This window comes from Equus przewalskii, chromosome 12, assembly GCF_037783145.1.
Source record: "Equus przewalskii isolate Varuska chromosome 12, EquPr2, whole genome shotgun sequence".
In the NCBI taxonomy this organism is placed as follows: Eukaryota; Metazoa; Chordata; class Mammalia; order Perissodactyla; family Equidae; genus Equus; species Equus przewalskii.
Genome location: NC_091842.1, coordinates 105,713 through 174,824, shown reverse-complemented (window position 1 = coordinate 174,824; position 69,112 = coordinate 105,713). Strand labels below are relative to the sequence as shown.

General features: G+C 62.9%; 2 protein-coding genes across 2 annotated transcripts; both read right to left on the bottom strand.

Moving 5' to 3' along the window:
* Positions 1-19,321: 19,321 nt before the first annotated feature.
* FAM20C (FAM20C golgi associated secretory pathway kinase) lies at positions 19,322-53,180 on the bottom strand. Its single transcript, XM_070566106.1, has 10 exons — positions 52,423-53,180; positions 50,566-50,744; positions 42,964-43,042; positions 25,050-25,142; positions 24,358-24,473; positions 21,493-21,673; positions 21,017-21,126; positions 20,747-20,828; positions 20,289-20,348; positions 19,322-20,052 (listed from the first exon to the last, which is right to left on the bottom strand). The coding sequence occupies exons 1-10, from the start codon at positions 53,031-53,033 to the stop codon at positions 19,803-19,805; spliced, it is 1,761 nt and encodes a 586-aa protein (XP_070422207.1). The 5' UTR covers positions 53,034-53,180; the 3' UTR covers positions 19,322-19,802.
* A 194-nt stretch (positions 53,181-53,374) lies between these two features.
* LOC139074967 (transcription initiation factor TFIID subunit 4-like) lies at positions 53,375-54,631 on the bottom strand. The gene has a single exon (XM_070568927.1). It carries the CDS (start codon positions 54,629-54,631, stop codon positions 53,375-53,377), a length of 1,257 nt encoding a protein of 418 aa, XP_070425028.1.
* Between the last annotated feature and the right edge of the window lie 14,481 nt (positions 54,632-69,112).

The following is a 69,112-nucleotide window of genomic DNA, read 5'->3' as shown; positions in this document are numbered from 1 at the left end:
CGCTGGTGTCTGAAGACAAAGAGGCAGGGGGAAGGGAAAAGGAAAAAGAGGCCTCCGAAGCCATTTGACTTTTTTCAATTGTTTGTTCGTCTCAGTTAATTTAGGAACGGCATTTTGCAAAGAGGCAATTTTGGAGTCTTGGCTCCGTTTGGAAGCCCGCAGGTACCAATTAAAACAGGCATTCCATCCAGCGCGTTTGACTTTAGCGCCGCAGCTTTCTGATTCAGTTCTGAGAGAAGGAAGTTTGGGGAGATTGAAAGTTCCCCATAATGGCTATCGATGTTGTAAATCATTTCTGGTTAAATCAGTCCATTGTTTCTAAACATGAAACCGGCAGGGGTCCCTGAAGGAGGGCTACCCTTAGAGCATTTTTATGACTCAGATCCCGCTTCTCAAAATTTTACAAGAACAAAAGGAAATTTCTAGCAAGACCGATTCCTAAAAGAACCTTATCCTTTTAGTGCAGTTTCGAAAGGAGATCACTGGACGAAGCTGGACACCAAGGATGGAGGCTTGGACCAGAGAGGACAAAGCCAGAGGGTTCAGAGAGCGGAGTGTGAACCCAGGAGGAAACGCACCCTCAACTCCAGAGGCAGCCAGAAAGCAGCGAGCTCGACGGCTGTGGGTACCAGCACCCGGCCACTCACCAGCCTCGGAGTCCCTGGGGGTCTCCTCTGGACCCCCCTTCTGACCACCATTTAATGTCCACTGTAAAATAAAGTAGCCAGTCATCTTGCAGCAAAAGGGGTTTATTCAGGAATAGCCAGAGGAATTGCAATTCAGGACATGCACGCTATGGTGAACCAGAGGCAACACTGGAGAACCAAAGAGGGGGCTGCTTTTATAGAGAAAGGGGGAGAGAGTGGGGCTGAAGGAGAGCCCACTGGAGGAGAGTGACAGTTCAGGGTGGCAACGCCGTCTCACTGGCTTTGCTGCGGGGTTTCTCATTGGCTGAGCTGCAGGGTTTCCCATTGGCTGAAATGCGGTGTTTCCCATTGGCTGAGCTGCTGGGTTTCTCATTGGCTGAGCCGTGATGTTTCTCATTGGCTGGGCTGAGGGGTTTCCCATTGGCTGAGCTGTGGTGTTTCCCATTGGCTGAGCTGCGGGGTTTCTCATTGGCTGAGCTGTTGTCAGGTGCAAAGAAAATCTCCCTTTTCCTGCTGGAATGATAGGTAGTTGCACTTCCTGCCCCAATTTGTAGACAAAGAGACAACGGACGGTGTGTGCATGACAATCCCCCCAGAAGGGCTTCCCGCCTCCACTGTAAAGGGCATTTTCCTTTTATTAACTTTCACAAGTCGTATACAAATTACCAGCTTTGCCATGTCCGTGTTGCTGCAACCTCAGAGCCTTTGAGCTCCACCCCCTGCCATTTGCACAGCTGTTTCCTGCACGTTAGCTCCACATGACAACACGAGTGCAGTTTGCACAGCCGACACTCACTCTGGTTTGCCCCTAGCTTACGGGGCTGGGGTCCCCCTCCCACATCTGGCACAGACCTGTCTCACCACCTTTGTATCAGCAGCATTTTAACAGAGCTGTTTTCCACCTCAAGCCAAGCCCTACAGTGAGGTCCTGTTCCCTTGTCCAAAGATTAAACCCGCCGCCCTTTGGAAAGAGGGTATAAAACCATGGGCTCCAGAGCAGACAGCCTGTGACCAATTTTCAGGCTGTGTGACCTTGGATCCCTTACTCGACCTCTCTGTGCTATGGATTTCTCATCTGTAAAATGCGATGACGTGGTGTCGACCACGTAGGGTTGCTGTGACCAGTAACTGAGTAAGTGCAGGCAGAGCACGAGGTAACCTCTCCACGGGGTGAGCCGTTGTCGCCGTTGTTGCTATTTTGGGCAAATCCACGGTGAGAGTGTGAAAGCCGAAGCTAAGGCAAGAGGCTGCACTGTCAGCACCTTCGCGTCCACCTGGGGAGGTGGGCGGGGTCAGGGTGGGTCCCCTGCATTCCCGGGCCCTGGAGGCAGAGTGGGCGAAGCCAAGACTCCTTCCCAGGAGGAGTGAAGGGGCATTTGGAATCCATCCTCGTGAACACTGGCACCCCCGGGAGCTGCTGGGATCAAAACGGGAGGAAGAGATGCTAGGAAATCAGAAATCTTGGGGCAGCAGTGGGAGTCCTCGGGCAGCCTCCAGCCCAGGTGGGATGGGAGGGCAGTCACGGAAGGCTTCCTGGAGGAGACAGCCTGAGTGCTCAGTCTTGGAGCACAAGTGTGAGTTAGCCAGGCTGAGAGGAGAAGACGCCCAACAGAGGGGCTTAGGTCAGAGAGCAGACGGCTCAGCTGGGGCAGCGGGAGGACCCCGTTCTGGGTGGGGGAGCAGGGTCTCCGAGGCAGAGAGAGGGCAAGGGGCCGCCTCCATCTCCTGCTGTCACAGGAAGGAAACACGAAGAGTTACTTTGAAAAGTGGAAGAAATGGCCAAACAGGGCTGCGATTTTGGAGTATTTTTAACGCCGGATGCTGGCGGTTGGGGACGTCCGGTTGAGGAGGGGTTGCTGGCCTCAGGGGCGGGCCCAGAACGCGCTTTCTCTTGGGCGTCTGGGAAGCTCGTCTGGCTGGACCGTGTTCGTGACCTGCCCCGGGGCCGATTGACACCATGGACTCGGGACCGAGTGCCAGCCTCGCACGTCCATCCCAGGAGGCCGCAGGGGCTCCGGTCCAGAGCGACAGGCCCCAGTCCAAGAGGACTGTGGGCGCGATTTCACCCCAGTTTTTCCCCGTCCATGTTCACAATCTCACTGACTGATGCTCTGACCATCCCACTGGCCCTCGGTCACTTCACGAGCGGCCATGGCAGCTCCTCTCTGTGCATCCCGCTGAGCGGCTCCCAAGCGGGGCTCACACCTGCCCAGAGGAGGCGTCCCGGCAGGATCCGGGGGCTCCCGGGGGTCCAGAGCACCAGGGCAGACAGGACCTTGAACCACACCTGGCCAGGGGTGGCCAGGCCGGGACCCGAGGCGGGTCCTGCAGACACACCGGGTGCAGTGGGGAGGGTGCAGCCAATGCAGGTTCAGGAGCATCTGGACTTGGGGCCATAGGACCCCCGAGATCTGTGTCAGCCCAGAGCCGTGTCCGGACGCCCAGCCCTGAGGGGTGGAGGCGGTCCTGGTGTGGGAGGCCATCCTCCCAGGGGTCTGCAGGGCCTGGGGCCCGCCCGCCGCTGTGCCCAGACCCACTCACCCTGCTACACCAGGGCTCGATATCACTGTGGTCAGTGAGGCTGTCCCTCTGGCGCCCCCGTCCTGTGCCTCACCCAGCTGGCTGCCTGTCAGCGAGGCCCTGGCCTCAGGCAGCAGTGCTGTGTCCCACGGGCCCCTCCCCAGAGGGCCGGCTCATGGGTCTTGACTGTCTGCAGGTTGTGACCTCTCACAGCCGCCCCCAGAGGCAGAGCGACCGGGACCAGGTTCCTGAACACGACGGCTCATAGGCCATGCCCTCCGTGGCCACGACCTGCGCTTGGAGCACGAAGGCCTTTACGCTGCTGTGTCTGTTTCACTGGTCATAATTCCACCCAGTGGAGGCTGCAGCTGGTGGACGGGGACATGGAGTCTGATGACCTCTGACCTCCAGGCTGGAGGATGTGGCTCCATCCGCGGCCGGGCGCCTGGAGCGGGGGACGGGCTGGGACCCACCTCTGCTCCCACAAGGTCAGGAGGCCTCTCTGGGCCTCGGTCTCCTCCATGAAGTGGAGCCCAGCAGGCCTGACCCTCGGCCGTCACCACATGACCCCTCCGCGTGGGGCGGGGGACGGGGTGTGGAGCCCCTGGGCCCGGGCCCTGCAGTCACGCTGCCTCCCACCTCCCGGAATGATCCCTCGACTGTCACACTCGGCCCGGCCGCCAGCCACCCCGGGGCCTCCAGACAAATTGCTGACCAGCGTGGTCGGGCCCTGAGCTCAATCCCAACCTCCCCCTCAAAACAGAGGGTGTTACGGGACCGACTTAACGAGGCCTTGAAAGCAGAGGATCCCAGAACACCACCTGGTGCGCAGAAAGCGCTCAACAAACACCGGCGCTAGCTGCTGTCGTCACAGGACGACTGGGTGGTCTTGCCCTGGAGGCCCTGTCCTGTCACAGGCACCCTGGACCCTTTTCTGCCCGTGAGACCCAGCGGCCTCACTCTGACAGGACGTCCCCTTCCCCACTGCCCCAGACCCGGCCTGGCTCCCCGCCCAGCTCAGCGCTGAGCCCTCGCTGCACAACGGAGGAACCGAGGCAGAGCCAGGGCCTGGGAGTGTGAAGATGCGCCAGAGAAGCGGTGGGGGGCAGAGGACGCCCGGCCCCGGCCAGCCTTCCAGGGAGGAGATCGCAGCTCCTGAGGGGTCGAGGGAGGGGCCCGGGGTCCAGGCGCTGCTTCAGGGAGGGGGCGGCAGTGGGGGCCCGACAGCCTGGAGCCAGGCCTCCCAGCCTCCCTCACCGGGTCCCAGGCGGCCGAGTGGAGGATCGGGCAGGGGGGCCGGGAGGCGGCAGACGGACCTGGCCCAGCGCCCACCAGCCCAGCCTGCAGGGGCTCAGCTTAGCGCAGGTGGTGCCGTGTGCGGCCTGAGCCACAGACAGGAACCCGAGGCTCCAGGGGCAGACGGGCTCTCCGAGGACACGCAGCCGCCAACGCTCCCAGCCCAGTGCTCCCCCCCGGGAGTCCAGCACGTTGCTGCAGCCTCTGCAGGCCGCCAAGGTGATCTGGGGCTGCAGCCGAGGCCTGGATGACACCCAGGAGGGCTGGTGCTGGGGGGGCTCCAGAAGACCGCTCCCACCTCTCACCACCCTACCAGCTCCTGCCTCTGGTCCTGGATCCCTGAACTCAGTATCACCAGCAGAGTACCGGACAGGTCAAGGAGGAAGGCTGGGGGACGAGAGCAGGGGTCCCGCGGTGTGTGTGCTCAAGTAAGTCAGCCGGGATGGAGGCCTCATTAGCTAAGGCAAAGCGCCCAGGACGTGGGAGGTGATTCCTGTGGGAGTTCCATGTATCAAAAAGAAGAATGACAAACACTCAAATGCAGGGGACACATTTCAAAACTAAAGAAACAGGGTGTTCGGCCCGGACTTTGGGGCCGAGGGGCAGACTGGGGTCTTCTCATGCATTCGTCCCCTCCCCACGGCCCTCCAGCCACAGGCCTTCCCGACTCCCTCCCACCACCGGGGCTCAGCTCACTGTCCCCACTGAGAACACCCTCTCTGCTCGGCCTGGCCGCCTGCCCTGCCCGAGGCCTCAGCTTGAAGGTGGTTCCTGGGAGGGCCCTGCCCAACCTCCGTCTCTGAGCGAGCTGTGGCGCCCGTCCCCCGAGAGGTCCTGCCATCCCAACCCCCCACGGGCGGGCTTGCTCCCCAACCGCACCGGCATGTGCGACTCTGCGCACCCTTGGGAGCTCCTCCTGAGCCCACGGCTGGAGCACCGTCTGTGCCTCTGGTCCAGAGCTGCACCCAGCACCTAGCATGGGGCTCATGAATGTTTGTTGAATGAATAAACAAACTGCCCCCAGCACTGCTTAATAAAGGAATGAAGGAGTTTGAAGAGAAGTGAGGCCTTTTCTTGCTGCCCCGGGTGGGCCGGCGGGTCCAGGAGCCCCCTCAGCCTGGAGTGGAGGGAGGGGTCCGACTGTGGGCACCTCGGCCGGGGAGGCCTCTCTGGGGAGACACAGTGATGCTGGACCCCACTGGCCAGCTGCCACGAGGAGGGACAGCCTCGGTCTCCAGGCGGCCGGGGACGAGGAGCTCCGGCCAACGCCGCCTGGCCCGAACTTCGCTCCGCACGGTGGAGATCCGTAGGCCCCTCCCCGAAGCCCCCGGGGGCAGCGCCCCCCACTTTGCTAATGGAAACCTGGCGATCCGTGACCACGCGTGGCAGACATGTGCTCGGGGTGACGTGGTGACAGCGGACGCGTCGGTGATCAATCAGCCGATTTGCAAGAGAGGCATAAAGCGCTTAATTATAATCGCGTCAGGCGAGCCTGCGTGGTGGCGGCGACATTTGAATAGGTCAGGGCGTGTTGTCGGTATTAAATGCCGCTCACTCTCGGGGCTGGAGTCGCGGGATCCCACACGCTGGCAAATTGAAAATGTCCCTTCGCGTTTAAAAACATGATTGATATCCTTTGCAAAACAAATGTTACGCCTCATCGTGCACAGACCTCGCCTCCCCTGTGCTCGCGGCCGGAGCCCCGTGGGCGGCCGCCTGGGACGTGCGCAGGAGGCCGTGCGACCAAACCCCACCACGTTCCGAGGCCTCGTCTCCCTCCCTGAGGCCGGGGCCTCCAGAGATGGTCCTGTTTAGGGTTTTCTGTTCTCAGTCAGCCTTCGCCACCTGGACACAACCAGGAGCTGAGCGAGAGCCAGAGAGAAATTGCGCATTTTATTTGCTCCGTTGGGAGCAGAAAAATATACCTCCCGATAGTCTGCGTGCCGTCGACTCACGGACGGTGCCGCCAGCATCGCATCACTTTCCAGATTCTGTCCAGTATTATTTATAACAACACTTTTAGCACAAACAACAGAGGGACATAGATGGAAGGCAGATGGACGCACAGCACGCACCTGCATGCACACACATGCACACGTGTGCACACACACGCACACGCGTGCACAGGGCATTCGCGGCCTGGGTGAGCCACAGCACGAGGATGCACGGGCAGCCTGACCCCGAGGCCACACGCCTGCGTCCTGGGCCTGGGCCCCTGCGCTGCGGGTCCCTGAGCTGTGAATGGGGATGAGATGACAGCATCTCCCGGGGCTGGGGTGCTGGCCTAGGGGGCCGCCGGCGTTGGGGGACTCAGCGCGGAGTTTCTGCCTGCGGGGCCGGTGCAGGAAGGAATTCTGAGACCTGACGAACCGTCAAGGTCTGAGCGCGTCTTCGTGGGTTCGCTCTGTCTCAGCTGCCCGCCCGCCTCCCTTCACTCCGGGCCCGTTTGTCAGAACCGGATAAAGCAAGAGACGCAATTCCCGGCCGAGACAGCCGGCCTCCTTGGGTGCGTTTTTGCCGTTTACGAAATTAGCCAGTTGTCGTCGTCACCTGGTGAATCAGATTAGGCGTAATCCATACTAATGTTCAAATTAAGTCACGGGAGGCGATTAAGTCTGCAAAACGGGCTGGTGAAAAATGATAAGGCCGGTCGAATGGCTTCCCTGCGTAATTGTGTTCCTCACGACGCCCGTCTCCACGCGGTAATTAAATCATTTACATTTCAGATGGAGCGTACCCACCTCCCAGCTCGCGACTGTGTGGTCGCTACCCACGCGCCTCACAGGGTAGCAGGAATCCGTCAGCCGTCTGCTATGCAGTGTCTGCTTTCCGGGGATGGAACGTGCCGGAAGAGGGCTTACACCCGGCTCAGGAGGACCCAGAAGTGTGCTCTGCCCCCAGGTCGTCCCAAATGTGGGACGACCTTCCCTCCCTCCCTTCCTTTCTCCCTTCCTTCTTTCCGGTTTAAAAAAGTGCACGGGATTTCTTAAACAACCACCAAATATTCTGCCCACGACACGAGACGCGTTTGTCACTTGCAACCACAGCATCCACCACGGCGACACGGTCAAGAACCTGGGGACAATGTTCTCGGGCTCGCTCAGTGTCTGACCTCACCGTCTGCACTTTATTAGGACTTGAGCTGTGGGAAGATGCCCACCCACTTCCTGACCGAGTCCTGAGCCCACCAGGCTGTGGCATCTATGAACCAAATTCTCCAACGACCGAGGGAGGAAATGCTACCTTGACTCTAAGTGGACGGCACCCTAAACTGTTCCTGGCTCCTCAGGGCGGGGTCACCCCGTGAATCCAGAGCGGATCCCTAACCAGAACAGGAACCCCACAGGTTTTCCTTCAGGGAGATTTTTCTGGAAGGGTTTGTCCTCAACACCACAGGAACACCTTTCACAAGACTGGCGCCTCTCCCTCCAACCCAGGCGGGTGTCAGCACCCAGCACGAGTCTGTGGAAGTTTCTAGGAAGCGGCAAAGCCCCGCTTCTTGGCTGGAGGCGGGGCTGAGCCCACCCGGACGACCCCAGATGGACCGGGTGCCAGCCTCCCGGGGGGCCAACCGCCCCAGGCCCCTCTCACATCGTCCAGAAGCGCAGGTTCAGGTGCTGGGCCTCCAGCGCGGGGTCTCTGCGCTCGGGCGCGCGGCGGGGCGACGTGAGCGCAGGAAAGGGGTCGGGGGCCGAGAGGATGGAGTCGATGCTGAACTTGAGGTCCCCGCGCTCCAGCTTCCCCAGGGCGGCGGGGCCGGCGGGGGCGGGGGCCGGGCGGGGGGCCGGGGACCCGCGCGCACTGAGCGGCTCGGACGGACCCGGCGGCTCCCGGGCGCCCCCCTCGCGCCTGGGGCCGCGCCGCCTGCGCCGCCGCCGGTAGTTGCCGCCCTCGAAGAGGTCCAGCAGCGACTCGCAGCCGCCGGCGAGCGTCCAGTAGTTCCCTTTGCCTTTCTCGTGGCCCTCGGTCCGCGGCACCTGCGCGAGGACGCGGCTCAGCGCGCGGCCGGCTCGGGGGGCGTCGGGGGCGCGCCCGTGGGACCCGAAGCGACGCTCGCCGCGTCCCGGTGGGCGCCCCGTGTGCTCGGAGCGAACTTTCCAGCCGCGCCCCTCCCTCCAGCCTGGAATGACTTGGCCCCGGGGTGGGGGGGCGGTCACCAAGCCTGGGACGCTGGGGGCCGTTCCGCGGCGGGCGGGGGGCTCACCTTGACGAAGCAGCTGTTGAGGGACAGGTTGTGGCGGATGGAGTTCTGCCAGGCGCGCTGGTTGGAGCGGTAATAGGGGAACCTGCGCATGATGAAGTCGTAGATGCCCGACAGGGTCACCCGGCCCGCGGGGCTCTGCTGGATGGCCATGGCGATCAGCGCGATGTAGCTGCGAACGGGGCGCGTCAGCCTCGCGGGCCGAGGGGCTGCCCTGAGCGCAGCCAAGTCCCCCGTCCTCCCCGCCAGCCCTTCTGGGCGTCCGGGACCCCCAGAGGTGGACCTCCCCCCGGGGCGCCTCGGGGTGCTGGAGGCGGACAGCGGGAAGGGGTTTTGGGCGGGTGACCCCTGGACGCCCCCATCTGCGCCTCCGCCCAGACCCCAGAAGCTGTCCCTCGCCCCTGGGGGTCCCCTCGGGGAGGCGGAGGGAACCCGCTCCGTGTGGACGGCTGCGTCCCTCCGCCGAGCCCCGCCCGAGGGGAGAAAGCCCTCCCGCGCCCGGGCGGATGCGGGTTATCCGAGCCCCCAGCGGAGAAGGTCGCCGTCACCCGCGGCCTCGAGGTCACCTGTACGCGGGCCGCGTGAGCCGCTTCTCCTCGTCGGAGCTGCCGGCCGGGAAGTCGTCGGCGTCGTAGTTGAAGCAGTTGTAGGGGTACTGCGAGCTGTCAAACATCGTGGGCGCCCGCGGGCCTCCGCTGCCGCCTCCTCCGCGCCGCCCGCCGGCCGCCTGGTCCGCGCGGAGGTCCTCCCGGGAGCCGACCCGCAGCGTCTGCAGTGCGCGCTGCTCTCCGCCAGAGCTGGGAACCTGGGCTTCTGGGGTCCCCCGCCCGCCCCCACCCCGTTCTCTCGCATCCAATCCCGGCGCGGGGGAGGCCCCAGCCACCGCAGAGCCGCCGAGGGAGCGAGCGGGCTCCGGGGGACCCTCTGCCCCGCCGCGGGGGAGGCGGAGGGAGCGCGCGCTGGGTGGTCCGACGGGAGGGGCGCCTCCCTCCGCCTCGCGCTCGCCGCGCCGCCCCCCGTCGGGGCAGAGCCCGCTGGGTCCCCGAGCAGAGCTGGGCCTCCCTGCCCTGGGACGTGAACTCGGAGCTCCCTGGCCCTTGCGCCCTGGGCGCGCCCCCAGACACGCAGGGTCTTCCCGGGCACCCGGATCCCTGGAGGGGACTCTTGGGCCCCCAGAAGCCACAGCCGGGAGCCCGGGCCGGAGGGAGGTCGCGGCTGTCACCCCCTCGGTCGCCGGGGTCGGCAGGCCTCTTTCTGCCCCAGAGCAGCCTGGTCCAGGCGGGACTGGGGGGCCCTGCAGGTGTGTCCCCACCTGGAGCACCGGCTCAGAGCCCGGCCAGAGGCACAGGCCCAGCATTTCCTCCAGCGCCCGGTGTCCTGGCCACACTGTCTGTCGCTGCCCAGAGTGTGCCTGCCCTGTGACGGAGCCCCTGCCTTCCTGGGCAAAGAGCTCCCGGGAATGTGCTTCTTGTCAGCCAAACCCCCACTTTTGGTCCCTTTGAGCCTGGAAGCCGTAGTTCCACGTCCGGGTCGGTGGGTGCAGAAGAGAAGACAAGGGTTAGGAAATTTAGGAAAGAAGTGGGGTGGGATCTTAGGGGGGCCCTTTGTTTCAAGGCAGCCGTGCCACCAAAAGGCATTTTTATGAACAGTCTGCAGAATTCTGACCGTGAGCCATGTCTGTGCGTCTGCCTGAGGCCAGGAAGCCTGCATAAGCTTCTTCCGGAAAAGTCTCCCTTCAAAGCAGCACCTTTAGCTCTGAAATGACCTCTGCTCGGTCCAGCCAGTTGGCCCCGGGATGGCCTGAGGCTGCCCGCTGCCCGTCGTGGGGCACGTCCGGGTCCCTGGAAGCTCGGGGTGGCCGGGCGATGGCCCCTCCTGCGTTGGCACCGTGGCTGCCGGCTTCTGTTCAGGATCTGAGGCTCGAACACATTCCGTGATTCGGTCCTGTCGTCTCCATCAGACGTCAGAACTGAGACGGTGGGAAGGTGGGACGGGGCAGCCCCTCTCGAAACATTGTGTGTGGCAGTTTCCTAAAAGGCTCAACACGCAGCTGCTGTGTGCCCAGCGACTGCACGGCCGGGACACTGACCCCAGAGAAACAGCAGCTCAGTTCACGCAGACTCCTGTGCACACGTGTCCACGGCGGCCTTATTTGTCACGTCCCTGAACCAGAATCAGCCCAGATGCCCTTCAGCAGGGAAACGGTCGATCGAGCTGCGTCCATCCGCCCCGAGGACCCCGCTCAGCAACGGGAAGGGCCCCACCCTGGACGCAGCCACCGTCTGGGGGGTCCCCGACCGCGGAAGAAAGCCAGTCTCGGATCATGACGCACATGACGCCACTTACATGCCGTTCTCGAAATGACGAAATGGTAAAATGGAGATAGATCGGTGGTTGCTGGGGGTTGGGAGGAGGTGGGGCCGGAGGGAAGGACAACGTGAGTGGATCGATGTCCGTATCCTGGTGGCGTCACCGCACCAGAGTTTTGCATTGTTAGCATTGGGGGGAAATGGGGTGAAGGGTACCCAGGATCTCTCTGTTTCGTTACTGACAACTGCATGGAATCAACGATTGTCCCAAAACAGAAAGTTTAATTCAAGAGCCCCGCGTGGTCTTGGTTCTTCGAGACTCTCCCTTCTCCTCCTTCATATTTCGGTTATGGAAGCTGAAACCCACAGGTGCCGGGGGAGAAGGAGACCACCGTGCAGAGTGTTGCAGGTGGTGGGTCCCCAGTCAGCGCCAGGGGCAGAGAATCCCGCCGGCTCCTCTCGGTTTGGGGTTTTTTTTGGTGGGACTGTGGTGCCCACACAGCTCGCTGCTCGCCCCTCTCCCTGCCCTCTTCCTCGCTCCGCTTCCTTCCCTCGAGCTTCAGAGGAGCTGACCTTGAGCTCACCAGGACGTGGGGGCCGGCCCAGTGGCGCAGCGGTTAAGTACACATGTCCCGCTTCAGTAGCCTGGGGTTCACCGGTTCGGATCCAGGGTGAGAACATGGCACCGCTTGGCAAGCCATGCTGTGGCAGGAGTCCCACATATAAGTAGAGGAAGATGGGCACAGATGTTAGTACAGGGCCAGTCTTCCTCAGCAAAAAGAGGAGGATTCACAGCAGATGTTAGCACGGGGCTAATCTTCCTCAAAAAAAAAAAAACAAAAAAACCAGGCCGTTGATCCCTGGTCAGATATACGATTTACAAACACATAACGACGGCTGCTGCTTCCCTCCAGCTTCCACATCTCGGTGAACGCCTCCTGGGCCAACCCAACCCCAAGCTGCACAGGGAGGGGGTTCTGAGCTGGCGTCACCCAGAGCCATGGGGTTCCCGGCCTTTGTCTTACGTCTCTGAGTAAAGCCGCGTCCTTGAGGCCCGGGCTGTGCCTGGCACATTCAGCCCGTGCACGTCCCGTGTGTGCAGATCCGCCCTCTGAAAAAGCCCCGTCACGAGCCCTGGGGGGAGCAGGTGATGGTCACCCCAGGCCCTGGTCCCGCAGCTGGTGGAGACCAGAGCCCGAGTTTGAGTCCAAGGGCTCCCTCACCTGCGCAGGTGCCAGGCTCCAGCCAGAACCGCGTGCAGAATTCGCGGATGAATCGTTCATGCAGCTCTGAAGATGAGAGCCGGAGGGAGCGTGTGGATCCCCCGGGAGAGGCAGAAGCGGGGCGTCGCCCGAAGGTCCCTCCTCATGGGCCTCGCTGGTCGCACAGGAGGAGGAGTGGGAGCCAGCGTGGGCCTCGTCCCCACAGAGGTCATGGCAGGTCCTGTCTGGGCGTCTCCTCCTTCGTCCATCCGTCCATCCTGAGACAAGGTCCCAGGGGGACGGGAGGAGCCTTTGAAGTCTTAACGGAGGAACCTCGAAAATGGGTGGAGAAGACGCCACCGTCTTTCACTTATTTAATTAGATAGAAAATAAAGATTGGTCAGCGGGAGAACTGGACTTAGAGTTAATTAGTTACTTAGAGAACTGTTTCTTAGAGTTCTGAGACGTTTGCTTGACTGACTTCTAAGAAAACCTTTTAATGAATTTGGGGGCTGGCGGAGAGAAGGAGGGCCAGCATCGCTCTAAGAGCTCGTGACGCAGAGAATCTTATTTACTCCCCAGGACAGTCCCGGGGCCAGGGGTTACTGTTTATTCCCAGTTACAGGGTCCGAGAGGGCAGTCAATGCGCCCGCTTGTGGGGCCGGAGCAGGCTTGAGCCCAGGCCACGCCTGGTGACCCCACTGTGGGTCGGGATGCACCGGGGACCCCACATGCGCCCCCCAGGAGGCCCGGGTGACGACCCCTCACAGGAAAGGTGTCTCGGAAGCAGCTGGAACGGCAGCCGGGGACCCGGAAGAGTCCTGGGCAGCGGCCTTTAGCCGAGCGGCCCCTGCAGCCTCGCCCGCGGACCCGGGAGAATCTACACTCAGGAGCCGCACCGCCAACGGAGCAGAAACGACACAGGGGCTCGTGGGGTTTGTGACACGTGCGTCTGTGGGGAAAATACAAAATTACGGTCTTGATAAACGCCCAGTCGGGCACTCAGGGAGGGAGAGGACGGGAGCGGACGGGGTCACGGGCGACGTCGAGTTCCCTCTGTTATGTCGCGTTGCAGCTCCTGAAACCCGGGGATTTCTTTTTTTTTAATTATTTTATTGAGGTCATCACGGTTTATTGTGTGATTTCAGGTGCATGTTATTCTTTATCAGTTTCTCTATCGACTCATCGTGCTCACCACCAAGAGTCTAGTTTTTATTGGTCACCATATAAATACGCCCTTCACCCCTTTCCCCCCTCCTCCCCCCTTGTCCTCTGGTAACCACGGGTGCGTCTGTTTATCCGCGTTAGTTTATCTGCCATACGTGAGTGAGATCATGCAGTGTTTGTCTTTGTCTGCCTTACTTCACTCAGCATAATACCCTCAAGGTCCATCCGTGTTGTCACAAACGGCTGGATTTCGTCATTTCTTATGGCTGAGTAGTATTCCATTGTGTATAAATACCACATTTTCTTTATCCATTCGTCCCTTGATGGGCACCTATGTTGCTTCCATTTCTTGGCTGTTGTGTATAATGCCGCAATGAACATAGGGGTGCAAGTATCTTTATGCCTTTGCATTTTCAAGTTCTTTGGATAAATACCCAGCAGTGGAATAGCTGGATCATATGGTAGGTCTACCCTTAGTTTTCTGAGGATACTCCCCACTGCTTTCCATAGTGGCTGCACCAGTTTGCACTGCCACCAGCAGTGAACAAGGGTTCCCTTCTCTCCACACCCTCGCCAACATTTGTTGTTTCCTGTCTTGTTAATTATAGCCATTCTGACCGGAGTGAGGTGATACCTCATTGTGGTTTTGATTTGCATTTCCCTGATAGCTAATGATGTTGAGCATCTTTTCATGTGCCTGTTGGCCATCTGTATTTCTTCTTTGGAGAAATCTCTGTTCAGATCTTGTGCCCATTTTTTAATTGGATTGTTGGTTTTTTTGTTGTTGAGACGTAGGAGTTCTTTGTATATTTTGGATATTAACCCCTTATCTGATATATGGTTTGCAAATATCTTCTCCCAATTGTTAGGTTGTCTTTTCGTTTTGTTGATGGTTTCCTTTGTTGTGCAGAAGATTTTCAGTTTGACGTAGTCCCATTTGTTCCTTTTTTCTTTGGCTTCCCTTGCCCGGTCAGACATGGGACTTGAAAATATGCTGCTCAGACCCATGTCATAGAGCGTACTGCCTATGTTTTCTTCTAGAAGTCTCATGGTTTCGGTGTCTTTAATCCATTTTGAGTTGATTTTTGTGCATGGTGTAAGGTTATGGCGTACTTTCATTCTTTTGCATGTGGCTGTCCAGTTTTCCCAACACCATTTATTGAAGAGACTCTCCTTTCTCCATCGTATGCACTTGGCTCCCTTGTTGACCATTAGCTGTCCATAGATGAATGGGTTTATTTCTGGGCTCCCGATCCTGTTCCATTGATCTGTGTGTCTGTTTCTGTGCCAGGACCATGCTGTTTTGGTGACTATGGGTTTGTAGTATATTTTGAAATCAGGGAGTGGGCGCCATTCACAAAACTACTGGCACATGATATTCTTCAAAAACCTGCTTTTTAACGTCTATGGAACGTCGAATGTGTCAGAATTCGCTCATAAATCATATATTGAATGTTTCCGGGGAGCACATCGTTGCAGGAACCTCCTTATGTGAGTAATCGTCTGCTAATTTGAAACTATAGATTCACGCTGAGTTTCCTCAACAATCAGACGCAAACTTTATTTCTAAATTGTAGACGCCTTCAGGGCTCGCTCGCCCGCTCAGCCGGCACTGATGGGGCCCCTAGGATGTTCCAGATCCCGCGAGAAGCTCTCTGACCCACCAGCCGTGCAGCAGCTCAGGTGAACGGAGGCCCCGGCTTCTCCGAGTGGTTTTGCGGGAGCTCCTCGGGGCGGGAGGAGACCCGGCTCGTTCGCCTCAAACGCTCGATGGGTGATGCACAGAGAGAATGAAGGAGAAACGTAAAAATCACATCCGCGTCACTTTCCCAAACCAAGGCAGCAGCCCTGGGAATAACTTCCTGATCACGGGGCCGGCACATCCGCTCAGCGGGTGTAAACGGAGGCCTCAGCATCCTGGGCCTCCTTCTTGGCAAGCGACCATCGCTGTTTAACATCGGAGGCATGTTGCAGCGTTCACAGAGTCTAGGGTTTCACAAACTCTCTCCAGAGCCCTACATTTTAGTGGGACGAGCCCCCTGAGAAAGAACACAGCTGCCCCCGACACTCCCTCCACCCACCGAGCGCCCCCTCTGATGGCCCAGGAGGTGACTCGTGACACTTCTCATGGCCCCGCTAGAGTCACCTCTGTCCCTTCATCAACTGCTGCAGACACAGGGTTACAGTTCTCCCACTGCAAACGCCAGGTCTGGTGCCCGGAGATGAGGTCAGCCCTGCTCAAGCCACAGGACTGAGGCCAATGGGGGGTGTCTCCCCACAGAGGAGCCAGGGGTCTGTTAAAAGAAAGGGCAGCAGGCATATTGCAGAGCATGCCATGAAGGAGGACAAACCTTCCTATGTTCTGCTCACTGCACGGACCTGTGCAGTAGCTCATCAGAAACAGGGATAGCTAACAAACCACTGCAAACTTAGTGGCTTCAACTAACAGACGGTCTCTTACAGAGTTTCTGAGAGTCCGGCGTCTGGTGTGGCCTAGCTGGGCGGTTCCAGCTCCCGGTTTCCTACACGCTGGAGGCAGGAGTAGCTGGAGCTGTCATCTAACAGCTCGACTGGGGATGGAGGATCGCTCCCGAGGTGGCATCCTCATGCCTGCTGTGCTGGAGTGGCCGCTGCCTGGGGCCTCAGGTCCTCCCCACATGGCCTCTGCATCGAGCTGCTCGGCACGTGGCAGCTGATCTCCCCCGACAAGAGGCCCAGGCTCACCTGCGTGTTCTCTATCGGTCTCACCAGCCAGTCTGGGGGCAAAACTGGGGGGCTCACGAGGGCGTGGATCCCAGGAGGTGGGGATGCTGGGCACCTGCCTGGGGTTCCTGCCACATGGGGAGCTGGGAACTCTTGACCCCAACGGAGGGGGCTGCACTGGCTGGGGAGGGAGCATTACAACGGGGAAGGAGACCTGGGTGTGGAGCCCGCCAGCCGTGCCAGGGCTCAGGGCTGGGCAGGGTGCAGCCTCGGGGGAACCTCACGAGGCCGGTGGCAGAGATGAGCGAGGGAGGTCGGGAGGGACGCAGCCACGTGGAGTCGAGGACCCGCCAGGAGCTGGGAGCACGGGGGGAACCGCAGAGAGACACTCCATCCTCATGTCGCCCCCCCCCTGCCCCGTCCACATGATCTCAGAAATGCACGACCGGAAACGGAGGGCGAGGGCTCCATGGAGGGCGTGCTGAGGGGTCACGCTGAGGCCAGGGCGACCTTCCCCATAGAGGGAATGACTGAGCAGCGCTTGGAATGGGATTAACAAGGTCAAGCTGGCCTGGTGCAGAGAGCTCCATGGTGGCTGTGCAAAGGGCCTGTGGCGCCACGGAAGTTCCTAGCAGCTTCCAAAAGGCCAGAGAGCTCCAGTGGCTTCCCTCCCCCTCTGGATGAATTCCAGCCTCTTCTGTGCTGAGGAGAGTCTGTAAATATTTACCGGTGGACAGAACTGTCTTCAGCACTCACTGAATGACCCATTGATTCAGCAGGTATTTTTGGAGTGCCCGGTGCTGACCGGGTCCTGGTGGGACAACAGACTGAGTCTGACAGGCCCTGTGCCCGGGGCTTAGGCCCCTGAGCTCCTGGACTCTGCAAGGACAGGCAGACCCAATGGGGGCACGGCAGCGGGTGGGGTGGGCTGGCTGAGGCCCCCTGCCCGGATGGTCTTTGCGTCCCCTCTTCTCCTGGGGCCCTGTGTGTCTCTGCGCTGGGAGGCGGGTTGTGCTCTCCTCGGACTGTCCTCTAGGTGGTGCAAGGGGACCGGACACGGGCCGTGCGCCCTGGCACTGGCCTCCCGTGCTGCCTCGTGGCCGCAGGACTCGTCCGCCAAGTGTGGCTGGGGAAGCTGCGTCCTCGAGCTCCGGGACCCAGGCGACGGGGCAGAACAGGGGCCTGGGCGGGGCCGGCTGACCGGAGCCCCCACTGCAGCCTCACCGGCTGCCCCTGACGCCCCCCAGCGGCCCCTCTGGGCTCTCGAATGGCCTGTCTCCACTCGTCCCGTTAAACCCTCGAGGCGGGAAGGACACGGTTCCCAGTTCCCAGAAATCTCGCCCCAGGCGGGCAGTGAACTCGTCCTGCGGGATGTCAGCTCCAAAGAGAGGAAGGCCTGTGCCTGGGGGCCCCACACGCGGGCTCTGGGATTCCCTCCCAACGAGACCCCTGCTCCTTCACCTCTGACCCTGCCCCCTGCTTCTGCTCAGCTCCCTTCTTGGGGGAGAGCGACTCGGGGAAGAGGGTCCTGTGGTCGGTGGTCCGGACGTGAGGGAGCCGTGTGAGGGTCAGCCTGGGAGCCACTCAGGGAGGCCGTCCCGGAGGGGGTGGCTGGGGACCCCGGCGTCCAGCCCCTCCACCTGCGGGTGTGGCCCCGGGGGCTCCGAGTGTCCCGTCCCGAGCCCCCCGAGGGCGGCCCCGTGGACAGATCGACGTGTCCGTTTCCTCATCTTAATTCTGGACGCGGCCTCTGCTCCCTCCCGAACCCGATTCTCTGAAACCAGGACCGACCTCGGGGCCCCTTCCTTTCCCTTTCTCCCTGGTCTGCTTTCGTTTAGTCACTTTTGAATCCTTGCCCGCTCTCTCCTCGCCCCTCTGGTCTGTCCTGCTCATGGGCGGAGAGGCCGCCGGGCTCGTGGGAACGCGGGTGCACGCGGACGTCCCCAGGGGGAGTTTTTCCTCGCTCCGTTCCCGACACGTCCTCGTCCCTCCTCCCCTCCCGTCCCCTTAGTCGCTTCCTGGAAAGCGTGTTGATCGACACCTCTCCCGGCCGAGCCCGGCGCCCTGATTGTGTCCCCTCCCTCCCAACGCTCTGCTCCACCTGGACGGCCAGGTCCTCACCACGTCCCGGCAGGTGCCTGTCGCCGCTGAGCCACCGTCCCTTCCGCAGAGACGGCCGACCCTCTCTGTTCCCCGGGGAGCCTGGAGGCGTGGGGGCCTCATCGTCGTCCCACTGGGCCTTCTCCAGCCCTCCTCCCGGGCCGGGGTCCTCCCTCTGAATGGGGCAGGGGACGCGGCTCCAGGTGACACGTCCCTCCTCCAGGGGGGATGCCGGGATGTCACCCTGCAGGACCAGCCCCTGCTCACCGCGCTCCTCCCGGCCGCCCCAACTCCGTCCTGCTCGTCTTCAGCTCAGGAGATTCCCAGGGACCCGGGAGCTGCGTGTGGGGCCCGGGGACGGAGGCCACGTGCACGTTCTCGTCAGGCTGCAGTGGCCACGGCAGAGCCGCAGACGGGCTCGGACAAGGGCCTCATCTTCTCGTTCTGGGTGGGTCTCTGTTCCTGGCTGCAGATGGCCGTCCTCTCCCCGTGTCCCCCTGTGGCCTGTCCTCTCCTTATGGGGACAGTCCTGCGGGGTCAGGCCGCCCTCACGACCTCGTTTGACCCCAGTTACCTCCCAGATGCGGCCACTCTGGGGTCGGGGCCTCGACCTGTGAGCTTGGCCACGGCCCCCTCGCACGCAGCCGCCTGGTGCCCCTCGGCTCCCCGTCCCCTTGCCGCCCATCGCAGTGTCCAGTCTGCCACCTGTTTGCAGGTTATCGTGCGTCTCCACCACCGCCCTGCAGACCTCTGCTGACATCCCGTCACCACCGGGCCCCACCTGACCCGCGGCAGGCGCCTGGCGAGTCTGAGCAGATTTCGGGCCCCAGGGCCAGTGTGGGGGACACGCTGCTTCCCTCCAGCCCCCGGCCCAGTGTGGCCAGTGCACACCGCTCCTGCAGCCCGTCCCACCATGCTGCCCTGGGGCCTGCTGGGTAAACATGGGCCCACCTGATGCCAGAGCTGTGTGACCGGACGCCCCCCAGCCCTCAGAGCGGCCACAGCGGGAGAGGCCGGGCTACCCGCCCCACACCCGTCCCCCCCGAGGGAGCTCAGGCCTCACCCTCCCTCCGTCCAGCCTTGGGTACAGCCCCGGGGCCCCTCGGAAGCCGGGGTCAGGGGGCAGGGACAGCGTCAGGGCTGGGGTCAGGGGTCAGGGACAGCAAGGCCCCAACGTGTCTGCTGTCTCTTTATTGTACTTTTACCACATTGAGACGACCCCACAAAACGTGGCCAGGACAGCGGCTCTGCCCTCAGGGACGCGGTCACACCCGCCACCGGGGCCCGGCCGCCGTGGAACGGAGTGACTGGTCGTTACGTCGCTCGGAGCCTCCTGGTGTCAGAGGACACGGCCCCCGAGTGCGCCCGGGGCCCGGGAGGAGGAGTTCATCTCAGTTTGGGTCCCGCGAGCGGGGGGCGGTCTGGGCCGCATGGCGGGCCCTCTGTTTACGCCCCGTGTGGACCAAGGTGGTCACGGGGCTTCCTCTCGACACGGGGCGCCGGCCGCCTCCCGGCCTCTTCTGGTCTCGGAAACGAGTCAGGCGAGTCCTGTTGGACCCACGGCCCCGGCCGGGAGCAGCCCGTCCGCCCGGAGGTCCCGGCTGCGCGGCGGGCGCGTGTCCCCCTTGGCGGCTGGCCGGCCGGCGGCTCGCGGTCACTACCTCCGGGCGGAGCCTCTGTGCGGGGGGCCCAGGTCGTCCTCCACCACGCTGGGCAGCCCGTCCTTGTCCACGCAGTCTCTGACGGCCTGCAGCACGATGCGCAGCCGCCGGTCCAGCGCCTCCAGGTGCGGCCCGTACAGCACGGGCGCCACGCGGTCGCCCCGCAGCGACTCCGCCATCAGCAGGCTCAGCTTGAACTCCTCCCGGGCCAGCAGCTGCAGCCGCAGGTGCGTGGACTTCCTGATCCTGGGGGGACGCGGGGGACGCGGGGCAGCGGCGTCAGCGCCCGAATCGAGGCCGGGCTGGTCCCCTCCTCTCGTCCCGCCATGCAGGACGTGGCCGCGTGAGGCCCAGCAGGGCCCGTGGGCAGACAGGGCAGCCACTCGCCTGGGGACAGGCCCAGCTGTGGACACGGGGCGGCTGGGGGCCCCTGGGAGGCGGAGGGCGGAGGGCGGGGGGCAGAGGGCGGGGGTCAGCCGTACCTGCAGCACTGCTGTAGAGGCACCAGGATGGACAGCTCGTCGTGCGAATATTTTCCAAACCTGTGGAGAAAAGCCGAGTTGTCGGGCTGCACGAGGGGGACGGGGACACAGAGAGAGTGGCCGCTCGTGGGCGGCCTGCTGGGCTGCGAGGGCCGTGGAGGCCAGGCGGTGTGTCTCTGGTCCCGGACGCAGGGCCTGGGACGACATGGGCCCTTTGGTTCCGGCCGCTGGATGGAGCCAAAGCGGCTGAGTGAGGCATCCCAGCTGCCTCCTTGTGCCTCGGTTTCCCCAGGCAGACACCAGGAAACAGGACCCGCTCACAGGGTTACTGTGAAATCAGGTGGCTCAGCGGCACACACCCTCCCCGCCGTGGACCCCAGTCGGCGTGGGGGGAGTGGGGGGATCCACGCCCGCGTCACGCACACGGTGGCCTTGGGGACGGCCACGCCCCGCCTCACCCTCTCCCGTTGTCCAGGTGGATGATGAAGGTCTCGTTCCCGAACTTCTCGAAGGTCTCGTAATGGTGCCGGTCCATGTTCCCTGCGGAGGAGCAGAGCACGCCCGTCCGCATCCTCCATTCCAGAAGCTTCCGTGCAGCCCGGACACGCCCCCCCGCCCTCCCGCGTGCATCCCACCTCCGAGCCGGGGCCCCTCACACCACAGGCCTCGGCTGGTCCCCACGGCTTGGCGGTAGACCCCCGACTCCAGCCGCCGCCCCCGGGACGCACCCATGAGGAAGTCGAAGATGGTCATGTCCATCACGTCCAGGATGCGGCGGCTGTTGTCGTAGGGCGGCGTCTGCTTCACCTCTTCACAGTAGTCGGGGTCCACCTCCCACCTGCAGGGAGCAGCATGGCGTGAGGAGGCCGGGCCGCCTCTGGGTCGACAGGGAGGCCCGAGCCAGCGTCCAGCACGGTCCCACTAGGAACGGTGGGGTGGACACTGCAGCCGGGACCAGGGTGGGTGGGAGAAAAGCTCTCGCTGCCAAAGAAACCGGCTGCAGATGGAAACAGGCCAGCAGGCGGCTGAGGCTGCATTAACAGGAGCAGGGGTCTGGGAGGTGATTGCGTCAGGGCCCCTGCCCTGTGCTGACCACACCTGGAGGCGAGTGCCAGCCCGGACGCCGGGGTTTGGAGGGTCCCTGTCAGGGGCCGGCCCCCCCGAGCCCGGGGTCAGTGTCGGGGTGCCCGCGCGGCTCACTCACTCGGCCTTCTTGCGCTTGTGGTACGAGCGCCGCCAGGGGTTGCGCCAGGTCTTCCGCTTGGCCAGCGAGAGGTCGGGCAGGAAGGCGGCCAGCGAGCCCTCGATCTGGTCCGGCTTCCCGCACAGCGCGTGCTCCGTGGAGCAGTAGTAGGAGCACTCCCCGTAGAAGCAGATGTTGTTGGCTGGTGGCAGAGGGACAAGCCAGTTAACGGGGCCACGTCTCCCCACGCCGGCCCCTCCCCGAACATCAGTCCCGGGCCCGAGTCTGCACGCGGCCTGCACCCCACCCGGGACAGGCGGGCCCCCCACATTCTCACCTTCCATCTCAGCCCCATGTTACAAGGCCCAGAGAGGGGCGCCGACCTGCCCGTCGCCACACAGCTGTGGCAGCTACACTGGGGTCTGAACCAGGTTCTTTCTAGTCGCCCTCAAAACTAAGGGAGCGGAGTCTGTGGAAACGCTAGAGTCGACGTTCAATGGCTTAAACAGGCATTCGCCCCACAAAGAAAACCCACAGAGCGCGAGGAAGCATTTGCAAACCGCCTATCTGATGAGGGTCCAGCGCTTACACATGTAAAGAACTCCTACGACTCAACAAGATAAATAACCCAACAAGTAAACGGGTGAAGGAATTCAACGGATATTTCCCCAGAGAAAATCTAGAAACGGCCGCAAGGACGTGAGAAGACGCTCAGGGTTGTAGATCCAGCTGCAAGGAGACGCCGCCCGTCCGCGCCAGGCTGGTTCCATCAGGAGAACAGACAGTCGCAGGTGTCGCTGGGGCAGAGACGTGTGGTGGGCGCGTGCGGTGCAGCCGCCACGGAAAGGGGTCGGGCAGATCCTCAGAAACCAGACGCAGAGTCCACGTGACCCACCCACTCGCCGGGCGACGCACGAGGAATGGAGCGCGTCCACACGGAAACCGTTCTCGAGCGTCCAGGCAGCCGGGTCGCAGCCCAGGGGGTGACGGACGGACAAAGAACACGCGGTTGGTCCACAGACCGAACGTTATTTAACCGTGAAAAGAGGAGGCGCTGACACCTGTCGCCTCGCGGAGTCATGGGGACGCACGACCGCTCGCCTGCGGGCCGTACGACGTGATTATGTCTCAACCGAGCGGAGCCTTTTAGACGGCGTCGCCCGGCTGTTGCGCCATTCAGGGCCCCGAGGGGGCTGTCCTGCCGCGGGCGCGTTTACTGGCCGAGCCCCTGTTTCCGCCTTCGATCACTTTGTTTATTTGGTGGAGAAATGCTCAGGGCCAAGGGTCTCTCCTTCCAGCCGTGCGGCCCCAGGCGACGCCCTCCACCTCCTCGTGCCTCAGTTTCCTCGTCTGAATTGAGGACCACAGTGGCCCCTGCTTCACAGTTGAATAGGGGACCTGGGTGGAGCCAGAGGACGCGTGGCCCTGAGTGGGCCGGGTCACAGCGCGGCTGTGAGGTCGACCCCTGCCTACAGAGGGGGGAGCGTGGGCCCCTCTTCATCTTAGAAATAACGATTATGATAATCAGGATGGACGCGGGAGACGGCAGGGCCACAGTCCGCCCCAGGCACCCGCCTTCGCGCCCTCGGGGTCACGTCCTCGGGCCACCTGGGAGCCGGGCAGACGGGCGGCTCTGAGGCGGGGCTGGGTCTCCAGGACGAGCCGAGCGGCAGGAAAAAGCCATTTAAAGCCAGTCTGAGATCTGGAGGGCGGGGGGCCCGGAGCGGCTCAGAATCTCGTCCTGACCTGGAGGAGATCACGTAGGTAGAATTTTACCAAAGAGAATGAGAAGTGCCCTCCTTGGACGTCCGCGCAGCGGCCCCTCTGAAGGTGAGTTCCGTCTGTGTCCTGACACGGCGCCCCGGCCTCCTGTCCACAGTGGGGCTGCAGGCAGCTTGCCCTCACCCCACCTCCCAGGCCACCTCCACGCTCCCCTGTCTGGAGCCCGGCCCCCCTTTTTCTCCCTTTCCCAATCGACCCCAGAGCAGAGCTTCTTGGGCTCCTGGAGGCAGAAGGGACACGGCGGATCCCAGCAGAGCCCGGCATCTGTGGCATTTCGGCATTGGTGGGCCTGGACGTGCAGGTGAAGCAACCAAGTGACAAAGGAATCTGAGTGAGATTTCTTTTTCTCAAACGAGGTCAAAGCTGCTGTAGAGAAAACCGCACGTTCCAGAGGCTTCAGGAGGAGGTCCAGCTGCCGGAGCCGACGGCCGGACGGAGACAGTCACGGAGAGAGGGAGCCCGGCCACCTGGCAGGGGCTTCGAGGTTGCGCCTTCGAGGCTGCATCATTAGCGGTGGGGCCTCGGGCGCCAAACGAGATTCTCGGGCTTTCACAGCATATTGGTGGACCCGGAAAGACCACAGAGGGGTCCCTGTGGGATGAGGTGGAGGAGCTCGGGCCTTTGAGAAGAAGGACTCATCTCTCAGCTCCAGCCGAGCAGATACAAACTGAACGATCAGTGAGCGATGAGCTCCCCGTCGCTGGGGGCGTGCAAGCTGTGGGAGGCCCTCAGAGACCCCTCCCCACCACAGGTTCTTCCTCAGCCCTTTGATTTCTGGTCATGTGGCTGAGACACTGACGGGGGAACAGAAACCTTCCTCCTGCCTCGCGGGGGTTTCTGTCCTGCTCTCCCCTCATTCGCGGGCTCCCCACTGCCGGCCCCACCAGTGCGTGAGGGTCGTGTTGGGGCGACTTAAACTCGGGGGGCAGCTCAGAGAACGGAGGCCTCGTGTTGGAGCCGGAGAAGGCATTGGAGACGCCGGGTTTGCAAGAACGACTCAATTCACCTTTTCGAACACTAACGGTAGAAACAACCGCCACGCTTGGCGCGGGGCCGGTTACGTCCGGTTCCCTTTGACTAAAGGACCGCGAGCTGGCGCGTTACCTGGGGAGATGAAGAACGTCCTCCACAGCTTCTTGTCCCGCGTGACGTCCCGGATCTCCTTGGTCATGTTGACCATCCTGCCGGCCACGGGCGGCACACGGCGGAAGTCCAGGATCCTGGCGGGAAGGACGGAGGGGACTTCACCTCGTGCCCCCGGCCCACTCCGCCCTCCTTCGGCCCGACCTGGGGTCACGGCTCCTCCTGGCGCCCTCGGTGACGGCCCAGGGCTGACGCGGGCGGTGCGTCCATCTGCCCAGGGCCCGGGCAGGTTTCAAACAAAATTAAACTAAACCGCCGCTTTCCCAGGGCCGCCTCCTGAGCCGCCTCCCACGCGGAGGGCGCGGACCTGAGCCTCCCGGTGACACGGGCGTCACCGTCCTCTGCGGGGAGGCGGCGGGCGCAGAGGAATGCGGGCCGTCCAGACAGGACCCGCCGCACCCTCGGCCCCCCTACGGCGGCACCCAGCCGTGGTAAACAAGTCACCCTCCTCCCAGGGAGGGGCCCGGCGGCCGCGGCTGCTCTCGTTTTCACAGAAAGGCCCTTCTGGTCCTGGGCCCGGGCGGAGCGGGGACGCCGTGTTCTAAGCGGCCGCAGGACTCGGTGCTGCAGGTGGAGGGCTGGGGCCCAGCGCTCGTGCAGTGCTCTGACCCGCAACCGCGCCCGTGGGGAGGCCGCGGCGGAAGCAGACTCACCTGTCCAGGTGGAAGGCCGCGATCTCCGCGTTGTGCCTCTCGTAGTCGGAGAAGTAGAAGAAGTCGGGGGGCGTCTCCTGCTCCCTCGTCTGCCTGGAGAAACGGACAAGACGGACGGCATTTACCGCCGAGGAACCTGCCAGGGAGGGCGCGAGGAGCCCACCAGCTCACGAGAGCCGGCGGCTGAATTCCCAAGAATTTTGTGAACCCGTCAGCATTAAAAAGCAAATTATCTAAACTTACAGCCAAAGAAATGACATTCACACAGAAACGAACATGAAAAGCCCGTCCCTTCCCTGTCACCTGACAACTTTATCTGCTTCGACCGCTCCCGCGTCTGGAGGGCGGAAACGCGGCGTGGGGGAGCCTGGAATAAGCGTTGGGACCCTCTGACCCTCCCCATCTCCCGGAGCCGAGTCCAGACCGTCTTTTTGTCCCGCCCATGCTCTCTTCGCTCACACTGATCTGTTTTCCTGGAACGACCTTCCCTTCACGTCTCCGGATGCTAAGTGGGCATTAACGTGTCCCCCCCACCCAGGCCCAGGGGCTTCCGCACAGAAGGAGCCTCATCACAGACGTCTGGAGTTCGGGTAACGGTGCCTATGAGAGTGCCCTCTGGGGTCTCAACAGCGCACAACAGCTCCATAAAGGCTCTGACAAGGCCTGCAGCCCGACACAGACCGTGGGACCATTTCTTTCACAGCGTGCCACCATGTTCCACGCTTCGGAGAACTGCTGGCTCAGGCGGTCGACCCCTCAGAGGCAGCTCCCCCCGATGCCCCCACGACCACGAGCGCAGTTCACCCCGGGCCCCCCGGCCTGGAGGGTAAGCTCTGTCTGGAGCAGGGACGTGCCCGGCCCATGCAGGACGCCTGGTGGTCAGAGCCGGGCCACCAGCTGCTCCTACCCGGCAGGTCACCCCCTGCCCCCCCCGCAGCAGGTGTGTGGTGAGTGAGCCCCGCGGCCCCCCACTCTGGCCGGCAGTGTGTGCAGCCCGATGGCCCAGCCTCCCGGCCTCCACGCCCCCCGCCTGGGGTTCTGCACTGAGGAACCTGGGCCCCCCGGCTCCGCCGTCGCAGGCCTGACGCTCGCCCCGAGCAACAGCCTAGAAGTCTCCACGGAATCGCCTGACCTTTAAATACTGGCAAGTCCGCTTCAGGTTTTGAGAAACACCGTGGGACAAACCACGAGCGGACGGGAGGCCGCCCTCGGACCCGAGCTGCCACTTCTGGGGTGGGGGGTGTTTCTGAGGTTAAGAAGGGGTCACTGACTCGACCTGGAGGAACTGGAGTCGAGCGCACACCCTGGCTCCACTGGATTGTCGTCAGTTTTAACCAGAAACAGAAAAATTCGGATTTGACAAGATTTCTCTCTGGGGAACTTCCGAGCCTCCAGTGCACACGGCCCCCCCGGACCCCCGTGCGCCCCGGAAGCAGAGCCCACCACGCGCCTCCGGCCTTGCTTGTCGTGGAATTAAGAGTCACTTTCTTTGGAAAGTACTGGCCTCTGACCCTCGTCAGCTGGGTAGACAGAGCTCACCGCCCGCCCCCGGGGCAGAGGGACCCTGGAAACCCTCACGAATCATTGGCTTCTCTGCCCCCTCGATGTCCCTTTGTCCCTCTTTCCTCATCTGGGCGGGAGGCAGCCCGTCCTCCCCGGCCCCAGCCAGACCTTCCTCCTTCCAATTTCTCAGCTGGGCTGCCACCTCCAGGAAGCCCCTCGGGAATGGCTCCATGCTCTTGGACACCTCTCACTGCCTGTGCCCAGGTGGCATCAGAGCACCTCACACATCAGCAACAGGCCCCTGGGGGCCGAGGCAGGAGACCCCTCCCCGTGTCTGCTCTGGGCCCTGGCTCCTGCGGCCACCGGCTCATTCTGCACGTGGAGGCCTGAGAGCCCCGGGCGGGCAGCAAGCAGAGGGAGCAGCACTGAGGGTGGACACACAGCAGCCGACAGCACAGCACCCTTTAGACCCACGGGTGCCACAGGCTCAGCCCCCAACTCAGCGCCTCAGCTGGCTCCTTGGCACCCGGCCGCCCAGGACTCCTGCAGCCAGAGACGCCCGCCTCCTCTCCTGCCCCGGCCCCCTCGCCCCTGCTGCTCCAGCGTCACTACACCTCCCGGGACCAGCCCCAGGCCCTCCCGTCTCTGCACCTCTGCCTGTGCCGGGCCCTCTGCCTGTGCTTCCCTCCTCCACCCTCGCCGAGGTCCGTCTCAGCCCCGTGGCCTCCTGGCAGCCTGAGACAAAGGCTCGTCCCCCGAGGAGCTTGGCACAGTCACACTAGACCATTGTCTGCAGGGCCCGGGGGCTGGAGGGCCCAGCCAAGTGCCTGCTCGAGAACAGGAGGTTAGTAAACAGATGAGCAGAGGAGGAGACGATGGGGGAAGCACACGAATCCACCTGCCGCCTCGAGCTCTTCCCACCCTCATTGCTTCAATTTCCATGATCACCACCATCACCACGACCACCACCATCATCACCACAACCACCATCATCACCATGACCACCATGACCATCACCACCATCACCACCACCATCATCATCATCATCATCATCACCACCACCATCATCACCATCACCATCATCACCATCACCACCACCATCACCACCATCACCACCCATCATCACCACCACCATCATCACCACCATCACCATCACCACCACCACCACCACCACCACCATCATCATCACCACCACCACCACCACCACCATCATCACCATCACCATCATCACCACCACCATCATCACCACGACCACCATGACCATTACCACCAACATCATCACCACCATCACCATCATCATCATCATCATCTCCATCACCATCACCACCATCATCACCACCACCATCAGCACCATCACCACCACCACGACCATCATCACCACCAGCATCACCTCCATGGCCATGGTTTCTAGCACACAGTGACCCTTACTGCCTGATGTGCAGCAGCAATATCTGTGATGCTAGCAAGTGAGCATTTCCATCCGTCAATGCTGTGGCCTTTGCTCCCTCTGCCCTCACCCCGGCCACCCCTCTGAGCCCGTCACACACCTGAGTGCAGGTGGCTCCGAGCCCCGCTGCTCTGGGAAGAACCTGGCCACTTCCTGGAGGCTCTGTGACAGGTCCCAGCACAATTCCTGGTTCCCTCACATCTCCCGCCTTGGGCCTTCCCGGGACCTCGGTCCCCTGGCTGTTCACAGGAGGCAGCTCTGTCCCCAGCCCCGAGGCCGTGTGGGCCTTCCGCCCCGCTGTGTTGGCTCCCAGACGCCCCTCCCCAGAATGGCTGCAGACGTGCAGAGAGGTAGCTGAAGCATGTTTTGCCCCGGGGCTTTCCTCCCTCCTGAAGCTTGAGACGCTCCTGGGCCTGCGTCCTCCGGGCCTGTGTGCTCTGGGCCGGCCTCCTGACGTGGAAGAACCGTATGGGGTTTTAAGGCTCTTGCAGGTGGCAAGCTCCTGTGGGCAGGGGCCCCGTTGATCTGTCCTGACAAGGCCCCTCGGGAAACACCCGAAGGGGAGGGGGGCACACGGGAGGAAGGTGGACCCCGTGTGGGCCTCCTGTCTGTCGGCTGTGGGCAGAACGCCCGTGGTGCCCGGACGGCGGGGCAGACCTGGCCCCCACTGCTGGCAGCGAGGGCTGGGGGAGTGCCTTAGAGTCCTCACCTCAGTTTCCCCCGCTGTGGACAGGGTGATTTCTGCTGCCTCCGTCCCCACGAGGTCACTGAGCAGGGCTCAGGCTGTAGCCGCTGACCTGGCTCCCCTGACCTTGAGTGGTCAAGGCCACACAGGCTGAGAGCTGGGGGCAGGAAGAACGATGGCGAGAGGCCGGACTCATTTGTGGGGCCGATGGAGAAGGAGGGGCAGCTCCCCGCCATCTCACGGCCGAAGGTTTGGGCAGAACAAGGGAGGGCGGTGGACCCTGCCGGCCGTGACGGGGGGTGAGGGGGGGAAGGGCAGGGTCCACCACGGACGGTCACTTCCGTGAAACCACAGGATCCACCAGCCGCCTGCCCACCTCCTGGCGCCATCCCCTCTGGCGGGTCCACACCGCAAGAACTCGGGGCCACTAAGGGGCGCAGGGGGACTGGGATTTCCCTCCTCGCCCGGACGGGGGGACACGGAACACGCTCCCTCCGCGGGGAGGCCTTCCTGCCGCGTCCTGGGCCACGAGAACAGCAGGTGCTGGTGCTGACACAGCCGTTTGGGGGAAGACTTTGGGAAAGTACTGAACCCAGTACCCCTGGGCTAACCCTGCAGCCTCTCCTCCCTCCAGGTGTCCCCAGCCAGGTGGGCCCAGGCCACCCCAGGCTCCCGGCTTCTTCCGGGGGAGAGGGGCGTGGAATTGTGGGAAGGAGATGTTACCGACACGGTGCGGGGGGGAGCCGGGCCCCCAGAGCCTGTGCCGCCCGGACGAGGGGCGGGGAGGCCGGGATTAGCGTTTCCTGGAACAGCACACGGGCTCGGAGCCCGGGAGTCACGGTCCTCTCCGTGGACTGAGCGGGAGCCCCTCCCAGGGATGTGCGAGACCCTGAGAGGACCGGGGACCTGAGGAGCCTCTGGCCTGGCCGTGCCCCCACCCAGAGAGGTCGGCGCCTGGAACCCCCGGACCTGGCTCCGAGGGCAGAGGGAGCCACACCTGCCCGCAGCCCGCGCGGCAGGAACCGAAAGGTCAAGGGCTGAGTTTCCTGGTAAAACAGCCGCGGGGACACAGGCACACAGGCAGTGAGGTGACCGTCTTGGTGACAGAGCCCTTGGCAGCGGTGACCGGGGTGAAGAGAGAAGACGGGGTGGAGCGTGGTGAGATGCAGACAGCCGGGCCCCGAGGGAGGTGCTCGTCCACCCCCGCTCTCTCAGGAAGGCCTCCGCCCGGCTTGGACAGTCACCCTAAGCCCCACAGGCAACCAGGAAGCAGGCCCTGGGGGATGCTGGGCACCCCTGACACCCTCAAGTCCCAGGCTGGCTAAACCTTGGTGAGGTGCCGTCAGGACCAGCTCTTGGGAGCCCCCCGCACTTCCACATTCCCTCTCCCTCCTTTAGAGGGACTTCCCTTTGCTCCGAAGGAAGCGCAGTAAGAGCTGATGGCGGTTATTCATACTACAGTGAGAATGACTATGTCGACCTCTCCCAGGAAATCTGTGATCTGAGGACCCAGAACCTTGAATACGCCCCTTAAATGGCAGAAGGAAGTTGCTGGTGTGATTAAGGCTCCTGAGATGGGACATCGTCCTGGACTGAGGATCATCCCAATGTCCTCCCAGGGGGTCCTATGAGAGGGAGGCAGGGGGTGATCGGGCTGCAGAGGCGGCCACCCCGACGGCCTTGCAGACGGAGGAGGAAACAGCGTCTCCCCGGGAGCCTCGGGAAGGAGCGGCCTGCGGATCCCTTAGATTCCGACGTCCAGGGCCGCGGGGAGGGAACCCGTGCGGCTCTGAGCGGCCAGGTTTGTGTCACTCGTCCCAGCCGCGGCAGGAAGCTGACAGAGAACCTCGGTGACGCCGAGTAGCACAAACAGCGCAGTGACCCAGTGACCTTGGAAAGGTCGTCAGACCCCGGCCGTTTCCTCCGGATCCGGTCACGCCTCGCTGCTGATGTTTATTACACTTTCGACAAACGATACAGAACCCGCGAGAGGCGGCACCTGTTTCTCAGGAGCCAGAGCGGCAGAATCGGCGAGCGCCACGTGCCCCGCGTCTCCGATCCTCGTCCCCGTTTTAAGGACAAGGGAGCCTGAGGTGGGGAAGGCGAGAAACGGCAGGTCCTGGGGGAACCAGGGGGCTCGGACCCAAATCCTGCTCTTTTCTTCGGGCCCCAAAGGCAGACGTGGCTCTGGTGGCCGGTCCTGAAAGCCACTTTCTTCCGGGGTCAGAACCTCCTCTGGGCGCTGGAGCCGGGCCCCGTGAGGCCGGAAGGCGCTCCCCGCCAGGGCGGGCGTCCAGGCTCCTGCGGGGACACGGGAAGGCTGTGCCGCTGGCACCGGGGTCTGGCGGCAGACCCCGTCCCCGCGTCCCCGGGGAAGGGCCTGGCTCCCAGGGCAGGACCCCGATTTCAGAGGGAGGGAAGCGGCCGCCGTGTGTCCCGTCCTGCACACGCCCTTCCCGGCCCCTCCCGTCACCGTTCCCGCCTCGAACAACCGTCACAACCGCGCGGCTCCTCCCGTTAGAAGCGGCCCCTGGGCAGTTCTCACGGTTGCCATTAACACCTCGACGTTCTTCAATTTGTGGGAAAACAGAAAACTTCTGCTTTGGTTAAAAATAGAAGAAACTGGCAGCTGGCTCCCCAAGACTGTGAAGGAGTAAGAGCTGAGCGCCCGCGGTCATGTGGATTCACACCCCGAAGCCTTGTGACTCCCTGTGATGCGTCCCCACCCTACAGACGAGGAGACGGAGGGTCAGAGAGGTCTCCATCATTTGTAGAGAGCGGGGCCAGTCAGGGCTGTGCACGTGGGTCCGAGGCCCCGCTCCAACCAAGGGCGCCCTGGACGGGGCCTGGGATGGGGAGGTGGGTGAGGAGAGGGTGGGCCTGGGCGGAGAGGCGAGGGGGCACATGCTCCCACGCGTGTGAGCCACACGCCCACCAGCCCGAGGGCTCCAGGAGTCAGGCTGTGTCCTCGGGGCTTCATGAGCCTGACTTGCACACTTGCCAGGATTCGCTATCAGGCCCGTTTCACAGACGGGGAACCGGAGCTCAGAGACGAGGAGACCCCCCGAGGTCACGGGTCAGCGAGCAGCAAACCCACCATCCACATGCGCCTCACTTATCTCAGCTCCGGGGCCCAGGAGGCGAGCAAATGTCCTGTGGCTGCCAGAACAAAGAGCCACAAACCGGAGCCTGAAACCACAGGAGTTTGACCCTCGCGGTTCTGGAGGCCCCACATCCATACTGAGGTGCTGGCTGTCGCACCCCCTACTGAGACCCCAGGGGACCGTCCCGCTGCCTCTTCCAGCCTCTGGGGCTGCCGGTGCTCCTGGGCTCGAGCCGCACCTCCCAGGCTCTGCCTCTGCCGGTTTCTCAGCGTCCAACCTCCCTCGGGTCCTCACTCGAGGACACACGTGACGGCACTTGGGGCCACCGGGATCCAGGGCGGCGCCAGCGCCCCCAGACCCTGACTTGATCACTCTGCAAACAAGGTCACACGCACGGGCTCGGGGACCAGGACCCGACGTCTGAGCAGACGTCCCAGAGGGGACGACGCTCCAGTTCCATCTCAGGGCCGACCTCGGGCAGCAGACGCGTCCTTCTTCCTCCCAAACACGGTCGTCCCTGACTCACGCGGCAGGAAACCGTGCCTTGTCACCAGGGGATAAATTAAGCTGCTCAACACTAGGTTTTCGGCTGTGACGCTCTGGAGGGTGCGGGGGGGCTGCCCCGGCCGTGACCCCAGATGACCTTTTGGTCCTCGAGTGCACCGTCAACACTTCCACTAACTCTGGCATCGCCTGTCCCGGCCCACACGGGGGGGGTCGGGGTCTCGTCTCCTTCAAAACCTCTCGTGCTGGACGGCCTGGGTCTGGACCGAGGGGCCTGAGCCCCGGGCTCCGTGCAGCAAAACTTCTCCGACCCCCACGGGCCTCGTGCCGACCACACCGGCTTTCCCTCCCGGCATCTCATTGCTTAGACTCTGCGGCCAGAGCTCGAGGACCAATTGGTGACTCGTGCCGTTCAGGTGACAGGACCCCCTTCAGACCCGCCTCACCCCCCCTCAGCGTCCAGGAGCCCCGGCCCCACGGCGCTCAGAGGCGGATGCAGAAGGAGAGAAGTCGCTTGTCTCTCTTGTTGGGTGGAAAAACCTATTTGGAAGAGACTCTTAAACCTCCTGGGGCCAATTTAAAAAATGAGGTTTTTTTTTGAGGAAGATTAGCCCTGAGCTAACATCTGCTGCCAATCCTCCTCTTTTTGCTGAGGAAGACTGGCCCTGAGCTAACATCCATGCCCATTTTCCTCTACTTTATATGTGGGACGCCTGCCATAGCATGGCATGCCAAGCGGTGCCATGTCTGCACTTGAGATCTGAACCGGCAAACCCCAGGCTACCAAAGTGGAATGTGCGCACTTAACCGCTGAGCCACCGGGCCCTAATGAAAACCAATTTAAAAACGGTTCAGAGCGGATTCATAACCACAAAGAAGGTCCCAAGTCAGTTCCACTTAAACGTAATCGCAACGACTCGGCCGCGATTCCAAAGCGAAGGAGGAGGACTCGCTGGGATCCCTGTGTTGTCAACGCCCCGCCGGCGGCTCCCCCGGCCTCAGGATGCGACTGAGGAATGAATGAAAACGGAAACACAGGCAGCTTCTCAGTCGCCCTAGGAGCACAGGTGCACCTGCCCGTCTGGGTTTGGGGCCTGTGGTTCAACGTTTTATTAAAAGCTCATAAAAATGACGATGCCACCCGCTCCCGACCGCTCGCCCGGGTCCAAACCTTTAGCCCCGAGGTCACTGCCCAGAGTCGCCTTCGTCCAGGAGAATAAACGGCCAGAGGTGGGGCCTGCCCTCCAGGCCCTCCCTGGGCTCCTTTTAGGGGATCTCAAGTCGGCACGTTTCCTTTTGTGGCATAAAACCCTGATCGAGCTGCTCTTGAAAGAAACCCCGATGTTCATTTCCTTCCCGGGACGAGGGAGTCAGGACCACATTTCAATCCCCTTCAACCTCCGCTCCTCGTGCCGATTAGAACGACACCCCAGCCCAGGCGCCCGGACGCCCAAACGACCTGAGGAAAACACGAGAAGACTTGACGTCGCCCATCGGGAGAACGCTTTTGGAAAGGACAACTCACTTGCTCTGATACTACACGAAGCACAGAGACTTTTCCAGAAGCCCCAGGAAGCGCTCGGCTGGGCGGGCCGGCCTTCCCCTGGGCTCGCGGCTCAGCCTGACGCCTCCCACGGGTTTCGCTCTGAAACGTCCTGTTCATCAGTTCATGTGCCGTCGACTCGTCTCTAGAACTGAGGCTCCGAGCCGCACGGGACCTCATGTGTCTGGTTCGCCGCTGAACACTCGACACGACAGAAGCGTCCGGCCTGCGAGGCACCGGGCCGCAGCCCGACGACCAGCTGGGCCAGCGGGATCCAGGAGAAGGATGGGGCTAATCACGGAGATGTCTACGGGGCGGCCCCTGCACACCCGGCCTGGGGCCCTGAGCCCAGCTCCACGGTGGATCAAGATCTGACTACACAGCCTGGCCCGGCGTCGCCACGGGGAGGACGCTGAGGCTCCTGGAAGCCAGGCGGCACCCCCCACCCCAGCCAGAATGGGCGCGCAGAGCGGGCTGGGAGGCCGGCCCAGGCCGAGTGTGGACACAAAGGGGCCCTTGTCCACCTCTGGCCGGGCCAGGCCCTGCTGGCTCCACACCCGGCGGCCGGCATTGGGCCGTGTGTTTGCCTTCGGGGCCTGGGGGGAGACCAGCAGCGAGAAGACACGAATTATTTGTCGGCAGAACAGCAAATCCTTGGAAACCCCCCACCGCCCTCTCACTGGTCCTCAAACCCTTTCATCTCCCCCAAGCCTTAGTGTGGGGCATATGCCCAGAGGCCCTCCTGCCCCGGAGAACTCCTACTCACCCTGCAAGACCCAACTCAGAGGTCCCCTCCCCAGCTGTTCAGTGCCTGTGACTCCTTCCTTCCCACCCTCCCGCCTCATGCAGCCTCGCCCCGCAGTCGTGGCAGGTTTGTGCATCTGTCAGACACAGGCTGGACCAGAGCGACTGAAGGTCCCGTGTTAACAGCCATCACCTCTCCCGCCTCCATTTCCCTGTCTCTATCTGTCAGTCGCACCAGCTTAGTGGCCCTGGGAGGGAGAAGGGACCGGCCCCAGGCCCTGGCTGAGCCTCAGCCATAGACACGGTCGCATACCGGGACCCAGGATGGTGAGAGGGGCAGCCACACGGCGCCCACAGACCGGACACGAGTTCTCAGACCCCCACGCCCTCCCTTGGGGACCAGGCGCTGAGCTGGGAGCTCGAGGCTCCCCTGAGGTCCACGGGGCCCTGTGCTTCTGGGGACGTTAGATGGGTCAGGTGACGGTGTCAAAGGGCCACATGGAGACGGTGGGCAAACCGCACGGCACGGGGCAGTCGAGGGTGCGGGGCTGAGCTGGACCTTCCTGGGTTAGCGCCCAGACGGGGATGCAGTGAGTGGGGGGGCGGGGGACGTGGCAAGGGGCAGGGCCAGAAAGCAGCCAGTTGAGGCAGTGAGGCTGCAATGGGAACAATGTTGCAGCTTCAATGTATCAGCTCAGCAGGGCGCCCTCAACTGACACAACGTTACACATCGGTTCCATCTCAATGAAAGGAAGTTCTAACGGCGCCTTGAGCCGGGCTCCTTCCTCCTCCAGGGGCTGCGACTTGGAGCCTCTTTAAATTCTCTCCTTGTAAAAGCGATGAGTGGAAACGGCGGGCGACCCGTCTGGACCACAGATCAGTGACCCCGAGGAAACGCCAGCCCCAAGCAGGGCGCCCGTCTGAGAGTTTGACCCAGATGGACCTGGTCATGTGGAGGCCTGGCTGAGCCTGGAGGGACGGGGACGGCGGTCACTGGTCCCCAGCACGTGGACCCCGCATGGCCCGAGGCCCCAGGAAGCCGACACTAAGCTCCTGGGTCTCCCAGTTGCACCTGCTCACCCGCCGGGGGCGCGACCAGCCCCTCGTCCCCTCGGGCCCTGAGCCGTGTGGGGAGGCGCCTGGCCGGTGACCCAGAGCAGCCCTGGGTCTCGGTGGGCAGCTCTGCAGACCAAGGTCATGACCACAGGGTCGAGGCCCCGCTCTCCTGCCCCCTCTTCTCAGCGCGCCCTGCAGCCTGCTGCCTGGGCGGTGGGCCTCACCCGGTCAGATGGCGGGAGGCTCGGGTTTCTGCATTTAGAAATGAGGTCACAGCCTGTACATCTTTCTGCAGCTGCCTGTTTATGGGTCTCGGCTGCGAGGAATTCCTGAGCCTCAAGACAGCTGCTCACGGACGGCGGCCCTCGGGGACGAGGACACACGCGCACACGCACACGTTTCTACTCTTTGCAGAAGGAAAGCAGGGCAGACGGCCAGTGGGAGGTTTGACAGAGTGCGCTGGACACGGTTCTGTTTCAGTCCAGCCCCTGGGCCAAGGCCTGGCCAGCAGAGAAGAGGTAAACCGAGGCAGACGGGACGTGCTGGGCGGGGCCTGCCTGGTGCCCCCTGAACACAGCTGCTGCTGACAGGAGACAGCGGGTTCACCACGGGCAGCGCGTGCTCCACAAAGACGCCCGGCCCAGCGAGGGGGCTCCAGGCGGCCCCTGCACCGGCCCCACAGCGCCCGAGGGGTGCGGGCCCCACTGGCTGAGACCCTGGACTCCAGCCCTGGCCTGCTGCCCGCTCCCTGTCCACCCGTAAATCCTGCTGACCCTCAATTTCCTCCTCCTTCAGGGATCATTGGAAATAAAAACACACCTGCGCCCTGTGGTTGGAAGGTCAGAGGACTTGAGCTGGAGCCGCCACTGGTCCGTCATGGCCGAGACTAAAGTGACAGTGACAACGAGGAAGCGGCTCTCGCGGGCCCAGCCCAGCGGCTCAGAGACGTTCTCCCGCCTGCCACGCTGGGAATCTAAGGAAAGAGGGAAAGATGACCCCCACGGCCACGCTGGCCGGTCCTGCAGACTGAGGAGCCGCGAGCAGGATGGAGGGGAGCCTGCTGCCTCCACGCCAGGGCAGCAAGGACCCGGGGCAGCGTCGGGTCAGGCCTGGCCCGGCCAGAGGGAGGGGGGTGCACAGCCCGTGACCCCTCCAGGCTGTGTGTGGACGACCTCTGCCCCACGGCAATCTCGACACGGGCGTGCGGCCCCGGCACCAGGCGCCGTCCTGGCGATGCGGCATGTCGACCTTGGGCGCAGCCTGGGGGCAGACCCGGCAGGACCCACCACGGCGGAGCCCAGCCGACCTGTGACCCAAGGCCGCACTCTGGACGGACGACTCCCTCCAAACGCGTCCTCCAGGATGACAAGACGGTCACAGCAGCTTCACCAACAACGTCCTCAAACGGGAGACGAACCACGTGTCCACCGGCCGGGGAGGGACGGTAAAGCGGGGCGAATTCACACAACGGAACACGATTCAGCGACCAGACGAACTCGCAGACACAGCACCGAGTGGAGGCGGCGGACGAGAGGCCCCTCGTGGGGTGGGCAGGTCGGTGCCGCGGGAGGCGCCGGGAGCGGGGGGAGCAGAAGCTGCGGGGGGCCGGCTCCTCCATCCTGCTCTCAACCTCGGGGCTCGTGCTCAGCCCTGGATGCCGCTACGATTCGCGAACATGTCCACACGGATGTTAAAACACAACGGAAACGTAAATGCTTAAAAGGCGAGGAAATGGGAAGTTACGATGTCGGTAAAATAAAACTTTATTGAGTTTTACCAACACTCACATTATCTGCCTCGATCTGAGCCCGTCTCTCCTCGTGCGATGGAAAAGGCGGCCTCAGGCTGGCGGGTGAACTGACGGACGGTAAAGACGAAAGCTCATCCCTGCCACCATCAATGGGCAGTGAGAAGAGGTGCTGGTGTCACAGGCTAGGTGTCACCAGGTGCTGCGCAGGGTGAACTGTGTGCCCCCAAAAGACACACTGAAGTCCTGACCCCGGAACCTGTGAGCGGGACCTTTCTTGGAAACGGGGACCGTGTGGATGGAATTGGCTCGGACGAGGTCACAGTGGAGCAGGTGGCCGCCACCCAGGGCCGGGTGTCCTCGTGAGAAGAGGGCACGTGGACACAGACTTGCAGGGAGAAGCCGCGCGAGGACCGAGCAGAGGCTGGAGGGACGCGGCCACGGCCGAGGACGCCCAGGGCTGCCGGCCGCCTCCAGGAGCTGGAGAAGCAGGAAGGACCCTCCCGGGGGCCCTCGGGGAGAGCACGGCCCCCGACCCCTTGACCTGGGACTTCAGCCTCCAGAGCTGGAGGAGGACAAGCTGCCATTGCGCCAACCCCTGGCCGTGGTTCTCTGTTCCCGCAGCCCCAGGACACGAGCACGGCTGTGGACGCAGGTGCAGAACTCAACTGTCGCTCGCTGTGAGCTCAGGAATAAGAAACTAGCCTGCACTTACTGTCAGTGGAGACAAGGTGGTCCCACGGGGGACACGCCTGCCTTGAGATCTCATGGGGGAGACAGGCATCACCACGGCCCCCACTGCGCTGAGGTCAGCCAGCTGCGGCCTCTTCCAGCCCCGCCTCCTGCTCGCGGGTGACCTTGGGTGATCTTGGGTGACCTTGGGTGCCGCTCGGCTCGGGCTGGGGTCACCCCCTCTGCGGCCCTGGACTTGAAGTCAGGGTGCAATCCAGCCTCGTCCAGTCCAGCGCCAGGAACCCAGGCCCAGAGAGGGGAAGGGAGTTCTGTGCGGTCACACAGCAGGAAGGGGAGACCAGAGGTGATGCCCGGCATGTCCTCTCCTCGCTCCAGGCCCCTGTGCGCCCCTCTCTGCTGGGATGCCCCCAAAGGCAACCAGACCTTCCCTCTCTCAACCCCAACGTCCAGTCGCTGTGTTCGGGGGTCTGCTTTCCCCCCGTCTCTCCCCACCACCCTCGGCCTCCCCATCATTGTTCCTCTGACACCTGACAAGCCTGGCTCTCCCCACCTCACTGGCTCTGAGTGCCCGGGGCAGCCCCTTAGCGGGGCTGATGACGCTCCCAGAAAACCCGCACCCAGTCCAGGCGCCCCACGTGTGGCCTCAGCCCCCCGCCCGCCGCCTCATCGTCCCTCATGTTCTGTGCGCAAACCCAGGGCTGCCCAGCAGGCCTTCCTGTGACGGTGGACGCCGTCTCTATCTGCGCCATCTACAACGTGGCCTTTGTTTCACTTTGATTAACTTGCATTTCAGCAGCCACGGGATGCAGACCCCGATCGCAGCCACCGTCCTGGACAGGCAGCCTCTCGCCCTGCGGGAGCCGTCCATTCAGAGTGCACCTCCTCCTCCAGGCTGGCCCCCTGGCCTGCAGAGAGCCAACCTTCACTTGACTTTCACTTTCGTCCTCAGGCCTCAGCTGAGGTCACCTCTGCGGAGCCTTCTAGCTGCCAGCCCGGGCCCCGCTCAGCTGGGAGGCAGCTGCTCGCACGCTCCCGTCTGCCTTGTCCACTCCCTTCCCTCTGCTCTGTGCACATCGGGCACCGACTACTCCAGGCCCAGCTCCCGGGCTGCGGTGGGGGCGCAGACACACCCCGCTCCCTGTCCGCCCCGAGCGCAGGGGAGCCACGTCTGAATCATGCCTCTATTCCCAGGGCCTGGCGCTCGGCCAGCCCGGGGCCCGGGGAGCATGTGTGGGTCAGCCGGATGCCTATTTCTGCCGGGAGGCGGGCACAGCAACGTCACGGGCTGCCCGGAAGGCTCCTTTCCAAGAAGCAGGTTGGAATCTGTTGAAAGAGCCTGTGCGAGGGGTGTGCCCACCCCGCTCGGCCTCGGCGTCTAACCCGCAGCTGCTTCAGGAAGCTTGGTGCCCTGCCTCCTGAACTGACCCGACAGGCTGGGTCTCAAGGCCTCTTCCTACCATGCCCGTGTGGACAGAGGGGTAAACCAGCGAGGGGAGAGAATTTACTGGTGGTCCCACAAGATGGCCCTGCCAGGCCGGCTGGCTCAGTGGGTGCACCGGGGCATCCTGACTTTAGCCACGTACATTGCCTGCACCACCACCTCCCCCGCACACGCATTTTCTCAATATTAAAACTCAATACTATGCCAGAAGCACAGGCAACGACAGCAAAACGGGCAAATCGGGCATCTTGCTCAAAACCGAAAACTTGTGCTTCAAACGACACGACCTCTGTGACAAGGGTCTTGGGTCCAAAACATGTAAAGAGCTCTTACAACTTACTAACAAAAGGCGACTAAAACATGCAAGAAATCTGAACTGACGTTTCTCCAAAGAAGATCCACAAATGGCCAACGGGACCAGAAAAGATGCTCCAGTCACTCGTCACCAGAGAACTGAAGTCAAAGCCACACGGAGACATCACTGCGCACCCACCGGGACGGCTCGAACCCACAGCGGGCAGAGAACGAGGGTGGGCGAGACTGCGGGGACGCTGGTGGGATCCTAAAGTGGGAGTTGCTGTAGGAGACCGCCCGGCAGGTCCTCAAACAGTTAAACTTATTGTCAAATGATCCAGCAACTCCACTCCTAGGAATTCACCAGGAGAAATGAAAACACACGTCCCCCCTAGACTGGACTTGAATGTCCATCGCAGCATCATTCACGCAGCCAAAAAGCGAAATAACCCAAATGCCCATTAAATAAAATGTGGTCCATCCCCACGGTGGAATATTACTTAGCCGTGAAAAGGAGTGAAGCCCTGACACGCCACAACACAGGTGAATCCTGATGCTGAGTGAACGAGGCTGGTCACAAAGGATGCACGTTGTGTGCTGTTTATCCGGGGTTGCAGGACAGGGGGCTCCAGACAGAAAGGGGGTTAGCGGTTGTCCAGGCCCAGAGGGAGGGCAGGGGACGGAGTGATGGCAACGGCGTACAGGGTTCATTCTGGAGCAACAAAAGGTTCTCAGTCGACTGCGGTGACGGACACGGAATTCTGGGAAGATGCTAAAACCTACTGAGCAGTTGGGTTCAGGCGGTGGACTGTGTGGTGTGTGAATTACATCTGGATAAAGCAGTTAAAAAAAATCTTCCTTCAACCCTAAAGCAAGAATATCCAGGAACTCGAGGGCTGATGTCCAGTGACGTCTTTTCCATGCCTATTAAAAACGTGTGACCGTTGGCTTTCGATGGTCCCCCGCGTACCGCGTGAATTACGCTCTGCAGGACCCTGGCCCGCCCGCCTCGCCTGTCCCTCTCTGGACCCACTCAGCCCCCATCCTTCAAGATCTCGGGGGAGAAACACTCCCACCTGATTAATTCGAAATCTTCTTCTGACAACTGACAACGCGGCGATGAGCTCGTAGAAGAAAGTTCTTCACGAGAAACATTAATCACGGATTTTAATTTTTCACCACGACGGCCACAACCACAGCTGTTTTCCTACTCAGGCCACAGCCATCGGGGCAGGAAATGGTGAGCGGGCACCTGGGTCTTCGTCCAGCCCCCCGGGGGTCATCAGGGGAGCGGAGGCTGCTGGCAGCGGGACACAATCGATGCCAGACTCGGCATGGTCAGCGGACGGGGGTCCTGGCTGCCAAGAAGCACTGGACCCGGCCCAGCAGAAGAGCCAGAGGACCAGGCCGGGAGGGCCGATGTCGGCAGCTTGTCCCCCACGCTGCCTGGCTGGGGTCGTCGCCGGGAGCACGCGCGTGCAGGGGACGGAGCCCACGGCCCTGCCCTGGTTCTGCCTGTGAACACAGCCTTTCCCCTCTTGCCTCGGATTCCCAACCCCAGTTCTATGGCTTGGACCGGCCTCAACCTCCCCATGGATCCCACTGTCACACTGGCCTTTGCTGAGCGCCGCCCTCGACTGTCCGCCCAACGCCTCGGCCTCCGGCGCTGGAGACGCAGGTCCTGACCTCCTCCCAGACCCGACGGGCCGGGGCTGAGAGCTGGGGAGACGGGGCGAACGAGAGCCAGCAGCCTCCCGAGGGGCCTCTGGGGGCTCAGGTTCGACCTCGGGCAATAACAGCCCTTCCTGTGACTCACATGGCGACCTGTGAACCCCCCGCTCGGAGCCCGGCCCAGGAACACTGGTGACCGCGGGCTGCACGCAGCCGAAGCTCAGCGAACATCATGATTACTGCTGTTGTCACGACCCCCAGCTGCACACCCAGCTCCTCCAGGACAAGACCCAACCTCAGAGTCACAGGGGACCGTGCGGGGGACGGGGGAGCCCCCAACCCCACCAGCAGCCTGAGCCCATGGGACCAGAGTCCATGCCCCAAGGCTGGGAACGGCCCGTCCGCACAGGGAGCTCTCCATGTCCCTGGCGACGTCCGCCAGGCCATGGAGAATTGTCCGCAGGACGACGGCCTGTGCCCGGGGCCCAGCAGGAGGGGCCTGAGGACAAGTCCACCCTCCTGACTGGGCCGTGGAAGGTCCAGGCCCGCCCGTCCCAGCACAGCACGGCCGTGACCCCAAGGGGCCTGGAAGAAGCTGCAGGCTGCACACCTTCCAGAATGTTCCTTGAGGCACCGGCACCCGCCCCAGGCTGAGAATGCGGCCGCTCATGGTGTCTCCTGGCACAGAGGGTCAAAGGCACAGAGAGTCCTACAAGGGGCCCACACCTGCCACAGGCTACACACTTTCCAGAATGTTCTGTGAGGAGCCCACAGCTGCCCCAGGCCGCACACCATCCAGCTGAGTGGACGCCACCTGCTCACCTCGCCCAAATCATCCTCACGGGAGTCGGGGCTGCGTGAGCCAGGCGAGGCAGCTGGGCCCCCGGCAGCCCCAGCTCAGAGAAAGGTCAGGCGGGTCCTGGGGGAAGTCCTGGGCAGGCCACCTCCTCCATGCAGCCGTCCAGGACAACTGTCCAGGGAGCGGGGGCAGGAGGCCCAGAAATAAGCCCGAATGAAACCACCACCAGCTGCAAACCGGCAGCTACGTTTTGTTGACCCACAAAGTGTCTGAAATGATCCTATTCTATTTATTTGTTCTATTTTATCTGGTGGGTCAGGTCCGGCCCACCAACTGGTTTTACAAATAAAGTTTTATCGGCACAGCCATGCTCGCTCACGCACGTGTCGTGTGGCTGCTTCGGCCGGGAGAACGGAGCTGAGCAGTTGAGACGTGACCCCACGGCCTGCAAACCCCAAACCGTTTACCGACTGGCCCCGTGCAGAGAGGGCTGACCCCGAGGCGTGTGGGGAGGTCAAAGGGGGACGGGGAGGCGCGGGGCCCCTGGTACCCGCTTTGCATTGACGGGGAGACAGTAGAGAGGTGTCACCCAGAGGTCACACCCCAAAACACCCCCGGGGGCGAACCTGACTTTCCACCGGACCCTCCGCCCCTGCACCCCAACCCCGGCTGGCCCCACTCACTTCATGGGCTTGAACAGCGCCTGCCCGTAGTTCTGGAACGTCATGATGAGCTTGAGCTGCGTGCCCCCTGACTTCATGGCTGCGGGGAGGGAAGAGACACAGGTCACTCGCTGCCCCAGGCCCCCCTCCTCCAACGCCGGCACCCCCCATGACCCCACGGCCCCGCCTGGGCCCCTGGACGTGACCGAGGGCCCCTTCTGCCTGGGAAGTTTGGGGTTTCTTGCAATGACGCTGGTTCACCCTCCTGACACCAGGTGTCGGGCAGAACCTCTCCCACAGCCTGAACGCAGACGAGGGGACCGGCTTCTACAAAGAACGGCCAGGGGCGCACCTGCCCGCACCGCCTCCCTCCCCAGACACACGACACGCGCCTGGACACCTGCTCACACCCGCTCACAAACACACACACACACACACACAGCACTGCCGCCGTCTCAGTTCCTGGGTCCTAGGGAAGCCAAGGCCGAGTTCATCTGAGGAGATCCCGAAGACCCCTCAGGCGGGGGTGCCTCACTCCTCAGACGCCTCCCCGGGCTCCACGCGGCCCCGCGAGGGTGGAAGGTCCACAAGTCTCGCTCTGGCTTCCCGGCTGCCTGGCCGGCTCGGAGGCTACAGGATTCCCGAAAGGACCTGCTTTTTCCTGACTGTGGGTTTTCCTTTTTGCTGACGGAGCAGAAGGAAGGAAAATGTGCGGAGGTTTCCTCGGGGGCGCTGGGCTGGGCCTGCGGCGGCCCTGAGCACTAAGCTGGCTGACCCCCAAGCCCCACCTGTTGGCACGGCGAAGCTCCAGGCCACCTGAAACGGGACGCACAGGGCTTGTCACAGACGGCGTCCTCCGTGCACACCAGGCACTGGTGAGCTAGTGTCACAGGCGTGAACGAGAGCAGGAGGGCGTCGTCACCAGAGTCCATGTTCACCGGGGCGGGCACATTGCAAACTATACACCCGGAGCTGGACGGACGGAGTGCGGATGGGCTCGAGGGCGCCGTGATGGGGGGCCTTGGTGGGGGGCAGCCCTGAGGCTGGGGTCTGCTCAGCTTCCACGGGGCTGCCTCCCTACCCTCAGTCCCCTTCTGTTCAAGGGCCCTGGGGACACCTGCCATCTCCTGCATGGGGTGATGGTGACGGCCAAGCCAAACCAGGAAAACGCATCACAGGACCTGTCGGTGCTCAGGCTGCGCCCGTGGCCGTCCCCAGGCCTGCCGTGACGAGTAAGCGGGCGACGCCGGGAAGCCTCTCGAACAGCGTCGGGCACGGGGCCGTTCTAAACGGCGGCCACCATGGCGTTGGAAGCCCTCCACAAGTCCTCGGTTCCCCGGGCATCTCTGGGCTCTCCTGCCTCCGTGTGCGCCAGGCCCAGGCCCTCCTCCTGGTTCCTGCCGGCCGACCCCACTCTGCAACCTTCGCTCTCCTCACGGCATCTGGAGGGTCCGGGCCCCCGAGTCCCGGAGCCAGGGCTGGAGCGGCGGCTCCTGGGAGCAGCGTGGGGCTGGGCCTGTCGGCGAAGCTCTGAGCCCGCGGCCCTCAGGGACCGAACTCCAAAACACCGGGAATAACTTGAAAATGCCAACCCGGGGGCGGGCACAGGGCGCACGGTGATTCACTGTGCAGCCCTCTTACCAGGAGCAAAGGAGTTTTAACTGCACAGCAAACACTCACAGACTGACCGTCAAGCAAAACAGCTTAGGAAGCACCCACGGTCCATGAACACCCGCCTTTGACGATGAGCACACCAGGCGGGCAGTTAAGCCCAGTGGTCATCTCCCAGGACGAGCCCGGCACAGGAGTGCAATTTCCTTTTTCCCATATCTGTGGTTTCTAAATTTCTACAATGAACATTATTACGTTTTTATAAGCAGAAAACGGAAGCGATTATTAAAAAAATTAGTGGCCCCACTAAGCCCCATTCGATGTCCCGGTTCCCATGGGGTCTCTGCCAGTTCCCATGGCTGACGGGGGATTTAATTATTCTGACTGGGGGCAGCGTGTCAGCTCCTCCAGGGCTTGTAATCCAGGTTTATTTTAATAACAGAATGTTATGCAAATCTGGCCAGTTTAATCATTCTGATCCTGGGAGCGAGTCGCGCCCGTGCGGCCAGCTCCTCCCCACGGAGCAAATAAATAACCAGGAATCAGAGGGCATTCGCATCCCCCCAGGACTAAGGGCCCCGCAAGGGCCAGGCTCTCTCGTCTGGGCACTCGGGCCTCCCGCCCCGGCCCACCCTTCGCTCTGCCCAGCTGGGGTCGACGGTCGAGAGACACTGGGATTCGGCTCTGAGATCCACAGGGTCGCCCTGCACAGACCCACACAGCTGCCTCAAGTCACAGAAAAGGCCAAAGGTGACCACCCGGGGCGGGAGGAGAGAAAAACTCACCACGGGCCAGGCCTCGGGTGACGGCAGAACGGGCGCCCGGGAGGGGTCAGGCCGAGGGGCAGGGCACAGACCGGCCTCGAGAAGGAGGGCGTGAGCTTGGGTTTCTTGAGGACAGACTGGGGCGGTGACCGAGGAAACCGGGCCCCGTGCTGGGACTCGCCCTCTCCCGGCTGGGGCTCCGCGGTTCCCAGCTATGTGGCCAAATGCGTTACTAGTTAACGCCGATTAATGTCGTTAGTAACACGCACGGCTGGGTTCACAGGTTCACACACACTCAGAGCACCCGGTGCTTTTCCTACATGACGCTCGTCCGCGCTCTGAGCTCCGTGAGGGAGGAGAGAGGCCTGCGGCCGAGCGGGGTCCAGCACCCACACTGGGGAGGACACGGTGGGGACCCTGCACACCGGGGGCAGCCACACTCCCTGTTTCCCCCATGGAAAACGGGGCTGGCCCGCCAGTCTCCCCATTTCTAACAGGAGCCCCAGCCCGTGTTTTGAGAGGCCACCTCTTGACTTTTAAATGAACTAATTCCGTTTGTTAGAGACTCGTGGACCCCACAAAGGTCCACGTGTGAGGTGCCACTGGGGTGCGGCCTCTGACGCCTCAGCCTCAGTCACCTGTGAGTGGGGACCAACCTCTGTCCTTAGGGGTCACGTCAGTTGTTTTCAAGGTCACTGCCTTTGTTTAAAAAATTCTTTTTCTGTTTAAAGATTGGCACCTGCTCTAACATCTGTTGCCAATCTTCTTCCTTTTTTTTCCTTCTCCTCCCCAAAGCCCCCCAGTACCTAGTTGTGTATTCTAGCTGTAGGTCCTTCTGGCTGTGCTGTGTGGGGCACCGCCTCAGCATGGCCTGACGAGCGGTGCCGTGTCCACACCAGGGATCTGAACCTTGAAACCCTGGGCCACCGAAGCTGAGCACGTGAACCTAAGCACTGCACCACCAGGCTGGCCTCGACACTGCCTTGTTTTAAGGGTCAGAGGAACGAGGCCTCCCCCAAGGATGGCTCAGGTCCCCGTTTCTGTTCCTCACCCCCCACCCCAGGGGAGGGAGGTCCGAGCAGCGTCCAGACTCCTGGGCGCCCATGCAGGGCCCTGTGCTGCCTGTGGGCATCCTCGGGGCCCACGGTGACGGGCTGGTGGTGCGCACCCTGGTCCTCCCGCCCTGACTCACTGAGCGGCCTCGGGAGGCCTCCACCCCAGGGGCACGACTACATCGGCACCACCAGACTTCAGTCCCTCACCTGCCACCTCGGGACGTCTGAGCCATGACAGCCTCCAGCCTGGACCCCTGACACCGTGCCGTCCTTCGAGGCAGCTCGCTTTCACCTTGAAAATCACGATTCCCCGAAAGGGAGACTATGGGGGGGACCCAGCACTCCCAGATCAGAAGGATGCAATCGGAACTCACGCCTGTGGACCTGGGGCCGCAGCCACCCTTTGCTCAAAGTGGACACGGCAGGTGCCCAGGGGGGAACTGGGTCAGCACCCATGTGGGCTTCTGTTCTTGACCTTTGACCGGCCTGCTGGAAAGAGGTGAGGAGGGGGCCGCCATGTCCTCTGGGGTGGTCTCTGTCCTTCCTGTGGGGTGATCCAGGTCCCTCCAGCTCTGGGCCTCGGCGTCTGGCGAATTGGGCATTTCCGGTTCTCTTTCTCCAGGTCGTGGAGCCCGGGGGTGGGAGGGGGCACTGTGGCCTTTCTGGAGGCAGGACTGCCTTCCCGAGGAGCCCACCGCCGACCGACCGGGCCCGGCAGCCTGCAGCCCCCCAGGCACCAGGCCGGCCGGCCCCCTGGCCTGCCCCGGCCGTGGCCTTTGTTCCTCGAAGCTGCCCGCCAATTAGCCCGGGTTCCCACTGGATCAACCAGCACCCACGACTTCTGTTCCCAGAGTCCCTTCCCTTCTTCAGGTCCCAACTTCGGCTTTGCTGACCTGGACGGAGCGGCCGTGGGGCCTGCGTCTCAGACCAGAGGCATGCAGGCCACCGTGACTCCTCTTCTTAATAAGTAATTCCAAGGATGGAGCAGCTAACGGTGCCATTTATTCTTTGTATCCGTAATCATGCACGACGGCTACTTAATTATCACGGCCGAGCCCACGGTGCTGCCTGCTGGTTTCAGGCCAACGGAGGTAAATAATGTCCCCAGCTTCTCCCACGGCGGCAAACGGCTGTTACCAAGCAGCCAGGAGCCCAGCTATAAATAGACTCGTCCGGTGGGCCGCACGTGCCGTGAAGAGGACCGAGGGTTCCACGCCGGCAGCTTTAGTGGAATCTTCCGGAGAGGAAGCTCAGGGACCTGCAGGAGACCTTCTTGCCGGGATGTTTCCAGGCTCACGTTCACCAGTGAGACAAACAACCTGGAGATTAAAGTGACCCCAGGGCCACGTGGGGACAGACAGGGACGTGCCAGCTGAGGGCAAGTCTCCGCGTCAGAGGCCTCAGTTTCCCCACTTGTGGAAGGCAGTTGGATTCCCAGCTTTGTAAATTCAGACTCTTTTCTGCACCCATGCTGGGGGTCACTGTGACCCCCGTGTCTTTCTTTTCTTCCCTTTTGTGCTGAGATGGACGTGCCGCTGAGCCTGGCATCCCGAGGCTGGCTCCAGGCTCCCAGCTCCCATAGGGGCAGCCGTGCCGGGGTCCCCAGGGGCCTCTGGAGGCTGCACCCCACTCTGGTCATGGCAGGGCCGGGCCCCAGCAGCAGACGGCTCCCCTCTGGGGACCCCAGTCTCCAACCTGTTCCACCAGCTCTGCGGAGACGGGAGAGGACTTTGTGCGTCCTCAGCACCAGCGGCCTTTGCACAAACGTGAGCTCAGGGGGGCGTCTCCCGGTGTCCGTGTCCGACTGAGGCCCTGCACAGGCTCCAGCTCATCCAGCTCCAAAACGCTGCCCCGCACAGAGAACTGCCCAGCAGGGACGCGGCCCAGCTTCTCTCTCTGATTTACTCGCTGGCGTCTCTCAACAGCCCCTGAAGTAGGCTCCCCGGGTCTCCCTCCTTCAGAACCTCTGGGGGCAGACGCGTTCGGGGACCTCAGAAACTTCGGATGATAAGAGGCGGTGGCGTAGACACCCCACGTGTCATGTCACAGCTGATGGCTCTGGGGCAGAGGCCCGTAATTAAACACGCTCCTCTCTCCTCAGAACACGTGAGTATTCAGGCCAGGGGAGAAGAATGAGGGTTTATAAACAGCCTCATCCGTCCAGGTTCTGCCCCACCTGTGGGTTTCAGACGTGGAGGCCCGAGACCACAGGGTGTAGTTGTAACCACCTCTATGTCCACGTGAGAATCTGGTTGCCCAGAGTCACCTTGGTGGGTGACTGGTGGGGCCGGGCCCCCTGCTCCGCCCGGCTGACGGCCCAGCCCCGTCAACCAACCTTCTGGCACCTGCCGAAGGACTGAGCACCCAGCCTCACTCCGACCAGCCTACCGCCCCAAGGAATGCCCAGCCCGGCCAGGGTGGTCCAGGGGTGAGAGGGCAGCTCAGACAGCCCAGCAGACAGGTGGGCGGGGGTCACACTGCCAGGCACTGGCCACCCAGACCCCGGGGTCGGATCCCGGGCAGCGGGCTGCGTCCGTTACACTGTGATGTCAGGTGGCATGGGCCCTACTGCCCAGGACAGTCAGACCAAAGGGGGCAGGGGTGCCCGCAGCCAGGCCCCTGGTGGAAGGGAGGGCGTGGAGCTCAGTTAATGTTTCCCAGCTTGCTCACACTCTCCACCTTGGCAGAGTAAGATGCAGGCTCCTGAGCAGGCCTGAGCCCACGTGACAGATGGGGAAACTGAGGCCGAGAGAAGCTCACAGGGATGGCAGCCAGCGGGCAGGCTCTCTCAGCGTGCGCACCGCAGTTCCCTAAAACCCTTTCTAATTTTAAAACCTCGTCCCCACTTTCCGGGAAGCCCCACCTCCTGGCCCCTTCGTGATGCAATAAGCCTGTGCTGGCACTCGAGACCCTGTCAGACGCCTCTTCCTACAGGAGGTCCCCCTCCTCCTCCTTCCACACGGAGCCCGTGTCCCCAGCGTGCTCCTGGACTCAACCTACACAGCGTCCAGAGGGCTCATTCCTCGCCAGGGCGTGTCCACTTCCTCCCGGACGCCCCGGTCAGCTGGCAGCCGAATCCCGCTGACCTGGTTCATCCTCCGCCCCCTCACCCAGAGGGCGCCTGGAAGGCAGGGCGTTCAGAGGCCCGCGGAGGGGTGAGCACGCAGGTCAGGGCGCTGGACATTTCTCTAACGGCCACACGACGTCCCATTGTGGCCGTCCTCAAGATGTCCCCTGTCCTTCCCACCGATCGCTTCCCCATGCAGCCCGAAGCCCCCGGGCCCTGAGAGGACGGGAGGAAGGCCTGGGGTGGGGCGGCACTCAGGTTCCCACTAGGCCGAGCACCAGGAGGGGAGGCCCCCAGCTGTTCCGGGCCATTCTCTCCCAGGAGGGCGAGTGACCGCACCTCAGAAAGAAGCTGTCTGTCTGTCCCCCACAGCAAGGTGGGTGCCGTGCACAGCTCAGGACGGGCAGAGAAGACCCCGGAAAACCCACCTGCAGCCTCACAGGCAGCACCTGAACCCCCGGGCTGCAGCTGGATAGAACCCCAGGCAGCTGGGACTGCCCGCCCCGCGGCACGGCGAGGAGACCTGCGCCTCGTTCCCCGGCCGCCCACCCTGGCCTCCACCCAGGCTGGGTCTTCACCCCAGGGCCTCAGCCCGGCCTCCACTGACTCCCCAGGCCCGTGACTGGCCGGGACCCTCACACGCGGTCGCCCACGGCCCGAGAACAACGGCACGGACCTCCCTCAGCAGCTGCTGTGACACACTTTCCTGAAACCCTCACTCAAGGCCCCTTTTCGTCCGACTCAGAAGATCCCAAGGTCCTTGGAGACGTCACCTCCGCACGAGTGAGTGCCGGGCCTCCAGCCTGGCCAGAGCCGAGCCCTGGGCAATGCCGTCCACACCAGACTGCAGGAGTGCCAGGCTGAGCTGCTCCCAAACCACAGGGAGCCCTGAGACCTCGGCCGCGCCTCCCGCCGTGTTGGGGGCCATCGCCAGGGTGCCCTCCTTTACGTACTGGGGGCACCTGTGGTCTGGAGTGTCCCCTCCTGAGGACTCTCCACTCAGAACCCACAGGCCCCTCCTTACACCCCGGGAGGTGACGCCCCAGCAGGGAGCAGCACCTCCAGCTCTCCTGCCAGGAAGCCGCTCGAGCAGCCCCGGCCCCCTGGGGTCGTGCGCGGGACCTACCGACGCTGGTTATCTTCTGAGCCCCAAGGTCACGCAGCAGGGCCTCGATCGCCGAGTTGTGCCTGGAGTACAGCTCGTGCCGGTTGATGCCGATGTGGAATTTGAGCCAGTTGGGGTAGGAGTCGATGGCCGCCTCCCCCGTGGGGGAGAATTCCTCATCCTCGGCTCCTTCGCGGGGCCTACAGCGAATGAAGGAGACCCGGAGTCAACAGGGAGGGCCGGGAGCTGCATGGCCGCGGGGAGAGGGGGCCGTCAGCAGCAGAGGCCTCGGATCTAACTTTGGATCCAGACAAACGCAGGTTCACGGAAGGTGTGTCTGCTCCAACAGGAGCCTGCGACGTGCGCACTTTTTCTGCGGCTGCTGCTCCACCAGCTAATCACAGATCCAAAGGCCCTTAATTCTTACCTACGGCGGAGCCTCCCAGACAGCTGTAACTACAGCCAGACCAAGCCCAGGCCGTTGGCGCTGGCCCCGCCGTCTGTCCTGGGGTCACCAAACATGACGTCAGCGTGGGGGCCGAGGGGCTGTGGGCTCTTTCTGGGGGCGAGCGAGCCCGCGTCTGACCACAGACTGTGTGCAAGTCGCAGACACACCGCCCGTCAGAGGCCTTCCCGGGCGCTCTGCCTTGCCTCCAGCAACTAGGGGCAGGAATGATGCAAGAGGCTAAATTTGATTTTAACGGCAGCAGCCTTGGGTGGGGAGAGGAAGGAGCCAGCCGCTGGCTCCAGCTGGGGCCGAAACGCAGGACCTGCCGCCCATGTGGCCGTTCTCCATCTCTGGAGTCAAGGGCCCAGTTTGGGGGAGAACTGACCCTGTTGGCTGCTGGGCTGGAGCAAAAGTGGGTCATGGCTCAGCTCTAATCCACCTGCAAGTGACGCCCTTTCGGCCCCACAAGGGACATGACGGTGGCCAGAGTCCGCATCCCTGACCGCCAGCTCTGGGCCCATCTCTCCGAGGACGAGCCCGGGAGCAGGCCACGGCTTGATCCTCACGTTTCTGAGCACTCCCTGACCCCAGCCGGCAGACAAAGCTCAGGCCAGCAGGTACCTCGTTGTGTTTAGACAGAAACCCCGGGCCTGGCCCAGTTTCAGGAGAGAAAGTTTGTTTCTGAGCTGTCTGGGAGGCTGGCCTTTCCCCTGGGCGCCGGGGCGACCTCCCCCAGGTGGGTATTTATTCTGGCTCTGCTGCTGGTTAATGTTTCACCGGCTCCGGGTCTCAGCGTCTGCTCTTTCGGATTTACGCAGCTGAGGACGGCCTTGGGGACAGGGCTGAAACCAGGACCGTTTCAAGAGACGCTCCTGGGAGATGCTCTGCTCTTTCAGGATGCTGTGGCCCCTCGCAGCTGGCGGTGTGCGCACCTGGCCGGACGGACAGCCCCCTGGCCTCACCACCTGGTTTACGGGCTCCTTAGGCCCTACAGACCTTCCTGACCGTCCCCAGAGCCACACCACCAGGTATCTGAGGGCCGCAACCTCTCAGCCGCTCCTTCATTCATTGCCTGACTCTGTTTCCCAGCGAGCAGGGCCTTCCCCTAAGTGCAGCAGATACCCAGGCTCCCAGCTGCCCAGTCTGCCTTCCAGGCCAGTGGCCACAGGGACCGGCTCCCAAAGCCCCCCGCAGAGCTTCTCCAGGAGGCAGGCATTCTGGCGGCAAGGGCAGGGCCCTGAGCTCCCCTGGGGGGGCTCTGCCATGGAGGTCCACGCCCTCCCGGGGTCCCTGAACCTCTTTCCACAACGCATTGTCGTGCAAGGGCATTTTCCGGGAGGGGCACACAGCTCCATCTTTATCCTCAAAGGGCCCCTGGCCGCCTGAGGGGTCGCCCGCCAGCACCCACCCGTCCCGCCGGGCCCACTCACCAGTCGGGGCTCTCTGCCGCGGCGGCCGCCTTGGGGTTGAACCTGATGTCGCTGTTCACGTTGAAGAGGACGTCGTCCTCCGTCAGCGGCGGGAGTGCGACCTGGTACAGCGGGTGTTCGAACAGCCTGGCCAGCAGGGAGCCGTCTCCGCTCGGGCCAGGGGGCGGCGCCGACCGCCGGGGGCCGGGGTCCCGGAGCAGCGGCCGGTGCGCGGGGTCGCGGGGTCGCGGGGCGCCGGGGTCCCGGCCGCGCAAGGCGCCCTCGGCGGGCTCGGCCGCGGGCGGCAGTTTCTCCAGCGAGTGGGACGTGAGGTTGGAGGAGGGGTCGGAGCTGAAGTCCTGCAGGATGCGCAGCGTGTGCTTGTTGGGCCAGCCCGCGTCCCCGGCAGAGGCGGCCGCCGGCTGCTCCCCCGGGCGGCCGCGCGCCTTGGCCCAGCCGGGGGCCCCCGCGTCGGCCGCGGGCTGCGCGCACGAGCAGCCGGGCTCCCCCGAGGGCCGCGCGCCGCGCCCCTCCAGCTTGGGCAGCAGGTCCAGCACGATGTGCAGCGCGCAGGCCACCAGGAACACCATCAGGATGAGCACGCGGAACCTGCGCACCAGGATCATCTTCATGGCCGCGCCGGCGAGCGCGGCCTGGGCTGCGGGCCCTCCCGAGCGCGCTCTGCCCGTGCCCCTCTAGTCTCGGTTTGGCACGAACGCGGGGCCGCGGCGTGGGTCAAGGTCCATCTGTTGTCGGGCAGCTACCAGCTCGGGGGCTGTCTCGGGTCCCGCACCCAGCGTAGGGCGCCCCCCGCCAAAGCGCCCCCTCGCCGGGCCATCCCGGGGCCGCTCACTCTGGCCTCTCTGGAGCGGCCGCGCCCAGCAGCCCTCGTCCGCGGAGCTGGGGGCGCAGCCGGGTGAGGCCCCGCGCGCGCAGAGGCCGGCTCGGATCTCCGGGGCGGCGGCCGCGCTCATCAGGCGCTCAGGGGCCGGACGCGGCGGCCCATGCCGACCAGGGCGCGGCGGCCCGGCGTGGTGGCGGTGACGGCGCGGCGCAGTCCTCTCCGCGGCTCCGTGGGCCGGCCGGGCGGAGAAGGGGCGGCTCCTCGGGCAGGGCCCGGCGCTCTCGCTGCGGCCCGGGGGCGGGGACCGGGGGAGACGAGGGCGCGCGGCCGCGAGGACTGAGTTGGGGGCGGGCGCGGGGGGCGCGCGGAGCGGCCGGCGAGGTCCCCGGCAGGTGCAGCCGGCGTCCCTGGAGCGCTGCGCCCGCACGGCCGAGCTCTCGGCGCCCCGCGCCCGGGCGGGCAGATATCCGAGCGCCGCGGAGCCGCCCCCCGCGTCAGCGCCCGCAGATTGGCGGAGCAGCCGGCGATCACGGCCGGCCCGGCCGACGCGCTCCCTCTCTTTTCTCCTCCCCTCGGCCGCGCCCCGCGATCCTCCGCAGCTCCGGGCCCGCTAAGGGGAGGGCGCCTCTCCCGGGCTTTCCCGAGAGACGACGGAGAGGCCCGAGAGGGGCAGGCGGGGCGCGGGGGGCGCCCGGCTCCCGCAGCGGGAGAGCAGGGCCGGCGGCGGCGGGCACGGCCGAGATGGGCCCTCCGGCCGGGCCGCTGCACCAGGACCTCCGCCCGCCCGCCGGCCGCCGCCAGCTGCAGCCCTCGGCTCCTCCCCGGTGAGCGAGGGCCAGACCCAGGCCAAGTCCCTTCCCGGAGCCGCTGGGCGTCTGCGCCGCCGGATGAGCTCCCCGCCGGGCGGCGACCTTGCGCCCCGCGCGCCCCCGCCTCGGGGAGGAGGACGGAGGAGCGCGGAGTGGGGCCGAATCCCGAGGGGACGCCGGCCGGGCCAAGAGGCTGCTGCACCGGCCGGCGCCTCGCCCCACCCCGCCCGACCCGGAGGGGCCACGCCTGCGCCGTAGCTCCCGCGGGCCGGCGAGCTGGGATCCGCTGGGCGCCGGGAGGCACCGGTGCGCGGAGGCGGCCTCTCCCTGCCCTGGGTGGGGCGGCGTGTGTCTCGTTGGCCCCTCCGGATGCGCAGAATCGGCCACCCACACCCGGGGGCGCGGCGCTTCTAGACGTGGCCTCTTCTGAGCTCCCACAGCATCTGGACCCGCAGCCTCCATCAGGGAACATTAACGTGCATATCAGCAGTTCCCGGGAGTGTAGGCGAACCCGGGCAGGGACTGTGGTCGCGAACATCCCCAGGCTCTCGGCCCCGGACCTCCAGGCGCGGCGCATTTCCACAGCCGGTAGATGAAGCGTCGCCCCTTATCATGGCCTGGCTGCTGGACTAGAGGGGGGGCTGTCTCTGGGGGCGCTAGGGTGGGAACCCCCTACTCCCCTCCCGGCTCTGCTGCCTGGGTATCTCCCCGACTGGGGACCTCAGGTTTCCCTTCTGAGAATCTGGGGCACAGTGTTCCTTAGACTCGCCATCGAATCTGTGAGCCCAGCCCAGTGCCTGGCACACAGCAGGCACCCACTAGATGCTTGTTGCGGGGGAGGTGTCCCCGGCGCGGGTCAGGGTCAGTGAAGTAAAGGTTTCTGAGGCCATTTGAGTAAGTGAAAGGGCTGGATCAGCCGTTCTGGAGCTGGAGCCAGAGAGTGTGTGTCGGGGAAGGGAGGTGAGGGTGGGTCTGAGCTGGAGATGGAGCCCCTCCCTCCGTCCCTCCCCCTCCCTCCTTCTCACTGACAGCACCGTCTGTGGGCAGCAGAGGTAACTTTTCACAGTTACCCAGAGAGGCCAAGGAGGCAATAACTGAGATGGGGGTTGAGAAGCAAGCCCCCCTCTGTCTGGGGGCGTGGGAGTGAGGACAGACCCCTAATGGCACAAGGGGCTTAGATCTGTGGTCACCCAGCCCCCAAGTGCCTCCCTTGGCCCTCAGGTTCTGTAACCTCCACCCTCTGCCCTTCTCCCATGGTGGGTGTCCTCATGGTGGCCGTGGGGTGGCTGACCCCATGAACCACGGACATCACGTGTGGGGGCCTCACTGGGGCCCCCGTTCTCCTGGGAGCTGAGATGTTATCTGGACTCATCCACTCACCTCTGGATGGCCCCCTTGCACGGTTCTTGGTTTGTCTCAACTCCACCTTAGGAAAGCATGGTCTCAACAACCAGATCCTGTAGGGGCCCCACCCCCTTCCCTCCGGGCCCACTGCTCTCCCTTCCTAGAACAAGATACCTCTTCTCTCGTTGTTTATGGCTTGTCTCCCTGAGATGCACATGCTCCGCTGAGACGAGGACCTCAGAGACGCGCTGTTCACAGCTCTGCCCTGCGGCCGGAGCAGAGCAGGTGCTTGAGGAAGCGATACAAGGCTCAGGTGACACACGCGGGAAGACAGGGCACGCCACAGGAGGCGGAGTTCGGAAAGCCTGGGGCCGGGTCTCTGCCTGTTGCTCTTGACCTCGTTCAGAGAAGTCTGATTGGTTTAATCGATTCACCCATGGAAATCACAAGAAGCAGACACAGACACACAGACACACGCACGGACACATGCAGACACACGTGTAGACATAGAGACACACACGTGGACATATACACACACGCAGAGACACAGACACACACACACAGGGCCTGAAGCCCCCTCAGGCCTCTGCCTTGATGTCCCTGGGTGCAGGCCGGGCTGGGCGGCTCGGGAAAGGGCCCTGGAGGAAAGGCCTCATCGGAGTCGAGGGGAATAGTTCTGGGGGCTTTTTTCTCCTAAAGGCCGAGGCTGCAATAAGCCAACGTTCAACATATCGGGAGGCTGGGGGGTGACAGGAACTACGTAGGAAAATAAAGCTGGTGCAGGACCAGACACTGTGGGCGGCCGCTGTCCACACAGACTGGTTGGAGAAGGCCCCTCAGAAAGTGGCGTTTGAAGAGAAGCTTGCAGGCAGGGAAGAGCATGGCAGCCTGGGGGCAGGGAGCCAAATGTCAGGACCCTGGGGTGGGGGTTGGAGGCTGGAGCCAAGTGAGGGGAGATTGGGGGTGGGGTTCACGTGAGGCCTCAGCCAGTGAGGACGAGGACAGAGGGACAGGATGTCTGGGCTAAGTCTGGGGGTGGGAGGTGGTAGCTGGACCACGTGCGGGCAGCTCCCCATCTGGGGCGCAGACTCGTTCTGAAGGTGGAAGGTTGCTGGGCTCCAGCAGGAGCTCCAGAGGGGTCTGTGGACGAGCAGATGTGGGTGCTGGGAATCAGGACCCTGATTCTGGGCTGCGGGTGGTCCGTGCGCACAGAGCCGTGGGGTGGACGGGCCCGCAGGCTGGGAGAGAGTGGAGAGAGCCGAGAGCTGGGAGGGCCACCGGGAGGTGGGGAGACGTGCGACCAGACGGGGGACGGAGAAGGAGCCCGTGAACCAGGAGGGCCAGGAACACGCCAGCCGGTGCTGCCTGGAGCGGGAGTGGGAGGCTGACCACCAGCCCGGACGTGGCCCCTTGGAGGTCACAGGTTGTCTTAACTGGACAGCTCTGCACGGCGGCGGTGGAGGTGGCAGGAGGCCTGAGGGAAGCAGAGGGCAGTGGGGACGCGTCTGTGAGCAGCTCTGCGTGCAGGGAGCGGAGAATGGGGTGGCAGCTGGGGGCAGGACAGGACCACCCTGAATTCCTGGATCCAGGGGAGGGGCCTGGCCCTGATGCTCCCCCAGGATGCTCACGGGGGAGCGACTGTCTCCATCCGTCGTCCCACCTCGGCTAATCCCAGGAAACGGGCCGCAGGAGGCCCCGGGTGCGAGGCTCGGCCGCCCTGTGCGGGGAGGAGGTGAGATGGGGCTGCAGCGGGGGCCGCAGGTCCCTCCCAGGAGGTGCCACAACTGGGCGGGAGGACAAGCTGAGGTCCCTGCTGAACCAGGGGAGGAGGAGGTGATGTCCGGGCAGACAGCAGGCTGGACACGGCGTGCAGGGGCAGGGTCTTTGGGGGTCTTCGTGTTTGGGTCCCTGGGGGCAGGGAGTGGGGGGAGCCGAGTGCCTCCTGCTTCTAGAACACCCCGCTGGCCTCCTCCCACTGCATCCCCCGCCCAAGCGGCCTGGCCCCAGTGTCCAGCCTGGCGTGGAGGACAGAGGCCCAGAGGGAGCCGCCCACCAGCTCAGGTCCTGGCCACTCCACGATGTTTTCCTGAGGGTGCCTCATCCCAGACCCACCGGGAGGCTCCTGGAGCCGCTGACCGCAGGCTATTCCGGGAGCTGGCCTGGGGCCTGGGCTCGGGCCAGCGGTGGGGTGAGGTCGTCCTCGGCATCCACCCTGTGCCCGGGCGTCACGGGGGTGTGGTTGAACCCTTGTTGGTGGAACCTGGGAACGTGGGCAGATTCCTGCCCTCCTGGCCTGCCTGGGGCTGTGGGGTAACGGGCTTGGGCCAGCGGGATCTGCTCCAGACGTCAGCCTCCTCCCAGCCAGCAGCGCCTCCTCGCAGGCTCTCTGGCCTCTCACCCACCCCGCTGCACAGTCACGGCCCGAGGGGTCATGGGAAAAGAGGGCTGCTTCGTTCCACCTTAAAATGACAGATCAGGGAGCCAAAACAGGAGGGAATAAAACAATAAAAAAGCTTGATTTTATTTTGTACATTTTGTATCACTAAATACATGATCTATATTCTTTTCTATCACATGTGGAAGACCCACAAAAACTGTCCCTCACTGACGAAAAGGCAAATGTGCTGGCATTCCAAAGTCAGATAATCCACAGTGTGTTCACTGAGTGTGTAGATATACACACACGTACATACACAGATACATATGCTCACATAATCTACACTCTGCTCACTGAGTGTGTACACACACACACACACACACACAGATGTGTAACCCACAGGCTGCTCATTGAACACAATGCAGTTTAACAAAATGGAAGTTATGCTTTAAAAATATCTCTACCTGGAACTAAGACCACAATGAAAATACTCACGTATAATTTTGGGTTAGGAAGGAAACCAGAAGAGAATTTTCAGACTATTTAAAAATAAGCCCAACGGATAACAGTGCCTACCAAAACCTGTGTGACCCCACGGACGGGGTTTGTAGCGGAAACTTGGAGCGATAACACACTTACCAGAAATGATCATGAGTGGAGATAAGTGAGCTAACCTTCTGTTTGGGAAACTAGAAGAACAATCAAATAAGCCAAATGCAGAAGGAACGGAGTCCAGAGAACAAACCAAACCAGGTGTGTCAGAGAAGAAACCGGGGCGCTGGCTCATCCAGTGGAGAGATGCTCCTCTCCAGAGACGGCGCGTCCGCAGGTCCTGACATCTGATCAAGGAGAGGAAAGAGGAGACAAAGTAAGGCCTTTAGGAGCGAGAGCGGAGACACCACCAGACACAGGGAGGCACTGAAGTCCCAGGAAAGACGGTGCCCGACCCATCCCGTCACATTGATGATGCGAACGAAACAGGTGTTTTTAAAGAAAAACTCAAACAACCAAAATTGACTCGAGAAGTCCAGTCGTCCCTCAGTGTCCAGGGGATTGGTTCCAGGACCCCGCGGGTCCCCAAATCCACGGATGCCACGTCCCTTATAGAAAACGGCCCTGTGTTTGCATATGACCCGCACGTCCTCCACACACTTTGAGTCGTCTCTGGATGAGTTATAACACGCGATGCGTTGTCAATGGTTGCTGGGCTGTATTGTTTGGGGAATAACGACAAGACAGTCTATCCACGTCCAGTACAGACGCAGCCATCGCAGGCCTTTCCATCACGGTTGGCGGAACCGCGGACGGGAGGCCAGCTGGACCAGAAAGTGGAGGTGGACTGATCCTCGCAGGAGAAACTGGAAAACGGTCGGTATTTATTCCTAAAAATGGAAGTCAGGCCGGTTTTGCCTGATGCCTGTGTCAGACTTTCGAGGAGCAGACACTTGGCATGTGAAACGTCCCGGGCACGCGGCACCCCACATCCCGTCTCCAGAACTGATCCCCACACGCTCTCTCCTTCGGATGACTGATGAGAATCTCAAGCCCCACATGTCCAAGACGGAAATCTGCCAAAGGTGGTGGAATCAGCCTTGACGTAAATCCCATTAACCCAATTTCAGAATACGCCCCCGATCAGCACTTCTCACCAGCACCCCCTGATCGAAGTCACTGTCTCTCGCCTGGACTCTTGCAATAGCCTCTTAGCCGGTCTCCAGGGTCCCATCCTCGCCCCGGCTTCCCTGGCCCCCACTGCCTTGTCTCCACACAGCAGCAGAGCCATCCTATTAGGACAAATAGAACAGGTCGGTTTCTGATCAAAGCTCATCGATTTCTCTCCATCTGAAGTGCTGACCAGCCTGCAAGGCCATCCACGGCCTGCCCCCACCCCCACCTCTCCAGCTTATCTGCACTTCTCTCTCCTCCACTTCCCAGGCGAGCATGCTCCTGCCCCAGGGCCTTTGCACATGCTGTCTGAGGCTCTCTTTCCTGGGCTTGCTCCCCACTCCTTCTGGATCTCCACTTTCACGCCACATCCCATCAGTGACATCTTTCATCAGAGCCCTCGTCCTTCCTGCTCGTTCTGCGTAGCCTGTCACCACCTGACATCACTAGTGATTTGTGTGTCTTCGTTTACACGCTGCGTGTTTATTCATGTCACTCTATTTTCAGCCAACTCAGAGGGAGACCTTGTGTGTCTGTGCCCTGCTCTGAGCCGGGTGGGGCTGGAGACCCGCACTCCCCACTGTCCGTCCTGCAGAAGAAGACAGCTCGACGCCAGCAAGGCGCTCGCAAGAGACCAAGACAACACTTGTTGCTGCCCCGTATCAGGGAGGAACGTGAGCTGACAGTCATTATCTTATATAACTGGGTGCCCTAGAATTTTCAGAACAATCACACTTTCCTTAACGGAAAATAGAGCAAAGGCAGAGCTCCACGGAGCAGCCGCGGGTCACATGCTGCCCGGCTGTGGGGGGCCGGCCGGCTCACGGTTCAGATGCTCACACGCAGGTCGTAGGACCAGTCATTGCAGGACTACAGGTCACAGGTACGAAAAGGTGCTCGTCGACGGTCAACAGGACCCCTCAGCAGACTGAACCCGTGTCGACGAAGCGAAAAGCAGCCCCGAGGACGGCGCTGGCCTGAGACCAGGCTCCCCAGCGCGGGCGGAGTCTGCTCCTGGGCAGGGAACTGGCCGTGGCCCGCGGTGCGGTGCAGGTTCGAGTCTTCGGAAGATTCCTGCGGTGGGTTAACCTTTGATCACAGTTTCCACGCTTAGCGCCAGGTGGGAGACTCGCGGGGGGTGCGCGGTGCCCTGTGAATCCTAAAAGTCCATGAGCATCAGCCCCTGAGGACGGGAAGGAAGGGGGATGTGCTCCAGGATCTGTGCTGAATCCGTTGGGAAGACCCCTGTGGCCCGGGGTCAGGGACCAGGTGCCCCCGTCAACTCCGGCCACACTGGCCTCCCCTTGGCCCCAGAAGTCGCCTCGCACGGCCCCCTCGCCCAGCTGACTTACTCTTCGCCCCCCCGGAGGGCCCTTCTGTTTTAAAGACGCTGTGTCTAGAAGGACGGGTTCCCTTTCCCACCCCCGAGGCTGGGCCGGCTGTGTCCTGGGCTCCGAGCATCGACTCTGCCCCCCAGGGGTCCCCAGGCAGGACCTGCTCCCCAACTCCAGGAGGAGACCTTGGTGCCGTGGGCCAGGCCCTGGGCGCCGTCTTCCTCAGTCCAGGCCTTGTGGGGCCCCCAGAGGCCTGGACAGCAGAGGCTCTGGCCGTGTTTGGAAGTATTTTCAATAACTATGACTTGTAGGCTTAGCCATCGGGCCGTTGCCGTCAGCAGCTTCTCGATAGGAGTTCCAGGCGCAGGATCACGTGTGTTTGAGCATCTTAAGTGGGGGCTGCATCTGGCTGGTTCCTTCTCGCCCCTGAATCCCTAGCAGGGGGCCCAGTGCAGGCAGTGGGTGCGCAGCAGATGGCTACAGAACTGGACGGGCTCAAGCGTCCGTTATGATCCCCCCGGACGGCTTGTTACTGAGCACCCAGGATGCGCTGGGTGAGGAAGATACAAGGGACAAGAGGCGGGTGGGGTCCCGGGCCCCCTGCAGCCACAGCTGACCCAGAGGAGAAGCAGGCGCCGGTCACCACAGAGGATGGAAACGGCAGCAGGACGGGTGCTGGGGGAGATGGGAGGTCTCCCATCTGTGGTCTCCGTGTGGTGTGAGGAGCCCGAGGTCTAAGGGCTGGGGCCCAGCCCTGTGTGCAGCACAGAAAGCACTCAACAAACACGAGTGACTGTTTCCCGTGGCCCTCCCTTCTGAGTGAAGGTTGTCAGCTGAGCAGGGACGTTCACGGGCTGCTCACACTGAACATACGTGTGCAGGGCGTCTGCACAGAGCTGGGCCACAGGAGCCCGTGCCATGTCCTTGGTCCTGGGGAGTCTCAGGGCTTGGGGAGCTGACGCAGGGGTGCAGGATCTGGGGGCTGGAGGTCTCGGCAGCCCAGAGAACGGGTGGGGAGACTCGCCCAGGGACTGTGTGAGCAGGCCCTGAAGGACGAGGGCACCCAGCAGAGGGGGAAGGTAGTGACGGGCCCCTGGGCACAGCGTCCAGTGTGCACCCGGCCCACAACCTGGGGCGTGAGGGATACGGAATCTGTGCCTCCGAGGGGAATGGACACAGGGGGCGGCTGCATGCCCTGCTCTCCCAGAAGCCCTTGTGCGGCTTTTGTGGGTCCCGGTGCTGGCTGCACCGTCTGCTGGGTCTGCCCAGCTGTGGGTCTCAGCAGTGCCGAGTGTGCGCCTTCTTGTGAACACACTCGTCACGACGGAGACGCTGTCACACCCAAACGGAGGGCGGGCGGCAGTATTTGGGCTTGAGTCGTCCAGGGGCCGTGACCCCGGGTGGGGCCTGGGGAGACGGGGACAAGACATCAGAGATGCTGTCAGCTGAACTGTCCCCTCCTTTGGATAGTCGTGGGACGTTACCCTGCCGTCGCTCGCTAACCTGAAAGTAGGAACCGATGATACTCAGGACATATTTTTATCTCCAGGTTCCAGTGACATCATTCTGCTTTTTCCTGGGTATAGGGGAGTAATTTGAGAAGGAGGCATTTTGTGAAATTAAAAGGCACTCACCAAACATTTCGCGCATGAATGTAATCAACAGGTTTGGTGATTGGAGATGAAAATGCAAATATTAGACAAGTGAGACTTGACATTCAGAGGAAAATGCAAGATTCAAGTGAGAATAAATCACAGCGAAACTTCTTATTCGGAGGCCTCAGATTTTCGGGTCTAGAGCCAAAACCCCACGTCACACAGAGAGGGGGATGTCGGGAAAGCGGGTGTGCTTCGGAGGCGCACGGACCCCTGCAGCTCCAGGGCCCCGATGGCGCCACCAAAACCCCCACAGCTGCAGCGACAGCTTCACTTAACGCAGCCCGTGGTGAGGCTCATTCCCTCTGCCCTGAAAATTCCACATCTCCTCCTGTTGGCGGGTGTGAGCCCCAGGTGAGCCCCAGGTGAAGCCCCAGGTGAAGCCCCAGGTGAGTCCCAGGTGAGCCCCAGGTGAGCCCCAGGTGAGTCCCAGGTGAGTCTGGCACAAGGTCCTCCCCTGCAGCTCTCTGTCCTCTGCACACTCCAGGCTCTGCCCGGGGGACATGCCAGAGGGTCCTCGACAGCCAGCCCTGGTCACAGAGGATGCCCGCCCTTGACTCTCAGCGTTTCCATGGAAACAAGTGGATCCAGGATGCGGCCGAGCTCCCCTTTCTGGGGACTTGGAGACCACAAGGGCAGGGGCCCCGCATGTGACATGTCCCCTGGCAAAGGGCACCTCGCTGCCACTGTCACCCAGGGGACGGGCCTGGGCCCACGACTGTCCAGCACATCTGGACGCTCCGTGTTGCTGACAGGGAGAGCGTGGGGCTGCATCAGGCTGTGAACGTGTCAGAGGTCGGAGGCGAGGTTCCTCGTGGATCCGCCTGGAAGCAGCTGCCGAGCAGGCTCTTCACGTTGGCAGGTGTGCGCTGGGTCGGCATTTGGGGCTTTGTGGGCCGTTTCCTGGCTGGGCCCCAGGAGGGCTGACGGCTCTGCAGAAAGGCGACTGCGTTTCATGATGCTTTGTCACCCTCTGTGCTGTCGCTCTGGGGATGGGACTGTGGCGACGCCCTGTGGACTTGGCCCCGAGTCAGGTCCCTGCACGACGGTCAGAGTTTCTCTCTCACTGACGATCCTGCTGGTCAGGCCACCACAGCGGGAGAGGCCCTGGGCCCCCGGAGTCGTTGGATGTGGCCCTGATGCAAGGAGGTCTTGCAGGATTGGCTGTGCCCTCGAAGGGACCTGGAAGGGCGTCTGTTCCAGGCTTTGGCCTCCCTCCTGTCTCTGGGGGAACGTCCTCGGCCAACCTCACTCTCTATCAGAAGACGAACAAGATCAGTCCTCGTTTGTCTGAGCTGCTCCCGTCCGGCCCGTCGAGGGGTAGAGGCCGACCTCGTTCTCCTCGCTGGACACCTGTCCCCAGTGCCCTGTCTGCCGGGGCCCCGCTGAGCCGCCAGGACGACGAGGCAAAGAAAGGACTTGGAGGGTCAGCTGGCGAGGGGGACAGGGCAGAGCTCCAGGAGGAAGAAGGACCCAGAAGCAGAGGACTGAGGTGGGAACTGGGGCTGGACAGGTATGTGGGGTCCAGACCCTTCTCTATGGGGTCCACGCAGTGGCCCCAGGTAGGAGGAGAGCAGAGCACCGAGATCCCCCGCTCTTTCTTGAAGGACCTTTGTTCCCCGGGTCTCAGGGTCAGTACCACGTGGTCCCTGCTTACGCTGGCCCCAGCGTCCCCCATGGCCTGGCAACCTCTCCCGGCCCCTCTGGGCAGAGCCTGCTCCAGCTGCTGCCCCCAGACAAGGTCTGACTGCGTCCTTGCTGGAGCCTCAGTGCGGCCTCTGTTTCCCTGGTGGAGCCGGGAGGGGCCCTGACAGGCTGTGTGGACACCGAGTCCTCTGTAGGAGGCGCCTGGCCCAGCCCTCAGGGGCCTGAGGGACGGGACCCAGGTCACCTTTGCCCCTCCCTGGAAGATGCAGCCTCCTTCGCGGTCTGTCCCCCACTTCCCACTTGAGAAGGCAGGCGCGAAGACCTGAACGGTGTTTCAGAGGCCCCTGCGATCTGGACTGTGAATAAGGGGTCCCGGTCGGGGGGCAGCAGGAGAGAGGGATGCAAATTCACTGAGGGCCACGAGGACTCCACCACGATGGGCAGCTCTCCGGAGAACTCCACCCCTCGGTCCCGGGTCCCTCTGCTCCAGGGCTGGGTTGCCTGGCCTGCCCGCACGCCTCCGCTCTGTGGGGTGGCCCCGGGAGCCCCCAGCAGCCTCACAGGCCTCACGATGCCCGCAGCACGTGGCCTGCTCAGGACAGGCCATGCCAGGGTCCAGAATCACTCCCCCTGACCCTGGCACACGGCCGACCCCGCGGGGCAGCAGAGGGCCGGGCGTGACCGAGGGTAATGCTCTCTCCTGCATTCCCGGGAAGTGACCTCTGGAACCGTGTGGCCTGTGAAGCGACGATGATCCAAAGGGCTCCCGCGTTTGGACACTGATGAGGCCCCGGGACGGTGGAGACCCCGGAGGAGGAGCCCGTGCGCTCTGTGCTGCTGGACCAAGAGCCCGGCGAGCACCGGGGTTATGCGGACGGTATTTTTAGCACCTGCAGAAACAGCAGCTCTAAGCCACTGACCGTGACAGAGGCAGATGTTCCTGCTCCTTCCGCCCTGCTGGCCGCCTCGCGGCTCACCTCGTGGTCTCTGTTCCTAAACCAATGATGATGCACCAGCTGTGCGCACCTCCCTGTGGCGTGGAGGTCACAGGCTGGCCGGCGTCAGGCAGGATGCAGGAGAAGTCGTCCTAGTCTGCTCAGCTGCTGTAAGGAACCCCCAGACTGGGGCTTAAACAGCAGACACTCGTCTCTTGGGGGCCTGCGGGCCGGACGCCCAGGACAGGGCACCCGCGGTCGGTTCTGCTGAGGACCCGCCTCCTGGTCACCAGACGTCCATCTTCTCACTGTGTCCTCACACGGCCAAGGGACCAGGAGCTCCCCGGGGTCTCTTGTTGTAAGGGCACTGATCCCGTTCACGCAGCCCCCACGCTCCTGACGTGCCCTCCTTCCGAAGGCCCCACCTGTACCATCAGGGTTCAGTCTCTGAGTTCTGGGGACACGGACACTCAGCCTGGAGCAAAAGTGGTGCAGAAAGACGCTGGGTCTCCTCTCATCCCAGAGTCCAAGTCCAGCACTGAAACCAAAGGGGCGCTGACCCCCGCCTGGACCAGCCACGGCCCTGCCCACCTGCCATGTGAACAGCACAGCGAGGGACGGGGGGAGCCTGGAACCCACAGGAGCCCCCAGGGGACCAATTCACGACAGCAGAGGGGCCGGAGGGAGAGGCTGTGAGTGAAGGTGGACGACCAGCTAGCTCCTCTCCAGGCAGAGAAACCCAGAGGGGCTTCCTGGAGGAGTCTCTGGAGGAACCAGAACCCCCTCCAACCCACTGCCAGCTCCTCAGGCGTCCTGGGCACCCCCGCATCTCAGTCAAGAAGGGGACCATCACCCTGTCCATCTCTTTGTCCGCATGATGGTGCATGGGGTGTCCAGCTGGCTTCCCGTTGTCCTTGGGGTTGGTTGTCCCCACTGCTGGTCCCTCTGGCCTCCTGGACTTCTGCCCGAGTCTTTCATTCGGGCCCATGTAGGACCTTCAGCATCTGTGGCAGGAGGGGCCCAGCTTGCAGACGGGGGTGTTTTATGGTTCACGGGTCACACAGCCTCGGCCGCTGGAGCCCACGAGAGGGGCTGTGACCCAGTAAACCTGTATCACGGACACTGAAAGCTTAATTTTGTATGATTTCCACAGGAGCAAAGTGTGTCCACTCCCTCCTGGACCCCGGCCCTGAGCCCCCAGACGGCCCGTCTGGACTGCCCTCAGGGGAGCGGCCCTGGACATCAGACCACAGGCAGCTCCCCTGATGGGCCGGCCGGGCTGTGGGTCACACTCCGCTGGCACGTTCCAGCCCAAGGGCCAGGACGGCCCCGTGCAGGCTGGGTGGGCTCAGCCCTGGGGGGACACAGTCCCGACCTCCTGAGGACCCTGGGAGCAGGGGGTCGGTCACCAGCTGGGGAAGAGGCCACGGCTGCCCAGGCTCCCTGTGTGAGAGGTCGGCCTCGGCTCCCCGGGGCTCATGTAGAGCTGTGCTCGCGCCTCAGAACTACGGGGCCTGGGCTGGCGGAGGTGGGGGGTGCCGCACAAAGGCTTTGGGACCAGAAGGCAGACCCAGGGCCCTCCTGACTCAGGACGCCTGCCGGGCCCCTGGAGAGTAGGGAGAGTCTGTGTGCGCAGGGAAGCCCCTCGTGCCCCCCACTGCCCCCAAGATCTTCCCGGGGGAGGGAGGAGGGGGTGTGGGCGCTGACGCAGTGATGGGGTCCAGCCTCAGCTGAGGGTCATCCCAGGAGCCGTGGGCCTGGGATCGCCCAGCCCTAACTGGGGGCAGCGGTCAGGCCCCTGGAGCCAGCCCCTCGGGCCCACCCCCGGCCTGGATGGCGTCCTCCTATGAGCCCTGGCACGGAGTGCCCCCCCGGGATGGGCATGGTGGGGAAGCCGGAGGTGCTGGTCCTGCCCGTGCGAGGCGGCTGCCGGAACCGGAGCTCAGCCTTTGCTCCCCTGTCCTTGAATGGGCCGCAGACACTTGTGTCTGCTCTGTTACCGTCGCTCAGAGCAGGATGGCGAGGCTAGATGGGCGCAGAGCGCGAAGCAGAGCCATCTCTGCTGAGGCCACATCCCACCGCAGCCGCGTCTCCCATCCCTTGAACCACCGCTCAGGCCTGGGGCCTCGCGCTGTCTGTCGTGGTGCCAGCGGATCTGATCAGTGGATCTTCCTTTCCTTCTGGAGCCTGGATGTGGCAACGAAACGGCTCTGCCCGCATCGGGGCTGCCGGAAACCTCAGAACAGGGCTGAGGCACAGCGCCCGCCTGCACGTCGGCCCTGCCACCTGGCACCGCCTCCCTGGCCCCCTTGAGTGACTGATCCAGAGCCTCTGGTCCTCGTCCCCTCCCTGCACCCTGGGAACACCCTGTATTACACCCCGGGGGCCTTGTCAACAGTCAGGCCACCTGCCCTCGGGCCTGGGGGTCCATGACGTCACGTCCTGTCCTGACCACCACGTGTCAACCGCCCTTCCTGGGTACGAGGAATGCGGGATGTGGGTGTGTTTGCTGGGCCACAGCCTGGACAAGAAGTTCCCCCACATGCTGACCAGTCCACCAACTGACCAGTCAAACCTCGGAGAGACGGCCGACTTCCCGGGGGCCAGCCGTCCTGCTGAGTTGCTGTGTGACCTCGGGTGAGCTGGTCAATCTTTCTGTGCTACCGTTTCTACAATATCTCAAGCAGCATGAAGGACGATGCAAATGTGAGGTGTCGTAATCGTACGAGATGGCTTGTTCTGTAAGACACAGATTATAGATCAGACTTTGGAGGGACCCTGGGAACCCCGAGAGGAGCTCAGTCCCTGCTCCTTGAGGACTGGGAGCTGCTCGTCTCCTTCATGGTGGCAGGACCTGCCAGCCGAGGATGAGGACAGGGGCCCCATGGGGGAGTCGGTGCAAAGAGTGTGGTGTCTGGGCAGGCACGTGCACCACACGCGTGCACACGGCTCTCTGTGTACATGCACACACACACGCACATGTGCAAATGCCCACATGACATACATAGGCACACACTCACACAAGCAAATGTGTGCACATATTTACCCTCACAGACATGCATGGATGCGTGTACCTGCACACATGTACATGCATGTGCACTATGTTCACATGTGTGTGTACACACTAAAATGTGTACACACATATACAGACAGCCACATGCCCCTCTTCACTTCAGCAGGACCCACGCTGTGAATCTTGAGCACACGCGGGCTCAGCAGGGAGGACATTCACGCTCCAGAGCCAGCAGCAGCCGCCAGAGGTCCTGGGCTGATCCGGAACCTGCCTGGGGCGTGACTCCTGAGAGACAACGCGTTCAGCACGCCCCTCCAGCTCCTGACACAGCCCAAAGCCCGCACCACAGAGGCTGGTGTCCTGCTGCCCCCACGGGACCAGGCTCCCCTTCCCCACCCCGAGACTTGCAGGAAGTCCTTTGTCGACTTCTTCCGAGTCTCCTGGGAACAAGAGAAAACGCAACGTTTCAGCGATTTGAAGACAGAGGCTCCACCGCGAGCCCGGGTTCTAGAGGATCCAGCTCTAAACCCACGGAGACGATGAACTCAAGTCCCGGGACCGAGACAGCATCTCGGCTCATTCTGGGCACTGGGGGGTGGTGGGTGCAGCCTCTCTGCAGACCCCCGGCCTCTCTCTGTGGGCCCTGGGGGCTCGGGGGCTCCTCTTGGCCCCGAGGGGTGACAGCGTGGAGCAGGGTGGCGGGGTGTGTGTCAGGGGGAGAAAAGAGATGCTGACGCTGAATCCTCCTGGGCAGGAAAAGCAACCTGGGGAGATGCCAAGGCCTTTCCAGGGGGAACTCCTGCATCTCCCAGAGGTGCGGGGGCCGTGCCCTGCTCACCTCTCCAGGGACTTGGGAAGGACGGCCTGTGTCCCACCGACACAGCCCCCAAGGGCACTGGGGCCTCCCTGGTCTGCTCGGCCCCTGTGCAGGGGGCCAGGGGCAGCTCAGGGGAGGGGACGTTCCCGGCACACACCAGATATCCAGTCAGTGGGGCCACACTGGCTTCGGTCAGCACCGGCCGTGCGAGGCCCCCAGAGCCCGGGGACGGCTCCCCACAGCAGCGCCAGGCAGAGAATGCCCAAAAAAG

Bases quoted from the DNA above. Each gene is read 5' to 3' on its own strand.
- LOC139074967 (XM_070568927.1), bottom strand. From the start codon at position 54,631: ATGCGCCGCGCCTGGAGGTCCGGGGCCGAGAGCCTGGGGATGTTCGCG.
- FAM20C (XM_070566106.1), bottom strand. From the start codon at position 53,033: ATGAAGATGATCCTGGTGCGCAGGTTCCGCGTGCTCATCCTGATGGTG. The intron at 20,829-21,016 runs GTGCGTCCCGGG...GCTCCTCCGCAG, and splicing joins CATCTTCGACTTCCTCATGG to GGAACATGGACCGGCACCAT. The intron at 20,349-20,746 runs GTGAGGCGGGGC...TTTTCTCCACAG, and splicing joins CACCTGGACAACGGGAGAGG to GTTTGGAAAATATTCGCACG.